Genomic DNA, 72,089 nt, shown 5'->3' with positions numbered 1-72,089 from the left:
CAAGAATTTCTCTATTAATCCTATTACTGCTTCATCACTTTTCAAAAAGACTCTCCAACCTTCCTTTACAAAATGGAATACTACTCTCCTCACTGTGAATTTCACATATTACACCTTTTTCAGGCATTACTCCTTCTGAATCACAGATCTCATAATCTCTCACCATCAAAGATTGACTTGCTCCTTACCTCTTAAAATTTTAATTTCTTTTCCCGCTCCTCTTGGCATTTACGAGTAAACTTTACCCTCACAAGTAAATTATTTAAAAAGATTTGGCACTTTGCGCTTAACCACCCCCCTGACCAAGTTGTACAATCTGCTGGAGATTTTTTGCTTCCCCTTTGTTTTTCATTGCAACGTCAACAAGACTCATTGGTCTATCCTGTTGTCTCACATCCGTTTTCCTAGTGCTTTCTCTCAACTGTAAACACTGCGATTTCTTGTGGCCAACTTTAATGCAGTGTAAACACCTGAACTTTTTTTTTTGTCTTCTCATTGCCCCTCACGGGCTTCCTTTTCCCTTCTGGTAAACTATCTTTGTTATCTTCAATAATATCCTTTTTTCCCTTACCAAACGAGGATTTCTCTTTTCCCAAATTTCTATCCCTCACAGATTTAAATTGATGTCAGAAGCCAAATTTTGACTTATGATCCAACTCATAACGATCTTCCAATTCCGCTGCTAGTCTTGCAGCCTTAACTCTCTGCTCTTCCAGATGAGTTCTCATTACTTCAGGAAGTGAATTTTTGAATTCCTCCAAAATAAACATCTCTGTAAGACCGTCATATCTTTGATGTGTTTTCAATGCCCTGGCAACCTTTCAAAATTAATTTGTTTGATCCTTTCAAACTCAATGTATATTTGACCAGCTTTCCTCCTTTGCTTTGTGAAACATTGTCGATCGCCTTTTGTTACTAGCTCATGTGCACTTAAGATAGCATTTTTTCAGTCATTATACTCCCCAGATGCCTTCTCTGATACTGACGGAAATGCCTCACCAGCTTTACCTAACAACTTTGTTTAATTGAATAATACCCAAATGGTCAATGGCCATTTCATTTCGTTAGCCACTTTTTCAAATGAAATGAAAAAGGCTTCTACATCCTTCTCATCAAACTTAAGCAATACTTGGACATTTTAAACCAGATTGCTCTCCATCACTGTCCTCAGCACTACTCCTATTTTTCATCTCTACCTGCGCCATTTTAAGTAGACTTTGAGTTCACAGTTGCAAACTCTGAAGTTCAGATTCTCTCTCTTTCTCCCTTCCTTCTCTCACCCTCTCCCTTTCTTCCCTCACTTTCCGTCTTTCTTCTGCTTGGGCCGGCCTTTCCTTTTCTTTTCCCTCTGCTTTAAATCGTTATTCAGACTCTTTCATTTCCTTTTCATGTTCAAGCTGCATTATTTGCAATTCAATTTCAGCCATTCCCACCGATTCCGATTGCATTCCTGGCAATTGTAAATGCTGTAAAATTACCACAACTATTTCCCCTTTCCTCTTTGACACAGACAACTCCAACTTCAGTTTGTTTACCAATCCAAAAATATTTGCTTTGCTCACGTTCTGTAAAACCCCCAAAATGACGTCTTCCACCCCCAATGAAAGTCCTCATGACTCAAAGAGCTGTTCTTACAGAAGTCATACACCGTTTAAATTAACCAAATTTAATAACTGAAATAAAACATGCCCAAACTTACCACTGCTGCTTTTCAGTCCAATAATCCTAAACACAACCTGGAATTAAGCATATTGATCTTGACAAAATGCCCCAATTCGTTATAGGCTGGACCAAACTCGGTCAAAATATTTTAAGATGGGTGCCGAGATGCAAACTTTTTTTTATTATTTTAAAGGTAAATGTAAGGTGCTGCGCTGCAGTTGCAACTTGATTGATTGAACGACTCGATGCTAAGCAAACACACTATAATTAAAATACAACAAACAAAGAAGCAATTGGAAGAACTTCCGTCTATTGGAAAAGAGAGAGAAGAAGGTGGAAAGAGAGAGAAGAAATTGAGAAAGAGAGAGATTTTGAACTTCAAATTTTATGGAACGATTAAACAGAACAAGTGAATCGGCTAGGCAGCACTCAAAAGTAGCACTGCATGTGATGTATCAGGATGCAGAGAAGAAATCAAAAATTCACAACTTTGCCAGTCGAAGTAAAGCATTAGTGTTGTTCCCACTCGGCACCGCACCCTTGAACTGTCTTACCTGTCCATCTTCCTTTCCACCTATCTGCTCCAACCTCCGCTCTGACCTATCACCAACACCCCCGACCAGCAGCCACCTGTCGCCTTCCCAACTACCTTCTGCCCCCAGCGCTATCCTCCTCCCAATTATCTCTCAGCCCCCTTGGGCCCTTCCCCACATTCCTGATGAAAAGCTTATGCTTGAAACATCGACTCTCCTGCTCCTCCAATGCTGCCTGACATGCTGTGCTTTTTCAGCGCCACAGTTTTTGCCCCTGATCTCGAGTATCTGCAGTCCTGACTTTCTCCTTTGTACTCCATGCATCTGATAATGAATCCAATGTAAGAGTGCGAACAGAATTTACTTTGACAGAGGCAAGTCAGTGAGCCTCTCTTCACAGTGCCACACACAACAGAGACTGCTTCAGAAAAGGTTGTACTCACCACAGTGCAGTACATCTCGGGGGTCTCTCTGCACGTGCTGTTTGGGGGATCCAGACTGATCTTCGGGTGTGCTGGTATCATCCCATAATTGAAAGATGTGCAGGTTAGGTGAATTGGACATCGTGTTCAGGGATGTATAGATTTGGTGAATTAGTCAGAATGTAAATATCGGGTAATAGATAAGGGGAATGGGTCTGGGTGGGTGGCTCTTCGGATTGTTGGTGTGGACTGGTTGGGCCAAATAGCCTGTTTCCACACTATAGGGATTCTATGAACATGCTCACACTGACGTCAGGCTCACTAGTCTGTGGTTCCTTTGCTTTTTCGTGCAGCCTCTCTTAAAGAAAAGTACAACATTAACCAACCTCCAGTTTCCAGCACATTGCCTATCACTGACGATGGAACACTCGGGGTGCTACGAGTTCTTACCTAGTTTTCCACAATGTCTGTGGGTGCAATTTATCAGTTCCCATGGATTTATCTAATTTATGTGTTTTAAGACCTCCAGCGCCTTCTTTTCTGTAATGTGGACTATTTTCAAGACAGCATTATTTATTTGCTTGAGTTCCCTCGCTTCCAATTCTTTCTCTGCAGTAAATGCTGATGCAAAAAATTGGCTTAACATCTCACGTGACTCCATACACAGACAGCCAGTTGAGCTTTAAGAGTCTGCATCCTCTCCCTACTTACTCTTTTGCTCTTAATAATCATGTAGAATCTGTTTGGCTTCACCTTAACCTTATCTGCCAAAGTTATCTCATGTCCTCTTCTTATCTTCCTGATTTCCCTCTTAAGCATACTCCTACATCCCAGCATATTCCTCAAGAAACGCTTTGATCCAACCTGCCACTACATGAAATATACCACCTAATGTTTCTTGACCGGAGCCTCAATATTTCCAGTCAACCAGTGTTCTCTGTTCCTGCTAGCCTTGCGCTTCAACAAGAATATACTCTCCCTGAACTCTCGTTATATCATTTTCCAAAGCCTCCCAATTATCAGATGACCCTTTACCAGCGAACAGTCTCTCCCAATTAACATTTAAAAGTTCTTGGGTAATAACATCGAAATTGGCCTTGTTATTTGTCCTTCAGAGTTCCCTAAGCACCCTCATCCCACATACTCCTCACGTAGGTGACTTCTACTGCCTTCTGAAGATACACAAAGCCAATACACAAGGATCTCCCATTGTATCAGGCAATGGGACCCTGTGTGAGAATATCTCTGGCTATGTCGAAGGCATCGTGAAACCCACTGTACAGGGAATCCCCGGCTTCTTTTGTGGCACTACAGATTTCTTACAGTAACTCGGCACCCACGGATCAGTCGAACCCAGAACATTCTTCGTCACAGTGGACGTTTCAGCAATCTACACCAGCATCTGCCACAATGATGGCATTGCGGAAACAGCCTCAGTACTCAACACTAGCAACTGCCAATCTCTGAGCAGCGTCCTACAACTCATCTACTTTAGTCCCGATCACAATGTCTTCACCTTTGACAACCAGTCCTTCATCCAGACATACGGAACATCCATGGGGACCAAATTTGTATCCCAATATGCCAACATTTTCATGCACAGGTTCGAACAAGACTTCTTTTCTAGGCACGACTTCCAACCAGCACCAGGTACATTGACGACATTTTCTTTCTCTGGACCCATGGCGAGCAGTTACTGATAAACCTGCACAGTGATATCAACGAGTTTCATCAAATTCACCATGGACTACTCTCCAATATCTATCTCGTTCTTGGACACAAGTATCTCCATCAAGGATGAGCACCTCAGCATCTCACTCTACCGCAAACCTACGGATGACATCACGATGCTACACTTTTCCAGCTTTCACCCAAAACATATTAAAACAGCCATCCCCTATGGATAAGCCCTGCGCATACACTGGATCTGTTCAGATAAGGAGGAACGTGACAGGCTCCTGGAACTACTCAAGGATGCCCTCATAAAAACGGGTACGATGGTCAACTCATTAACTGCCAGTTCCAACATGCCCCAGCGAGAAACCAAAATGACCTCCTCAGGAGACAGATGCGTGTTGCAACCGACAGGGTACCCTTCATTATCCAGTACTTCCCAGAAGGCAAAAATCTATGCCATGTTTTTTTTCACAGCCTGCAGCACATTATCAATGAGGATGAGCACCTCACCAAGACCTTCCCCACACCTCCACTGCTTGCCTTTGAACAATCACCAAACCTCAAACAGATCATTGTTTGTAGCAAATTGCCTGGCTTTCAAGACAATGCCATATAACTATCACGGTAGATGCAGCAAGACGTTGCAGAGTGTGGACGTGGATACCACTATTCTGCGTGGTGACACTTCCCACTATATACATGGCAGGTACTCATACGGCTCAGCCAACGTTGTCTATCTCATACGCTGCAGGCAAGGAGGCCCTGAGGTATGGTATATTGGTGAGACCGAACAGAGGCTATGGCAACAGATGAATGGGCACCGCACAATAATCAACAGACAGGAGTGTTCTCGCCCAGTTGGAGAACACTTCGGCGGTCATTGAACCTCGGACCTTCGAGTGACCATCCTCCAAGGCAGACTTCGGGACAGGCAGCAATGGAAAGCGGCCGAGCAGAGAGTGACAGCCAAGTTTAGTACCCATGGGGATGGCCTCAATCGGGACCTTGGGTTCATGTCACATTGCAAGTGACCCCCATTGCACTGTACACACACACACAGACAGATGCACACACAGACACTCCTACACGCAGGCACACATACAAAGAAAGAGAGAGAGAAAGAGACACTCCTACACACACATATTCCTACAGGCACACACACTCAAGCAGACACTCGCATATGCTCACGCATACACTCCCATACTCACAAATGCACCCTCATAGAGTTATACCCCTTTGCACTTACACACATGCCAGCACTCTTTCACAGACATTCATAATACCCTCACCCATACATACACACACCCACTTGCACACATACATATATAAGTTTGTGGTATGAATTTTTGCTTGCAGAAATACGTCCTACTTTGCTCCAAAACTGCATGAATCCACGTGAGATTCTCTAAATCCTTTTTTTTTTAAAGATTAGAATCAGTCTAACCACTTTGGCAGATAATCTCACACAGGGGAGTTCACACCTTCAATACATTATCTGGGCTGACACAACACCAATTCTTAAAGTGCACTTGAGAATGTAACTTTTAACAAAAAGTTTTGCGATTTATATATGAAAGAACTGAAACCAACATTGTCATTCCAACAGATGAGAGGCTGAACAAATAATCTAGGTATTTTGCGATATATAATTTCAGTTACAACACACTGTAAACTTTTGCTATAAATTCTGTGTCTTGCAGTCTTATGCTCCATAATCACCTGATGAAGGAGCAGTGCTCCGAAAGCTCGTGCTTCCAATTAAACTTGTTGGGCTATAACCTGCTGTTGCGTGATTTTTAAGTTTGTACTGTGGTATGAACCGTTTCATGACAATATACGTCATTAATCCATCTCCCTCCCAGGTATTGACACAGGCTCGGACTCTCTGACTTCAAATGCTTCCCATGTTCAGGCTCCTATCAATTTACAAGCCTTCTGCAGCAAAGATTCATTAAAGCAAGTGAATAATGGTCTGCAGCTCTCCTGTCTTGAGGCCAAAGCTCCATTGTTTTCTATCCCTCTCTCTCGGACTCAGGTATTGTGTTTGTCATTTTTTTCCTCACACAGCAGGCTGCCTGCTTTCACAGTTTGCCACAAATCCTGCCAAACATTGAAATTTCTAAACATTTAGCAGCTTTCAAAATTCCCAAGTCATTTAGTCAATGTAGACACAAGCCCCACATTTGTTTAATCGCATGTCTCAGCTGCTTCTACGTAAGATTGATCGCAAGCGTGAATAAAATGTAAAATTCAGAAGAAGATTCATATGTGCTTTTAAATTTTGCAATTAGTTAAAAATCGGATGTCTAAAATTCCTCAAGCCATTTTAAGGTCAAAAAAGGAACAGTCCGATGCTATAAGGAAGAAAGGTTTACATTTACTCACATTATTTGAATTAGTTCCTTTTTTTAATTAGCAAGAAATCCCAACGTAGAGATTTTCCAGGATTCTAACAGACGAAGTCTGAGTTACAATTTGTTCTCATTGGACATTGATATTTAGTTTGACTTTTCAATTCATAATGTGTTATAGTAATTTTGACTTCCGCTAAACACCAGCAATAAAATACTTTATTTCTCCATTTCCTTGTCTCTGCCCTCACTCCTTATTTCAAGACAAATCCTTCGATTGTGGGGCGCATTTTGAGTCGCTTATGAGCAGCACAGATTTAAAAGAGTAGAAATTGTGTTTCATAACTGCATTCTTTGAGCATTTAATAAATATGGTGACGGGGAAATTTGGTGGATGTGGAATGCATGGTCTTCACGAAAACCTTGAACAAATTACCACGTAGTTAATTCCAGCGAAGGTAATTTAACATATTTGCGTTTGTTTTCAAACAAGAGAGCCGTAACCGGGACACTTGAACCATTCCAGCCACTCATTGCAAATTTGGAGCTAAAATGCATATCGATAATGACAAGCAACCTTTAAGACCATATCAAGCCCTTTCTTCCAAATCAGTGGCTCCCGCGTTTAAAATTTCCAGTACATTCATGGAGAAGTAGGTCTCTCTGGTTACTTCCACTGGGTGAATAGAAGTGTGGAAAATAAGAGCTGCAGTAGAGCATTCGAACCTTCAAAACTACTTAACTATTCAATCTAATCATGGTTGATCATCCAGCTTAATACCCTAATCCCACCTTCCTCCACATCCGTTGAACACCTTAACCTCTTTCTTAAAAATGAACAATGTTTTAACCTCAACCGCTTTCTCTGGTAGTGAATTGCAGAGACGCATCAATCGCTGGCAAAAGAAATCTCATGTCATGTCAGTCCTCAGTCCTCCCTTATCTTTAAACTATGCCCTCTTGTTCTCAACGCCTCACAGTGGGATATCCTTCCCACGTCTAATCTTGTTATAATTTTACAAGTTTCGATAAAATGTCCCCTTGTTGTTTTAAACTCCAGTGAATACAATCCGAACAGACTCCTAATCTCTCCTCACGCGTCAGTCCTTCCATCCCAAGTGTCAATTAGGTAAACCTTTGGTGTACTCCCTCTATAGAAAGAATATTCTTCCTCAGATAAGGAGAACAAAACTGCACATAATACTCTCGGTGTGATATCACCGAGGGACTACAAAATTGCAGCAGGCCATCCCTGCTCCTGCACTCTGGAAGAAAGAAATATTGATGTCTCGGAGAGAGCCCACATTACAAAACCGAAGATACTGGAATTCTATAAACGCATTAAGATAGATAAATCTCCAGGACGTGATGAGGTGTATCACAGGACATTATGAGAGGCTATAGAGGAACTTTCCGGACCCCTCGGAGAAATATATGTATAATCAAAATCCAGGGATGAAGTATCCGAAAATTTTAAGGTTGCTAACGTTGTCCCGTTATTCAAGAAAAGCTGCAGGCAAATGCCTGGAAGCTACAGACTGGTAAGCATGACATCTGTGGTGGTACGTTGTTACAGGGGATTGTGAGAGTACAGATATGCAAGCATTTGGAGAGGCAAGAACTCGATTGGCATAGTCAGCATGGTTTTGTGCCGAGGAAATCATGTCTAATGAATTTCATTGAGTTTTTTGAAGTGGTCAGCAAGAAAGTAGGTGAGTGTGGTAGATCTTGTCAGCATAGACTTTAGCAAGGCATTGACAAGATATCGCATGGTAGTTTGTTGAGAAAGGTCAAATCTCACAGAATCCTGGGAGAGCTAGTCAATTGATACAAAAGTAGCTTGAGAGTAGAACACGAAGGGTGGTAGTAGAGGGTTCTTTTTCAGACATATGACCAGTGACGTGCCACAGCGATTGGTGCTGGGTGCATTGTTATTCATCATTTATAGAAATGATTTGTATGAGAATGTGGAAGTGTGAATGACACCAAGTTTGGTGTTGGAGTGGAAATTGAAGGATGGTATCTGGGAATGCAGACTTCCTGACCCAGTGGGCTAAGGAAAGGCAGGCGGAGTTTATTTTAGATAAATGCAAGGTGTTTCATTTTGTTAAGACAATCCAGAGCAGGACTTACACAATCAGTGTTATGTCTCTGGGAAGTGTTATAAACAAAGACGTCTAGGGATGCAGGTTCATAGCTTCCTGAAAATGGAGTCGCAGGTACATAGGGTGGAGAAGAAAGCTTTTGACATGCTTATTTTCAGACGTCAGAGCATTGATTAGAGGAGTTGGGCCTCCTTGTTGCATCTGTACAAGATGTTGATGAGGCCACATTTGGAGTTCTGCGTGCAGTTGTTGTCACCCTACTCGAGAAAGAATTCTATTAAATTCGAAAAATGCAGAAAGGATTTACGGGAATGTAACTGGACTGGACGGTTTGAGTTATACGGAGAGATTGGATAGGTTGGGACATTGTTTTCCATGAATAGCAGGAGACTGAGGGGTGACCTTATATTATCATGAGAGGCATTGTTAAGTTAGATAACCAAATGCGTTTCATCATGTTAGGGGAAACGAAAACGAGAGGGCAGAGATTTAAGGTGGGAGTAGAGAGGTACAAAATGGACCATTTGGGTAATTGTTTCACACAGAGATTGATGCATGACTGGAACAGCCTGATAGAGGCAATGATGGAAGTCAGGGTTATTTTTATCGTTTAAGAAACATTTATTCAGCTACATGGATGGGATGGGTATGGAGAGATACGGACCACACGCAGGCAACTGAGATTGGTTTCAATTGTGAAAATTTGGTAGCCTGCAGAAGTTGATGGCCTGTTTCCATGCTGTCCAACTCTATGACTCTATGAGACTCGAAATCTCCGCCATGAAGGCTAATGTGCCATTCGCTTTCTTTACTGTTTGCTGCACGTGCATGTTTATCTTCAGTGACTGCTGCATGAGGACCCATGTCTTATAATGTAAATGTTGCTATCATACTTTGGGGCAACAATAGAGTTCTTCCACAGCCAGTTGTGATGGGCAGTGAAATAATGCAAATGAGGCAAATGCTCCATACCGAGACACATTCTAAATGAAAGGGGAGTCAAACACTTCAGAGCAAAAGATGACATTACCTCCATCCTCATCCAGAAGTTCTGTGGTTGACCTATCTTGGCCTCCTCTTCTGCCAACCTTAGCAACTAGATGTCAAGAAATAGTTATGAGGAAATGGTTGAAGATCTAAGTAGAGTTGGTGAGAAAGAATGCAGCACCGCATGCAAAATGGGATAACTCAACTGAACTTATGGTTGAATGAAATATATCATATTGGTATTGATGTACATTCTGATAAAAGGTAATTGTAGATGATGCTAATATGTCGATACATTTACGCTGGACATACTTTGATCAGTGCCTTTTCAGAGAACTGAATGTGACAGTCTGATCACCACCTCAGACATCACCACCATGCAGGACAGGTTAAGTGAAAATCAGACAATGAACCACTTCTAATTTCTAATAAGATTATTTGAATGTACAGAAAGTATGGTCTGATATTGAGTAATTGTGTAAGCGCATCAACGTCATGTGCAGCAACTAATGTTATTGACTAGGCCAGACCACTAAAAACATTCTGAAGCTGCCAACCCCAGACCATAACTTTGCAATTTGTTTTGGTAAGTGTGCAGTGAATGTCACCCAGATTAAGATAGCTAGATTGGCTAATAGATTTTAATACAGACAAAAATTTATTCACAAAATTACACAATGAAACACAAAGAACACAATTAAGAACGCCTACAGAACTCAGCCTATCCAACTAGACTTCATCATGCTGTTCTGAATATACACAACAGTCCCAATAAGCAAACTCCTTTTAAAAGCAAGTATAAATGGAGCAGGTTGAAGTTGAAGGGCAAAAAAGAGAGAGACTTTACAAACAGCTCCCTGTTGAACTTCTTACCAGGTCAGACAGAACTAAAACTGCTCAGCTCAGACACCTAGAGAGCTAACCACATCTCTTTCTTTATATGTTCTCAAACATGAACTCTTTGGCCTGAAGTCTCATCTGTTTCCGTATAAACAAAAAGCTTCTAAAAATCATTTCCATCTCTGTACCAAAGCAGACTGATCAGAGCCCGGTCTAGTTTTATTTCCCCTTGAAAAAAAAAATCAAGGACAGATTCTCCTTTAGCAAAGGAACAGCCTTTTTTTTTAAAAAAAAAGGGACTAGCTTTGTGACAGTAACATTTAGAAATATGCTGAAGATTGGTTCCAAATATGCACAGCTACATGACGAAAAGCAGTTTGTAAAAGGTCTAATGTGACCTACACAACAGGCAAAAAAAATCATACCAGTCACTTGCACAGGAACTGACATGAATACAATGACAATGGTAATAGCACAAGGTAATAAAATGGACTTGCGTTTGAATCATAGATAACCTACAGTATGGAAACAGGCCATTTGGCTCAACAATTCCACACCGACCCTCCGAAGTGTCTGCCATGTAGACCCATGCTGCTACTCTATTACTGTATATTTCCCCTGACTAATGCACTTAACCTACACATCCCTGAACACTATGAACGATTTAGCATAATCAATTCACCTAACTTGCACTTGTTTAGATTGTGGGGGGAAGCCGGAGCACCCAGAGGAATCCCACGCAGAGACCAGCAGAATGCGTAAACTCCACACAGACAGTCATCCGAGGCTGTAATAAAACCTGACTCCTCAGCGCTGTGAAGCAACATTGCTTACCACTGAGCCACAGTGCTGCCCTGTTCACGCATGTGTAGGGAGAAATAATACACAATGAGAATGAACCACATGATGGCTACATGTGAAGATTCAGCTCGAAAAGCATTTCAGTTTCTGAATAATCTTGCTCTTAATAAGTGTACTTCAAAATTAACAGCGAAGAAATTAAGACCACTGTGCCAAACGAAGAAATAATGTCTTGAATCGCGTTATCTGCAGAACGACAGTGCTGAAGCAAAGTTAATAGTCAGCATAATTTTGGGAGCTTTGCAGTGTGATTGAGATATGATGAAGAAATTTGGGAAATTACTACTTTAGAAATAACTAGTCGCTAAAAATTGGTTTCCAGAAATTAACAAGACAATTTCCTTCACAACGAGATAGAATTTATACAGTGTGAAACCAGGCCTTTCGACCCAACATGTCCAAACCAACTCCCCGAACAGCATCCCATTCAGTCCCAATACCTTACCACATAACGCTGCATTCCCCTTGGCTTAACACACCTAAACTCCACATCCCTGAGCGTGATGGGTAACTTAATAAGGCCAATCCACCTAACGTACACATCTCTGGCCTGTGGAAGGAAACTGGAGCATCCAGCGGAAATCCACGCAGACATGGAGAGAAATTATCGATAATGCAGTAGAAAGGGCAGTAACAATGTGAAGATATAATTGCGTGAGTAATAGAAAACAGAGAATGATGGTCAGTGGATGTTTTGAGAGGTGGAAGAAGGGTTCTTGGTGAGTTTTCCAAGGGCCGACACTCGGCCATGAGGTTTTCATGATCTACATTGATGACCAGGATCTTTGCATGCAACAGAAAATTTGAATGTTTGTGGATTCCATAAAACCTGCGAGAATTCTAAACTGTACAGAGGATCATCTAAACTTCAAGTGAAAGTCATAAATTGGTGAAGTTGGAGTTTCGGTGGCAGATGAGGGCCAATGCAGAGGTGTGAAGAGGTAAGTGTTGGATTTTGATTAGACAAACAAAGATAGACATTATTACATAAGGAATGCATTTTCAGATCATGTGCAAGGGCTGAGGACCTGGGAATGTACGTGAATGCACTATTGAAGGCAGCAGGACTGGTGGAGAGAACAGTTCAAAAAATATCGTTTCTTCCAGGGTTATGTTATAGGAGCATAGACTACATGAGCTACAAGCTTATGTTATACATGTAGAAGATATAGGTGAAACATCAGCTAGAAGAACGTTACCTCAGAGTACCATGGGACCTTAATTAGTGGAGCAATGGGCCGAGGAGTGGCATTTGGATTTTAATTTATATAAACGTAAGGTGTTCCATTTTGGTAAGGCAAATCCAGGCAGGACTTACGCATTTATTGTTAAGCTCCTAGGGAGTGTTGCTCAACAAGGGGTGCAGGTTCATAATTCGAAGGAAGTTATGTCTTAAATAGACAAGAGAGTAGAGAAGGCATTTCATACGCTTGCCTTTATTGTTCAGTGCATTGAGAATAGGAGTCGTGCGGCTGTTCAGGACATTGGTTACCACTTTGGAATACTGCATTCAATTCTGGTCTCCCTACCACAGGGAAATACTGTTAAACTTTAATGGGTTCAGAAAAGATTTACAAGGATATTACCACGTTTGTGATGTTTGAGTGAAATGAAGAGGATGAATAGGCTAGGGTTTGTTTCGCTGGAGCATCACAGGCTGCTGGGTGAATTTAAAGGGGTTCGTAAAGTCAAGAGGCACATAGGTGGGGTGAATAGTTAAGGTGTTTTCCCCAGGGTCGGGGGAGGCCGAACCTAGGAGACACAAGTATAATATGAAGCGGGGAAAGATTGAAAAGGTGTCTAAGCGGGAAACAATTTCAGGCAGAGGGTGGTTCATGGATGTAATGAGCTGCCAGGTAGTGTCTGGTTTGACTAACAACATTGAAAAGGCATTTGGATAGGTACATGACGAGGAAGGGTTTAGTGGAATAAGGGCCAAACACTCGAAAATTGGGACGACATTAATTGAGAATCTCTGGTCTATCCTTAATTGCAAAACTTTTCTTATTTCTGGGAAACCAGAAGAATAATGTTGACTGGAACAATTAGAAACATAGATTGGTACAGCATGGAAACAGATCCCTTGCTCCAACACGTCCATGCCAAGCAGATATCCTAAATTAATTTAGCCCTATTTGCCAATATTTGTCTATTGCCTCCAAAACCTTCTTATTCGTGTACCCATAAAAATTCTGACCATTTTTACTGAGACCAGCACTCTGGGTTTAACTGTTGTACATAGACTGAATTGGTTGGAAATGATGACTCATGACCACATTCCCGAGGACAATTTTGGAATGGGAGAAAATTCTGCCCTAAACAGGCGTGTTTTTATTTTATGTCTGGAAAAATATCCCTTTTTGGTTATTCCATTACCTGTCATATTTCTGTGGAGACGAGGGAAACTCAGTGATATTCGTTGTTTTGAGTTTATCTTTCTGAATTCAGTCAGGTTCCAATCAGCGGATGAAAGGGATTTAATGTTTTTAAAAGAACAAAGACCATAAGAAGAAAAAAGGATGGAAATCTCATTTATTCAAGCAACGTTGTGGGGAGAAATACTTCATCAACTCTGAAAGGAAACAAAGAAATCAAGGCTTTTAAGAGTGTAACGAAGAAGATGAGAGAGCCTCTTTTCTTGGACATCTGTGATAGGGTGAAGTGCTGGGACTTTAATTAATAAAAGATTTCATGATGCAGCAGTTAAAGGTACTGCGGTTCTTACATGACTCATCCAGCTCAGTTTCTGGTCAACTGTAAATCCCAGGATGCTGAAAATGAAGGTAGTAATGTCATTGAATGTAATTGGCGGGTTGTTAGATTTTCTTGACATTTGACATTTCGACATTGCCTACGAATTATGTGGTGTGAAGGGTACTTGCTTCCTCAGCCGAAGCCTGAAAGTTTTGCAGGTCTTGCTGCATTGGGACACAGACTACTTCAGTGTCTAAGTAGTTGCAAATAGTATCACGTGTTGTGCAATCATGAGGGGACCTCTCTTCACATTTTGATGGGGGAAAGGACATTAAAGCAATTCTGAATGGTTGTCAGTGGAAGACGAGGAACGTCTACAGCGATGTCCTAGGATTGAGATGACTGACCTCCAATAACCGTGAACATCATTTTTTTCTACCAGATAGGACCCAAACTAGCAGAGAAATTTGTGTTGATTCTCGTTGATTACAGTTTTGTGGGGGGCGGGGCTCCTGGATGCCACTTTCAGTTAAATGTAGCCTTGATGTTAACTACTGCACGTTTCACCTCATCTCTGGAGCTCAGCTCTTTTATTTCTATATGGTGTGAGACTGAAATGAAATAAGGAGCAAAGGATGGATCCTGTTGCGACCTTCTCTGACCAGATTGTGAAAGGCATTTGGCAGAATACCTCATCGTCAGAATTACCCAGTAAACACCAAGACATCATTTAGTGGTGGGAAGAGCACTGCCGTCAGATCCGTCAAATACAACTGACTCTATTGTTATGAAAATGTGGGTATAATGTACCTTTAAGAGAGTTAGAAGCTAGCTGAACTACTGAACACAGCACCAAGTGTTCTCAATAGGTAACAATGTAACACTTGTTCGAACAACTCAATTAGCTTGTTGCCTGGAGACATAAACACATTCGAATTTGGCCAACCAGATCAAATTATACCCCAAAATACCAACCTCCAATCAAGTTTGAATTTAGTTTATTGACAATCTTTAAAGCCATTAACACAATCTGAAGCTTTTTGTGGGTATAAAACCAGGGAAAATTGAAGAGTTAGGAGGAGAACTGCCAAGCCACCATGTACAGACTGCCCGAAAAATATCTGTCTTAAAGGTACCTTTATCGATAAGTAAACTGTGAAACAGAATCTCCTAGAAGAAAAAAAGAATACATGAATAAAGAGAAGAACCAAATAGCTACCTGGTTTTGAGATAAGAAGTTTTGTTTTGTAAATCTTAATCGGGAGTTTTATTGAACTAGTATTACAGAAGGGAAAGCAAAAGGTAGGTTAGAGGAAGGAGTTGTAAATAGTTGTTAGTTAAATATTTTTGGTTATCCGTTAAGAAATACAGTTATTACTTTTACTTCAACTAGGTTTGGCGCTATCGAATTTCACAGATTTCCACATGGGATAAATCTTCTCTGTGTTGCTGGATAAAGTGAACAGGAGGGTTTACCCCGTGACTTAACACTGTACAGTACTGCATACTCCCCTTGAAATGGGCACGTTGTGACTGCCACACATCTCCTTTTGGGATGTGCATTTGCAAAGAAGATCTGCAGAAAGATAAATTGTTTTTTTTTTGTTAATGTTCATCCCGGGTAGAACCATGAACCAGTACTCTGTACTCAATGGGTTTTCACCACAGTTCCTTTGTGGCAGCTGCCCCAAGCGTTGTGTCCCACTGCGCATAGTCTTGGACTTTACTCTGCAACACTTGGTCAGGGTCAACTCTTTACTTTGGATAACTACCAATTTCCAGGAGACCAAAGAATATTTTTCGCTGAGTTGACTGTCCTCTCAGCACAGTTCTCTGAAGAAATATATCCTCATTTTCGTTCTAAATTGACCCCCTCTAAGTATAAGAATGTGCCCACGGGTCTTAGTCCCCCTGTCTAACAGAAACGACTTCCCAGCGTCCACCCTTTCTAAGCCTTGCATTATGTTATAAATTTCTGCATGTGTAGGCGAGGTTCCTCTCCCAGTCTGTTCTAACCAACTCCTTCCTCATACCGCTCTCGGAAACTTGCCTTTATTCAGCTGCAATACATTTGCCTCTGATTCTATCTTCTCCCTCACAAATTGCAGAGTAAATTTTAATCATATTATGATCACTGCCTCCTAAGGGTTCCTTCCCCTTAAACTGCCTTTCCAAATCTGTCTCATTGCACAACACTAAATCGAGTTTTGGTTCTTCTCTCGTGGGCTGCACCACAAGCTACTCCAAAAAGCCATCTCGTAGATATTACACAAATTCGTTGACTTGCAATATACAGCCAACATGATTTTCCCAGTCCACCTGCATAATGAAATTGCCTATAATCACTGTAACTTTTCCTTTCCTTCACATTTCTTTTATCTCCTGATGTACTTTATGGCACAGCTACTGGTTATTATTTGGTGGTCTGTACATAACTCCAACTATATTTTTTAAACTTTGCAGTTCCTCATCTCTACCCACATAGATTCTACATCATCAGACATTCCTTCGTTTCATAATATTAATTTAATTTCATTTTTTACTCATAAGGATAACCAACCCCCTCTAACTACCCGCTTATCTTTACGATAGAATGGATATCTTTGAATATTCATCTCCTGTGATGCCCACCATGTCATACCTGCCAACTTTGACCTTTGCCACAAACTCATTTGCCTTATTCTTTATACTGCGTGCATTTAGAATAATGCCTTCAGTCCTGTATTAACCGTCTCTCTTCTAATTTTCATTCGTTTGTCCAGTGTGCTTAAATATTGATTGCGAGCACATTCCATACACTCTGTCCTATTTGTGCCTGTGCTGGAGATTTTAATAACCTCTGTAGAGTTCTGCATTCTTACTTTCTCCATTAATCCATGTTTTGTAATTTCCACTTTAACTGAGTCCTCCGCCCCCACACAGACCCACTCCCTGTTAGTTTAAAATTGTCATGTGATTCGAACTGACTCTGTTTGCAGCATAGTTTAGATGAAGACCATCTCATTGGAACAGGTCCCTTCTTCCCCAGTATTGGTGTCAATGTCCGTAAATTCAAACCCATTTCTCCACACCCAATCTTTGAGCCAGGCATTTACCTGCTTAAACTCATTGACCCTGTGCCAATTAGCCAATGGCTCAGGTACTAATCCAGAGAATATTATCTTTTTGCTTCCTCGTTCTAATTTAACTTCGAGTTATTAATACACCCTGAGCAAGCATCTGGCCTACTTTTAACTATGTCATTGGATTGTCGTGGCATGTAATTATGCAGAATCTAGTTGATAATTGGTATTTCTGATTGAAAAGGATCCACATATACCAGGTGATGAGTGGTTGCGACTTGAGGAATAATCGAATGAAAATTGGTTGCATCAGAGGGCGTAGGATGGATAAGATTTTACCAGCTTCAAAAAGGAAGCATGGTTTTTGTGGGTGGAATGCATCAAATAGGACCACTACAAAATTAAGAACCAACAGTGGAAACATTATCTGGAAGTAGCGTGTGTTTATTGAGCAAGGAAATACCTGGACTACAGGCAGAGACAACTGAGAATTGGTGAGTGGGGGAGAAAAGGAAGTGGCAATGAGACACAGTGAGTGAGGGGAAATTGAGAGAGGGTGCGTGAGGGAGTGTGAATAAAAGATGGCGTGTGATGTGGGTCTGAGAGTCGTTAAGCGGGGGAATCTGAGAATCGGTGTGTGGTTAGCGACTGAGAGTCGGTGAGTGAGTGGTGAAGTGAGAGCCATGTTTCCTCTCTCTCTGTCTCTATTTATTTCTCTCTTTCTTTCTCTGCTATACTCTCTTGTTATCTCTATACCTCCCTCCCTCTTCCTCTCTCTTTCTTTCTCTCTCTCTTTCCTTCTTTCCCTCTTTCTCTTTCTCGTTCTCTGCCTTTCTCTCTCCCCATCTGGATGATTCCCGTCACTGGGATTGACCCTCAAGCCATCGAGATGACTGTTTGGAAGGATAGAGTGCTGATTAATGAAATCCTGTCCACTGGGAATTTACCCAATCACGACAGGACCTACCAGATCCAGAAATTGCTGGAGTTGATCCAACGGATCAGGCCGAGTGCTCCTATCACGTGGAGAATACCGGATTGGAGAAGAAACCTTCGGCGATTTATGGTAAAACTGTTTCTCACATTTAGAGTGGAGCCAGACTCAAATCATGATTACAAGAAAAAGATCAGTGCTGACCTGCTTCACAAGCACAGTATGTACAGAAGACCGGGAACTATAGACCTGTAAATCTGACATGTTTGGATAAGTTGTCTGAAGTGAGTCTGAAGGTCAGGATTTATATGCATTTGGAGAGCCAAAGAATGATCACTGATAGTCACTATGGTTTTGTACAAGGAAACTTTTGTGTCATGACATTAAGTTTTTTTCAGGAAGGAACAAAAATGTTTGACGACGATAAGTGACAGAAATCATTTGTTTGGACTTTAGTAAAGCCTTTCACAAGGTTCTACATGATAGATTAATTAATAAAGTTATATCAGAGTGAACTTGCCAATTAGATACAATTTTTCTTAATGGCCAAAGGCAGAGTAATGATGGAAAGATGTTTTTAGGACTGAAGACCTGTAACCAGAGGTATTCCATAGAGATTACTACGATGTCGACTTTGATCTGTCATTTATCTAAATGATGTAGATGGGAATATAAAAAGCATGATTAGTAAGATTGCAGATGACGCTATGGTTGTTGGTAAAGTATACAGTGAAGAAGGTTATCTAAGATTGCAAAGAGATCTTGATGAATTGGGTCACTTTTCCTCTCTCTGACTTTCATTGCCTCGTGATGTTCCTTCTGTGCTAAACACACATTGGTTTCTTTCCATGTGATCAGTACTAGTATTTTGATGCCACATTTATTTCTAGGCATATGTCTCCTCCCTGTCATGTTAAACAGCAAAACATGAAAACCAACTTTTTGTTAATATCAGAATAGATGTTTTCTTATCCTGCTTCAAACAGGATGTGATTGCAGACAATTTTCCTCATTATTCCCATTCCTAAGCTCAAAGAGCACCACCTGAATTTTAATTCAGTTCCATTTGACAGCAATTCTAAGAGGAATTTAATGCTGCCCTCTTCTGCTTTGGACAGGGTATGGAAACCTGGCAATTCATGAGTCCATCCACTGAGTAATGCCATTTTTGTGAACTTTAAGACGTTGACTTCAGAGTAAAATTATTGTTCTATTTCTACCGAGAATGCCTGTCCACATAAACCTCAGCTGCAACGTTCATGGTGCAATATTTTGTTTTGAACTTCTGGTAACAAATGGCCAAAATATGATCAAAGGAGAAAGTGACAGTGATCCAGACAGAACAGTTCACTGTTTACAATGCTTTAAATGTTTATCACACACGATTATGGATCAACTGAATGTACCAGAATACTTGACCAATTCGTTCTATTTGCATTCATGTTCTTAGAATGTTTTGATATTCTTTGTATTAATAAGCAACTGTGTAAACTATATTAGATTACATACATGGTGGAAAATGCTCTTGAGCCCAACAAGTCCACACCGACCTGCCAAAGCACACCCATTCCCCTACATTTACCCCTACACCTAACACTACGGGCAATTTAGCATGGCCAATTCACCTAACCTGCACATTTTTGGACTGTGGGAGGAAACCAGAGCACCCGGAGAAAACCCACGCAGACACGGGGAGAATGTGCAAACTCCACACAGTCAGTCACCTGAGGCAGGAATTGAACCCGGGTCTCTGGCGCTGTGAGGCAGCAGTGCTAACCACCGTGCCGCCCAGAAGGGATGGAAGCAAATAGAGCATTTGATCGTCTTAAGAAGAGAAGCGAGGGACTTTTATAACTCCTTCCAAATGTTCACTATAAACTAAAACAGAAAATAGATGCAGAATCTGGAGTTAAATAATTGTTACAAAGTTGAAAGCGTCTACTGTACCTTTAAAATAGAGTGAATGCTGTTCTGCACTTAGAGCTTAAAATCATCTGAGATATGTCAGGCTAGCAGTTTCAGAGTGTACTGGAAGTTTAAAAATACGTAGCATTTGGCTATAAAATAGATACTTGCAACATATTAATATTGCAACAGAATGTGCAAACTCTACAGTCAGTAGCCTGAGGCAGGAATTGAACCTGGGTGTCTGGCGCTGAGAGGGTACAGTGCTAACCACTGTGCCACCGTGCCGCCCACATTTTGTGTTGTAAAACATAATACCACTCCATTCACACATTCTAACACTGCAGAGACTAAAAACACTTTGCTGAACAAATGGTTTCTAATAAAGAACATGAGGTCAGTGATTTGATATACTGTGAACATGAAGAACAAGGAAGGTGATGACCTCATATGACCTAACTATCATTAATGGGCTGACAGCCCACGTTTCCTTTTCCAACCCGAATGCATAAAGCACACATCAAACTATTCTCTTAGCAAAAGAACTACAACAAAATCATAACAAATATGATGGGCCCATGGATAATTGACAAATTCAAAAAACATGAGAACTTGGGAGGGGACATAAGTTGCTATCTATCGCAGTTAAGATCCGATTAGATGCGAATGGTGATTCATTTAAATCAATTAACATTAACAACCATTTTACCTAGGATACTCACAATGTATTGCTGTAATTCACAATGCCATGTTTCGTGGTTTGGTCAGAGTGAATACGCAGAATTTCTCAATGGCAGAGGCAAGTATGACTTCTATAACTGAAATTATCCTGAAGTCTAATGAAAAGCAAATGATCCTTGTGGTATTTTAGAGAGACTAGTGACTCTCCGTCAACCCCAGATACTGTGCTTAATCAGAAAGCAAAACTCTTGAATCACAAGAGTTTTTACATGCATTATTCATAACCTGAGTTAATATTAATATTGCAACAGAATGTGGACTGCTTCCTATTTTATTCAAGAGTCAAAAGAACAAATTCATATTGCGGTTTGAATTTGAATGATAATCCAGAACTTGCACATCATTCGCCTCACTGAGTTGATTAATTGAATGATATGGTTTTCCAGTACTGTCGCGGGGAGTTATCGGTATCATCAGGCAATAGGTAGTGTCTATTCTTTTAGATCCATCTTTACGTTGAAAGTCTGATTGTTAGAAAAAATTGTACGCTGTAGAGATACAGCTGTCAAGGCAAGGAACACTCATGGTCAGTATTTACGGTTTGTTTATACCTCATAATTTCCCTGTCATATAACGTAATGATAATTATGAACATTTATTAAGGAAAGTGACGCGTTTCTAAATGGCCACCCAAGTATTACGAAATTGTGTGGTTCCCTTAAGATTAACAAATTTTGGATCAATATCCAGGATGCCATGCAGATTCTGTGAAAAGACATAGAAGTGGAAAGTGATAGATGTGGCATAAACCTCTAGCATCTTCTCCATTTCAAGAAACCAGGGGGAACAAAATCGAGTTCTTTCATCATTTCCAAAAGACGTTCTCTTAACTTTCCTAACATAGACTGAGACTGCCATAGTGTTAAGGGTAGAGTCAGAGAGGAATTTGTTAAGTGTGTACAAGAAAATTTTCTGATTCAGGATATATATGTACCTACTAGAGAAGGTGCAAAACTTGACCTACTCTTGGGAAATAAGTCAGGGCAGGTGACTGAGATGTCACTGGGAAGCATTTTGGGGCCAGTGACCATAATTCTGGCAGATTTAAAATTGTGATGGAAAAGGATAGACCAGATCTTAAAGTTGAAGTTCTAAACTGGTGAAGGACCAATTTTGACGGTATTAGGCAAGAACTTTCAAAATCTGATTGGGGGCAGATGTTCACAGGTACAGGGATGGCTGGAAAATGGGAAGCCTTCAGAAATGAGATAACGAGAATCCAGAGAATATATTCCTGTTATGGTGAAAGGAAAGGCTAGTAGGTATAGGGAATGCTAGATGACTAAACAAATTGTGGGATTGGTTAAGAGAAAGAAGGAAGCATATGTAAGGTATAGACAGGAAAGATCGAGTGAATCCTTAGAAGAGTATAAAGGCAGTAGGAGAGTACTTAAGAGGGAAATCAAGAGGGCAAAAAGGGGAAATGAGATAGCTTTGGCAAATAGAATTAAGGAGAATACAAAGGTTTTTTACGTGTACATTAGGGGCAAATGGGTAACTAGGGAGAGAATAAGGCCCCTCAAAGATCAGCAAGGCAGCCTTTGTGTGGAGCTGCAGGAGATGGGAGAGAACCTAAACGAATATTTTCCATCAGTGTTTACTGTGGAAAAGGATATGGAAGATATAGAATGTAGGGAAATAGATGGTGACAGCTTGAAATATTTCCATATTACAGAGGAGGAAGTGCTGGATGTCTTGAAATGCATGAAGGAGGATAAATCCCCAGGATCTGATCAGGTGTACCCTAGACCGCAGTGGGAAGCTGGATAACTGATTGCTGGGCCTCTTGCTGAGATATTTGTACCATCGATAGTCACAGGTGAGGTGCCGGAAGACTAGAGATTGGCTAACGTGTTGCCACTGTTTAAACAGGGTGGTAAGGACAAGCCAGGGAACTATAGACCAGTAAGCCTGACGTGGGTTGTGGGCAGGTTGTTGAAGGGAATCCTGAGGGACAGGATGTATATGTATTTGGAAAGGCAAGGGCTGATTAGGGGTAGTCAACATGGCTTTTTTTTGCCTGGGAAATCACGTCTCACAAACTTGATGGAGATTTTTTGAAGAAGTAACGAAGAGGATTGATGAGGGCAGATTGGTCGATGTGATCTATATGGACTTCAGTAAGGCGTTGTACAAGGTTCCCCATGGGAGACTAGTTAGCAAGGTTTGATCTCACGGAATACAGGGAGAACTAGCCATTTGATACAGAACTGGTTCAAAGGTAAAAGACAGAGGGTGGTGGTGGAGGGTTGTTTTTCAGACTCGAGGTCTGTGACCAGCGGAGTGCCACAAGGATCGATGCTGGGTTCTTTACTTTTCATCATTTATATAAATGACTTGGATGCGAGCATAAGAGGTAGAGTTGGTACGTTTGCAGATTACACCAAAATTGGAGGTGTGGTGGACAGCGAAAAAGGTTGCCTAAGATTAAAACAGGATCTTTATCAGATGGGCCAATGGACTGAGAAGTGGCAGATGGAGTTTAATTCAGATAAATGCGAGGTGCTGCATTTTGGGAAAGCAAATCTTAGCAGAACTTATGCACTTAATGGTAAGGTGCTAGGGTCGGATGCTGAACAAAGAAACCTTCGATTGCAGGTTTTTAGCTCCTTTGAAGAGGAGGCGCAGGTAGATAGCACAGTGAAGAAGGCATTTTGTATGCTTTCCTTTATTGGTCAGAGTATTGAGTACGGGATTTGGGAGGTCATGTTGCGGATGTACAGGACATCGGTTAGTCCACTGTTGGAATATTGCATGCAATTCTGGTCTCCTTCCTATCGGAAAGATGTTGTGAAACTTGAAAGGGTTCAGAAAAGATTTACAAGGATGTTGCCAGGGTTGAGTGATTTGAGCTATAAGGAGAGGCTGAACAGGCTGGGGCTGTTTTCCCTGGAGCATCAAAGGCTGAAGGGTGACCTTATTGAGGTTGGCAAAATTATGAGGGGCATATATAGGATAAACAGACAAAGTCTTTTCCCTGGGGTCGGGGAGTCCAGAAGTAGAGGGCATAGGTTTAGGGTGAGAGGGGAAAGATATAAAAGAGACCTAAGGGGCATCGTTATCACACAGAGGGTGGTATGTGTATAGAATGAGCTGCCAGAGGAAGTGGTGGAGGCTGGTATAATTGCAACATTTAAAAAGGCAGTTGGATCGGTATATGAATAGGAAGGGTTTGGCGGGATATGGGCTGGGTGATGACTTGTGCGACTAGATTGGGTTGGGGTATCTGGTTGGCATGGCCTGGGTTGGACCGAAGGGTCTGTTTCCATGCTGGACATATCTATGACTCTATGACTCTATGATCCTATGCTACACGAGTTAATATTTTTTGTGAAGCAATAGATGCCAATTATTAAAGCAGTCCGCATTCTCATATCAAATATATTATTTTTAGCTCAGTTGACTGGATTGTTGATTTGCAGAGCAGCGTGGGTTTAATTCCCACCACCTATTTGAGGTTACCATGAAGAATACTCCTTCTCAACCTCTTCCCTTGCCTGAGGTCTGTTGGTTAAATCATGACAAGTCGCTTCTATCTCTCATGAGGAGCAGCCCTTATGGTCTGGTAAGACTGTGGCGCCACAACACAAGTAAATCCATCAAGACAAGAACAAGGTGTGAACTCGTTTCGTCACTTTATTAGCAGGAAAAGTAAAACTATGTTCCATTGCTCATTGATTATCTACGTTCAGTTATTGTCTGTTCATTTTGAAGTAAACTTTTTTGACAAGATTGCATGTTTTTCTTACAAAATTGTTCCTACTTCTCCCAAAGGTACAGATGATACTTTTTCTTTGCCTAATTAATTAATCACTGAAAGTACAGATGCTGTAAGGACCATCTGTGTTCAAAGTTTAGTAACAAACAACCTTAGGCATTGAAAATAAGTACATCAGTGCACCATAAATCCGCCTCTAATTTCTCCCTTTAAAAACAAAATTTCAGCATTTTAGATGGATCATTCGCCTCAATATCTGAGAACAAGTTTAAAATGCTTTGGACACCAACAGCTCGGCTTGTGTCAATACACCACCCTCTCTTCGCAGTAGCCAGAGTGCCTAGTGAGTTATTAGATTAGATTACTTACAGTGTGGAAACAGGCCCTTTGGCCTAACAAGTCCACACCTATCCACTGAAGCGCAACCCACCCAGACCCATTCCCCTACATTTATCCCTTCACCTAACACTACGGACAATTTAGCATGGCCAATTCACAAAACCTGCACATTTGTGGATTGTGGGAGGAAACCGGAGCTGCCAGAGGAAACCCACGCAGACACGGGGAGAATGTGCAAATTCCACACAGAGAGTCGCCTGAGGCGGGACTTGAACCCGGGTCTCTGGCGCTGTGAGGCAGCAGTGCTAACCAGTGTGCCACAGTGCCACCCCCACATGGCATGCATCACCTTTTTTAAAAATTGGTACAGCTGCTTGCGCCTTTGGCCTGTTAAATCAGTTATGTTGACCTTCAACTTTCGAAACATTCATTTCGCAAAAGTCCATCTTCGACGGACTGTTCTCTAAATGTCTTATTTTTCGTGTTGTGTCTGCTTCAAAACTTGCAATATTTGCTACTCACGTTATCCAATACTCAACTGTCATCACCTTGTCCCTCCCTTCTATTCCTATTCAGTCTAAATGATCTCTTTTTGATCTGAACATTAGTAAAATTCGTATATGCCTATTGAGTTGTGATGCATGCATTGTTTATTTTTCAGTTTAATTGAGGTCGAAAATATACTTCTTTTCCAGAGCAATTCTGAAATATTTTATTTTATCCCAGGAATTGTTTTCTCTCGTATTGTCAATTACTTTCATCTTTGTATTCTAAGACATAGAACATGGAACATTGCAGCACAGTACAGCCCTTCAGACCATAGCCTTACTCCTGTCATTCTTTTATTCTGATATACCTATAGAAAGCCTTCGTGGTTTCCTTGATCTTATCGGCCAATGACTTCTCATGTCCCCACCTGGGTCTTCATAACTCTTTCATTAGGATTTTCCTGGCTAACTTGTAACTCTCAAGCACCCTAACTGAGGCTTCCCATCTCATCCTGAAGTAACCCTTCGTCTTCCACTTGACAAGGCATTCAACTTCCTTAATAAAACACAGCTCCATGGCTCGACAACTTCTTCCCTGACTGACAGGTACATACTTATCAAGGACACTCAGTAGCTGTTCCTTGAATAAGGTCCAGGTTTCAATTGGGCCCATCTCCCACAGTTTTCTTTTCACCTTATGCATCTTTAGTCTTGCCTATTCGCAACATCATTGCCTTTTCCCAGATATAACATTTGCACTGGGGTATATACCGTTCCTTTTCCAACGTCAAAGTAAAAATAAGCAAATTGTGGTCACTATCACCAAAGTGCTCACCACCTTCAAATCTAATACCTGGTCGGGTTCATTACCCAGTACAAAATGTAATGTGGCCTCACTCATTGTTGGCCTGTCTACCGGCTGTGTAAGGAAACTCTCCTGCACACATTGGACAAAAATAACCCATCTAAATTGTTTGAACTAGAGCATTCCCAGTCAATGTTGGGAAAGTTAACGTCCCCATAAAACTGCCATGTCACTCGCTCCTATCGAAAATTATCTTTACTCTCCTTTCCTCTATATCTCGGGAACTATTTGGTGGCCGATTTCAAACTTCCAACAGGATGACCTCTCCTTTCCTGCTTCTAACCTCAGCTCATAATAACTCAGTAGATGAGTTCTGAAACTACTTTCTGCAACCATAATATTGTCTTTGACTTGCAATGACACCCTCTTTGCCATTCATTTACAACCTTCTCTCTTCCTTCTGAAACATGTAAATCACAAAAAAAAAAACTGCAACCATCATTTCGGTCCCTGTCCCTCCTGTCTCCCTGAAATGGCCACGACATCGAAATTACAGGTGGTCTTTAACAGCTTTTTCTCCCCTTTCTCTACAATACTTTACAATGTTGGATAAGTATTGGTAATGTTTGTGTTTCTTCCTTGAATTATTTATTTGTGCACCCTTTATTTCTAAAATAACATCTTTGCTGTCATCTAACTTTACCTGATGCATTATTTTGCGATGGACTCTAGATTCATGAAGAAAGATATATGACATGAATGAGAAATTCATCAACACAACCTTCAGAAGATGACAGGTTAAAGTAGCTGATGCATGTTAAATTTATATTTCGCACAGTTCCCTTTTGCCATTAATTCTTATCTACTGCTTATCTTTTGCTTGTTGTTTACCCCCCCTCCCCCACCCACACACACACCCCACGCACCCCCCCCCCCCACGTTAATCTGTTAGCAATTTTCATTATATGTAAAAGAAAATGAGGTCTATCTTAATGTATCACGCAATATCTATTGCCCTATGGCAACAGTGGATTTCAAGGTGATCTTTTGCAATGTGATTCTACACAGGATTGCTGCATTATGTTTCTTGATTTTTTTTTCCGATTTACACTTCTGTCTGCAGACTCATTCTATTCCTATCGCCAACTGCCATAGACATTTCTCTCTGGTTCAGTGTTGCTTTTACCTTTGCTCGTTTTGAAGCCATTTGCTGTCAGAGGCTGAAAGCAAAATATTGCACCAAAAAACGGCTACTCGAGTTATCATCACAATGAATATTTTCTTTTGCATAAAAACATATCATGGGCTTCTTGTATATTCCTAATATAACAATTGACAATATACCACGGAGCTGTGTCGAGTCCACTGGGTGCTCCGGTTTCCTCCCACAGTCCAGAGATGAGCAGGTTAGGTGAATTGGCCATGCTAAATTGCCCATAGTGTTAGGTGTAGGGGCATGGGTCTTGGTGGGTTGCTCTTCAGAGGGTCAGTGTGGACTTGTTGGGCCGAAGTGCCTGTCTCCACACTGTAAATAAGTAATCTAATCTTTATTCAATTTTCCAGGATAGCATTTTCTTGGTGAGAACAGCTCTTAAACCCGATTCTTCCATTTGTTTTGATTTTAGACTTTAACGTTCTTGCAGTCAGGTGCATTTTAGTGGCTAATCATGCTTGAAGGAAGCTCCATATCCAAAACAGCAATGGGCAAAAAGAGGGTGACCTTGAAATAAAGAAGCGGAGAAGGTTCGTTCGATTACTTTTTGGAACATCCATTAGTTTGCTCCTCCTGTGGATAACAACAGTTGCATATTTCTTCCATTTTCAAAGACACGATTTTTAAAATCTCCGATTCATATTCAACCCTTTGGAAATTTTTAAAACTGTGGGCACCATGCTACACCTTCTGAGCTCCTGCACAAACAATGCCATTTATGCTGTGACCCAGAATAGGTTCAGAGAGGAACTCTGGATCAGTGGTGCTGGAAAAGCACAGCAGTTCAGGCAGCATCCGAGAACAGGCAAAATCCGAGGACAGGCAAAATCGACGTTTTGGGCAAAAGCCCTTCATCAGGAATAAAGGCAGAGAGCCTGAAGCGTGCAGGGATAAGCTAGAGGAGGGTGGGGGTGGGGAGAGAGTAGCATAGAGTACAATAGGTGAGTGGGGGAGGAGATGAAGGTGATAGATCAGGGAGGAGAGGGTGGAGTGGGGGCGGAAAAGGAGCTAGGCAGGTCGGACAAGTCCGGACAAGTCAAGGAGACAGTGTTGAGCTGGAGGTTAGAAACTAGAATGAGGTGGGGGAAGGGGAAATGAGGAAGCTGTTGAAGTCCAAAATAATGCCCTGGGGTTGAAATGTTCCGAGGCGGAAGATGAGGCGTTCTTCTTCCATGCGTCTGGTGGTGAGGGAGCGGCGGTGGAGGAGGCCCAGCACCTCCATATCCTCGGCAGAGTGGGAGGGGGGGGGTTGAAATGTTGGGCCACGGGGTGGTTTGGTTGATTTGTACGGATGTCTCGGAGATGTTCCCTAAAGCACTATGCTAGGAGGTGCCCAGTCTCCCCGATGTAGAGGAGACCGCAACGGGAGCAACGGATACAATAAATGATATTAGTGGATGTGCAGGTAAAACTTTGATGGATGTGGAAGGCTCCTTTAGGGCCTTGGATGGAGGTGAGGGAGGAGGTGTGGGCACAGGTTTTACAGTTCCTGCGGTGGCAGGGGAAAGTGCCAGGATGGGAGGGTGGGTCATAGGGGGGCGTGGACCTGACCAGGTAGTCACGGAGGGAGCGGTCTTTGCGGAAGGTGGAGAGGGGTGGGGAGGGAAATATATCCCTGGTGGTGGGGTCTGTTAGGAGGTGGCAGAAATGTCGGCGGATGATTTGGTTTATGCGAAGGTTGGTAGGGTCGAAGGTGAGCACCGGGGCATTCTGTCCTTGTTGCCGTTGGAGGGGTTGGGTCTGAGAGCGGAGGTGCGGGATGTGGACGAGATGCATTGGGGGGCAACTTTAACCACGTGGGAAGGGAAATTGTGGTCTCTAAAGAAGGAGGCCATCTGGTGTGTTCTGTGGTGGAACTCATCCCCCTGGGCGCAGATACGGCGGAGGCAGAGGAATTGGGAATACGGATGGCATTTTTGCAAGAGAAAGGGTGGGAAGAGGTGTAATCCAGGTAGCTGTGGGAGTCGGTGGGTTTGTAGAAAATGTCAGTGTCGAGTCGGTCGTCACTGATGGAAATGGAGAGGTCCAGGAAGGGGAGGGAGGTGTCAGAGATGGTCCAGGTAAATTTAAGGTCAGGGTGGAATGTGTTGGTGAAGTTGATGAATTGCTCAACCTCCTCGCGGGAGCACGAGGTGGCGCCAATGCTGACATCAATGTAGCAGAGGAAGAGGTGGGGAGTGATGCCGGTGTAATTACGGAAGATCAACTGTTCTATGTAGCCAACAAAGAGACAGGCATAGCTGGGGCCCATACGTGTCCCACCCTATCTCTTGCAAAAATGCCATCCCGTATTCCCAATCCCTCTGCCTCCGCCGTATCTGCTCCCAGGAGGACCAGTTGCACCACAGAACACACCAGATAGCCTCCTTCTTTCGAGACCGCAATTTCCCTTCCCACGTGGTTAAAGATGCCCTCCAACGCATCTCGTCCACATCCCGCACCTCCGCTCTCAGACCCAACCCCTCCAACTGCAACAAGGACAGAACGCCCCTGGTGCTCACCTTCCACCCTACCAACTGTCGCATAAACCAAATCATCCGCCGACATTTCCGCCACCTCCAAACAGACCCCACCACCAGGGATATATTTCCCTCCCCACCCCTCTCCGCCTTCCGCAAAGACTGCTCCCTCCGTGACTACTTGGTCAGGTCCACGCCCCCCTACGACCCACCCTCCCATCCTGGCACTTCCCATGCCACCGCAAGAAATGTAAAACTTGTGCCCACACCTCCTCCCTCACCTCCATCCAATGCCCTAAAGGAGCCTTCCACATCCATCAAAGTTTTACTTGCACATCCACTAATATCATTTATTGTATCCGTTGCTCCCGATGAGGTCTCCTCTACATTGGGGAGACTGGGCGCCTCCTAGCAGAGCGCTGTAGGGAACATCTCCGAGACATCCGCACCAATCAACCAAACCGCCCCGTGGTCCAACATTTCAACTCCCCCTCCCCACTCTGCCGAGGATATGGAGGTGCTGGGCCTCCTCCACCGCCGCTCCCTCACCACCAAACGCATGGAAGAAGAACGCATCATCTTCCGCCTCAGAACATTTCAACCCCAGGGCATCAGTGTGGACTTCAACAGCTTCCTCATTTCCCCTTCCCCCACCTCATCCTCGTTTCTAACCTCCAGCTCAACACTGTCTCCTTGGCTTGTCCGGACTTGTCCGACCTGCCTAGCTCCTTTTCCACCTATCCACTCCACCCTCTCCTCCCTGATCTATCACCTTCATCTCCTCCCCCACTCACCTATTGTACTCTATGCTACTCTCTCCCCACCCCCACCATCCTCTAGCTTATCTCTGCACGCTTCAGGCTCTCTGCCTTTATTCCTGATGAAGGGCTTTTGCCCGAAACATCGATTTTGCCTGTCCTCGGATTTTGCCTGTCCTCGGATGCTGCCTGAACTGCTGTGCTTTTCCAGCACCACTGATCCAGAATCTGGTTTCCAGCATCTGCAGTCATTGTTTTTACCTCAATGTCCTGAACTGTCAATTTACTGTGGTTAGTAAAAAAACATCACTGAGAAAAAGTGCTCGAATTAAAATTGAACGGCTCCCCTTAGTTTATCAAACCAATGCCATTTAATATCTATGATGTAATTTTATTAAATGAGTTCCGCTTTCATTATTGCCAAAGAAAACAATCAATTTGCTGTCGCAAAGCAAAAGTAAACATCTGTGCTGAGCACATTACTATTAAAAAAAAACACGTTCCTAAACTCTGTACGTATGCAATCATGTTCTCAGCATCTGTGGAGATATTTTTTGTACTAAACTATTTAGGAATCCACAGTAAGTAATATTGTATTTACCTGTAAATGCTATTCAAGCAACTTTTTCAATTGTTTCTAATTGCTGACACAGATCAGAACAAGGATATATTTGCACTTTCAAAAAATTGGAAAGCTATTATAATCCAATTATTCAGTCTGGCATTTTTTTTAAAAAGTGTGCGACGGGGTAAGCCAAAAAAGAGAAATTTCATAGTTGTATCAAGTTACATGACACAGCAATTGTATTTAAACGTTTAAAGAGGAGAACTGAAAGTATCTTCCAGAAAAGAGGAAACAAAACTAAGTTCAGGAGAGTAAATTAAGTTTGGTTGAGCATAAAAGAACACAAAGAACAAAAGTGAAATACATTGCAGGAACAAGCCATTCACCTCACTCAGCCTCTGTCAATCATCATGCTCTAACTAAACTAAAAAAAAACTTCTGACTTATTCTGTCCATGTCCCTCCATTCCTTCCCTGTGCACGGTGGCACAGTGGTTAGCAATGCTGCCTCGCAGCGCCAGAGACCCGGGTTCAATTCCCGACTCATGCGACTGACTGTGTGGAGTTTGCACGTTCTCCCCGTGTCTGCGTGGGTTTCCTCCGGGGGCTCCGGTTTCCTCCCACAGTCCAAAGATGTGCAGGTCAGGTGAATTGGCCATGCTAAATTGCCCGTAGTGTCAGGTAAAGGGGTAAATGTAGCGGTATGGGTGGGTTACGCTTCGGCGGGTCGGTGTGGACTTGTTGGGCCGAAGGGCCTGTTTCCACACTGTAAGTAATCTAATCTAATATCTCTTAAATGTCGCCAACGGATGTCTCTTAAATGTCGCCAACGTGTCTGCTTCCACCATCCCTTCTGACAGTACATTCCAGCCTCCTACCACTTTCTGGGTGGAAAAATTCCCTCACATTTTCCAACTTGCAGCTTGAGTATCAGAGTTGAACAGCTGACAAAGCAGTAGAAAGAAGTTGATTACTTCTTCGTATCTGTTCAATCAAGGCTGATCTGCTACTTAACTCTTTGCCAGCAAATATTCCAACCTGTATTGGCTAACGTTAGCAAAGTTAACTTTGCAATATTCATTTGATAACTATTATTTGCCACTTCCAGTCGTCTGCCACATTTTCGTGAAGAATATGTGACACTGTAGATTCAGAATTAATAGCTACTCATGAACTGAATGGATCAACAATGATAAAATGTGACACACGAAGGAAGCAGCAATGACTTTGGTTGGAATAATTTATTCTGGAACTAATATAAGTCTTAGGCAGAAGAATTTAATAATGCAATCATTGGAAAGCCGTGTTTTCAAATAGACATCTAACACTGATTGCAACAAGGAACAGATGAGTTACTTGTGATAAGGAAGCAGGCTGCTGACTGAAGGATTCCAGGACAGTATTCAACATGTTAAGTGAATGAATGTAAATGTCAATAGTATCACACCATAAACCTCAAAGAGGAAATTCTGTGTAAAATTTCAATGCGAGAAAAAAATCAGCATAAAAAAAATTTGAAGAATAATATGCACAAGGATCGAACACTGAACATTTGCAGAAATGACATCTTAGCTTGGAAGTGTGGTTAAATTCCTTAGTTCATTGGATAACTACCAAGTTGAGTTATGAGGCTGAACTTGCGAACTTGAGGGGCCTCATTTTGGTTATTACATGTAAGCAGGTAATCAGTACTATTGTCTGGGGTGCTTTGGCTCATTGGTTAACACTGCTGCCTTACAGCACCAGAGACCCAGGTTTGATTTCAACCTCGGGTGACTGTCTGTGTGGAGTTTATACATTCTTGCCGTGTTTGCATGCTGTGTTTCGGTTTCCTCCCACAAACTAAAGATGCACAGGGTCGGTGTATTGACCATGATAAATTGTTCATGGTGTTCAGGGATGTGTGGGTTAGGTGCTTTCGTCAGGGGTGAATGTAGGGTCGGGTTCTGTGTGGCTCACTCTTCAGAGGGGCATTGTGGACGTGTTGGGCCAAAGAGCCTTTCTCCACACTTTCGGGACTCTTCCATGATTTCTCAAGAAGTAGCCAAGTTAAAGGTAACACACGTAGATTTACCACAATAAGCCATTTTGCAGTTTCCCATTGAAAGCTCTGACTCCAGATTTCCACCGATCGTCATGAGTCCTGGAGTCCCCAACAACAGAAATAAAGACACTCTTTCATCCTTCTTATTCTCCTGAATACTTGGAAAGAGATAAGGCCAAGAGATGTAACAGGAGGTTTAAAGTAATCAAGGAGCTGCATAAGTCGCCAGGGAGCAAATGTTCCCACTCTTTAAAGTGTTAAGATCAGAAAGTTACTGATTTCAAATGATTTGCAAAGGATGCACGCGGGAAGTGAGAAATAAAAATCAAGCAAATTGACATATGGACCTGGAACACACCACCTGAAATTGAATGCAGCCAGCTTCAACCAAGTCACTCAAGAGGTCACTGATTGATCGTTTCAATAGATGTTCACTATTGATCTTGGGAAAACACAAAAAACTGAATGCTCTCTGTCTGCGTCATAACACACTGTGTTAATTAATTTAAAATTGTGTTCTATATTCCATGTACCGTGAGAAAATAGAAACTGCTAATTTAGATTTGACTTAAATGGATGTTGTAAATATGTACACTTCCAATAAATCTCCCTCGTGACTTTCATAACATTCCTCTTCGCATTGTCAACTCCAGAGAATTCACACCATTTCATTAATCTCTGATTACAACGTGAACACTGGTGTTCAAGTCTCATCTCGTAAATAGAGGCAGCCCGAACTGAAAGGCATATTTTTGATAATGTATGGTGCACATAACTGCCCTCATGACTCCAAGTGTCATCTCACCGAGAATTTATACAGCTGTATTATTGTATACCTGGCAAGCAGATATGAGCCAGTTTTGATTATCATGATTGACTTTTCAAGACACTTTGATAATTTATGTAATTTTTTCCACCAGTCTGAGAACCTCTATTATTGTAAGTTTTATAAATATTTAGAATGTAGTCTATTTAACATTCGTTTTATAAAATGTGCTGCACTCTGTATTTGCCTACATTGAAGTTCTTTTTAACAGTAATGTCCATTTCACAAATTGTATTCATATATATTTCAATGTAGGTCTACACTCCTTATAATATTGCTGATGTTGTTGTTACATTTATATCTAGCTATTATCTTTCAATCCCAGTAACCAAAGTCATTAATTAACACTATAAAGTTTTCAGCTAATACAGCAGCAGCAATTTCAGCAACAGTTTAAGAACAACTGACCCATACATTTCCTGCAGAGCATATTGATATTGGCTTGCAGAGTAATCGGTTTACCTTATTGTGCAAACAAAAAAAAAACAACTGTGGATGTTGGAAATTAGAAACGGAAACAGAAATTCTTACAAACATTTGGCGTGTCTTGAGGCAGCTGTGGCCAGAAATCAGAGTTAATGGATTCAGTTTCTCTTTTTAAGTTGTACAGAAAAAATGACGGTGTAAAGATCAGTTTGGGGAATGAATAGCTAATAATGGCGATGATTTGCAGCTGACAATAGCGTCTGTGTGTTAGCAGTCAATGTGATGACAAGGCCTAGCCCATGTGATGACAAGGCCTAGTCCATGTGATGACAAGGCCTTGGTTCAGAGCACACGAGTACGTGACACATGTCATAAAGTTCTTCAACTCAATATTCAGTCCGGAAGACTGCAGAGTTGCCAAGAAGAAAATAAGGTGGTTTTCTTCCAGATCGTGTTGGCTGGGTAACACGGTTATGTGTTGGAATTAGATTCAACTGGAAGCTCAAGATCTTCTTTTTTGCGGATACACCAAAAGTGTTCTGCAAAATATTCGCACGTTATTCCCCAGTGTGAGGAGACCATAATGTGAGCATTGAATACAGCAGAGTGCATTGAGTGGAGTTTCTGTCCAAATGTTTTATTTTGGGTTTTATCCCCACTTCCCATTTATCCTATCCCCTTCCCCCACTTCATCTTCTGCAAGGAAATGTTTCTACCTCCTCTTATTTTTGAAAAAGGTTCTCTGGATCCGAAATGTTGACTCTGACTTTTCTTCTCAGATGTTGCCACATCTGCTGAGACTTTTCCAATATTTTCTCCTTCTCTCCTTTGCTTCTTTACTCTTCTTTATCTTCTTCTCTTTTCTCTTTTTTCCCCATAACAAACACATCAGGTCAACTGTTCTGATACTTGATTCCCATCAAATTGTGTCCTCTTGATATCGCATTTATAACAGGCCACCAGAGCTGTTTATCTGAAAGAAAAACTTTCAATGGTGCTTGTACATTGCTTGGTGTTTGTACCATTCTCTGAGTGGTCTCATCGAGTACAAGACAGTGTTCAAAGTATTTGTATTTAGTCCACCAGTTGATCTCGGAGAACAATTCCCAAGGAAGAAAGAAAGTAACTCAGATCGGACACATTTATAGACAGACAAGAAATGTATGATTTCTACAAATTTCAATCCCTTTTACCTGACATGAGCTGTCTTCTAACATTCTGGTCAGTTCAGACTTAGATGTGTATTCAACGCTTACTTAATTGTAGACTGTTAGTTTTCGGGCAGCATACATTGGTCCAATTATTCTAATTCCCTCTGTCATCTATTTCAATGAATGGAATGCTGCAGACCTATGGCAGCGTTGAAAAAGGCCGTTCATAATATGGAATTTGATTCACATGCGTATACTTTGAAGACATCTAATCAGTCATGTTGCTGGGTTGTGTTCTTGTAGACTTGCGAGTTTTTTTCACCCAAATGAATATCCGTTTGAAATTATTAATATTCGACCAGACATAGGCAGATAATTTCAGCTCGATGTTTCACTGCATAAAAAAACTTTCTTGCTTCAATATCACCCACTCACAAACCGTCATTACTTAAACAGTACTTCCAAATGGTGTTTCCCTTGTTCATGTACTATCGTTTGATGGAAGCTGCCAATCCGTATTTATCATTTCTGAATATTATAGGCGTGTACACTTTCATCGAATTTCCCATCAAACACCGTTTCTCCACAAGAATAATAGTAGTTTCCCAAAGATACTTTTTCTGTCATAATTCCCCTGTACCTGAATTTATTCCAGTTGGTATTTTCTTAAAACCTCAATATCCCTCTGAAGGATGTTGTGAAGAATGGAACAGAGCATTTGAGCTTGGAAGAACTTTTATGCACTAAGTTATCACTGAAACATTAAAGTTATAGCAAATCAAATAGACCCCAATACAGAATTAAAAACCATGCATAGAAACGATCCAGTCCTGGGGACCACTCATTCTTTTGTGCCGTTTATTTTTTCATTACTATGGTCTGACTGATGTAAATTTTATTTAATCTCCACCACTATTTAGTACCAATCTTTTGGACGTCTGATATGCTGACTTATTTCGCAACTGGAAATATACTGATGGAATGCATTGCTTTGGCATATGTCCTGTTTTCATGTGAAATGTTTTGAAGGCGCTCACTGCTTATGACCATACTTTCTTCTTACATAATCCGAGTACACATTACACATTGACTTTAATGCACGCAGCAATCTTGCCTGTACTTTGCTTTTTTTGTGGCATTTGTTATATCCAGCGGCGAGCTCTCCATGAGGACATGTAAAGATCTTCTGCACTCAGTGTCTTTGTCTATAAACGAATGTCAAATAGACAAAATGTTCTCCACTATAAGAAAGGAGCTTCTTTTCTGAAGGATGAAAATCTCATGGATCTAAGATAGAAAGAAGATTTTCAACAAACTTTAAAGCATGAATACATTGTGGATGCTGGTGCTCTCAGGCTTTACCCCACTATGATGCAGTGGAAACCATGGAACAACTGCTACCAGGGGAACAACTGCGAAACAGCAACAAAAAAATGAAAAACACAAATCGCTGAACTGATACCATTCCAGTATAACTATTCAGAAATTATATCTGATATCAAAAATCTGTCCCATAACCATATGGTGAAATGGGATCCTCCAAAACCGACGTCAGGAATTTGACTATCGTAATTGTCTTCCAGAAAGACGGTAAGTATTGCTATGGAAACCATCCTCTCTTCCACAGGAGAAAACTTTCAGGACTTTAATCTTCCTGCCGTGTTTACATTTCATGCCTTAATAAAACCATCAAGAGACACGGTATGTATTATCCTTTAAGTTTGTGTAAATCTGGAACTAAAAGATAATTTAATTGCAATTATCTTCAATTGTCAGGAAATAAAAACGTGTCTGTTTCACTGATGTCGTTTACGGAATGAAGTCGATTGTTCATTTCTGGTTGGCCTTACATATGAATCCAAGCGCAAGGAATATTGTTAATTCATAACTGCCTTCTGCAGAAGCTAGCAAAGTCACCAAGTTGCAACAAAGCACTGGAAGTCTAATAAAAGGAATGAAATCACACAGACCACAGAAATTGACCGTGAAACCTTAAATACAATGGCGTTCACAGTCCTCTGACCCTGCAATATCCTCTTTATGATCATTTCTTTCAAAATATTGATAGCTGGCCTCCAGACGTGTTAAGGAACAACAACCTTAAATAATGCTTCTTACGATATTATAACTTGTAGCCACTGTTCCAAGCAGTGTCATCATCATAAATGGGTAAATCCTGACCAAAGTGTGACTGCATGTCGAGATGGAGTTACCCTGAGAGTCCTGAAAATTTCCCACGATTCAATGAAATATCACAGATACAGATGCAACAAACAAGGATTCCCGACCTTGAATTTCACGATCACTCCAATCTCTGCACTCCTTGTTGGAGCGTGTACTAAAATCCACATTAAAACATAAGCTTTTCAGGGATCCAACAAAAGATGTGGTTTCGAAAAAAAATATATAAATCGATTTGGATATGACCTGGACTGGATTCAATTAGTTCCAAGTGTTGATTTATTCAACAAAAGGAAGAACGCATTCTGACTTGAAATCACCAACACAAGCAACAGATGCTTCTGCAAGTGACGGTATCAATATGAAGGTCCACTCGTGGCGACATATCAGCACGCTAAATTGGATAGATTTTGAACTTATCAGGCACCTCACAACTGGGTGTCCATAAGGCCCTGTGGATAATCAGCGTTGGCTGTGAGATACTTTGCCATAATCAGTGACTAATGTGCCCAATATGACAACATTCTAACTTGAACAGGGAATCAAGCCCATGGAATCAACCTTGGTTCAATGAGAAATTTACAACTGCATCTGAGGAATATAACCAGGTATTCCTCACAAAAGAGTGACCTCTAATTAAACTACAACACGGGAAGACTTCAATCAAAATGTAGAATGAGTAAGATGTAATGCACAGACACAAGTAATGAATCATGCAGTTGTCTCCTGCTTTCTATTTATATCTTTCGCCTGGATGGGGTTCCTGGGGTTTATGGTGATGTCATTTCCTGTTCGTTTTTGAGGGGTTGATAGATGGCATCTAGATCTATGTGTTTGTTTATGGCGTTGTGGTTGGAGTGCGAGGCCACTAGGAATTCTCTGGTATGTCTTTGCTTAGCCTGTCTCAGGATAGATGTGTTGTCAACCTGAGCTACAAACTTCACAAACCATGCCCTATTTTGTCTTAAGTAACGCTGTGACTATTTTGCTGTTGAATGGTAGTTAATATCGCCAACAGATAGCGCAGCCTCAAATATAAATTAGTATTACTTTCGGGTTCCAAGTGTCTCGTCAGAGACAATGGGAAAACAGGCCCAGAATTTGGTGAGGTTGCATAATGTCATCCGATGTATTGCTTTCAATAGCTGAAGAAGTCAATCCGACGAAGACAATGCATATATCAAACATGATTAATGATCTTGACCGTTGATAGGCTGCGTTGATATTGTTTTCTGGGCTGAGATCTCACTTGAAGTGTCTGAAACCGCGTGTATAGGAATGAGATGCATTAATGATCACCAAATTCTGGCATTTACTTCTATTGCACAAAGTGCATTTTTCTTAACACAAATTCAGATTTCCATTCAGATTTCCACTTTACCCCTTTGGCCGAGTGAACCAATGTCACAGTGGTCAGAGCAGAATCTCCAACCGCCTGCCGATCAATGGCTAAAATATAGGGCAGAGAATTTATCCCTGTGAGCCAAACAAATACCATCGCCAAAAGATTACGAGGTAATTCGCTTAATATTAAAATACCCATGGGTAAAACAACCACAGAGAGAGAGGCGAAATGTGGAGGCAAGACATTATAGCACATACTGTCACGTGCAATGAAGAGAAACTAAACTTTGGACTTTGAAACTAACAATTTTTTTTTTAAAAGCAGCATGTTCAGCCAAACATCTATTAACGTCATCCATCAACTCTGAGCATTTCGACATGTTTTGCTGTGCTATAATTGGTGTAATAAACGTTTTTAATCATGCTAAAATGATACATTACGTCAATAGAGTATGACTCGATCGACTGATTAACAATATTAATGAGAAGCCAATCTGATTAACATTCGCAGTGCTTGGTTATGAAGCAGAGGTCATTGGTAAATTGGATGATTTTCAGTTTGGAAGGATATTCTAAAATTATTGCTCCAAGAATTTTATATTCAGAAACTACTCTTTCTAATGTATTACTAGCCTGCAGTTTTGTTAACAAAGAATATTCGATGCTAACAACGACACAGTAGTCAGCCTTAATAAATTATCACAATTTTAATATCAGGTAACGACGGGTACAAGTACAACAACTCGCCTGATTAAACCTAACCGCATGATTAGAAAACAATATACTCTTTTTTGGAATAATGCGCAAAAGCAAAATAAACCAAGTCAAACCGTGAGAGGCTAGTAATACAGATTCATTTAAACTCATGGACATTAGCAACAGAAGTCCATGATTGGATGCTGATCAACAGTTGCCCACCATCCCCATGATAAATAGCCACTGAAATGGGATCAGTCTCTCTTGAGGTGGATGGAGGACGAAGCCATGAAAGGCAAAAAGGTAAAGCAGTATTTGAAGATAAACCAAGTAAGTTCGATAAACTTTGATATTCATGCTCGTTATATATGGCACATTTGAATACAGTGATGCATTTATTTGTCAATTTTCATGTCCATAATGCTTCGAATACTCTACTCAGTCTTTCAGTAATTGTTTGAAACGTTGCTGTTTCTTCCTGAAGTGCTGGTGCAGGTTAGAAAAACGCAATGCAACATTGTAGAACAGATTTTTGCCCATTTCGATCAGAATTGAGGGCTGGTTGCATTGTCAGAGCGTCAGCAGAATCAGCAGTAAAAAGAGTTCTGAACGGTTTGTGGAGCAGTACGAAAAAAAATGAATTGTCCGGGATTAGTGCTTGAATGAGCTCTGCAGTATGAAGGATCAGGGCATTTGTAGTGCCACAGTATTACATTAGACTACTTACAGTATGGAAACAGGCTCTGCGGCCCAACAAGTCCACACCAACCCTCCGAAGAGTAACCCAGCCAGACCCATACCCCCACTCCACATTTACCCCTGACGAATGTGCCTAACACTATGGGCAATTGAGCATGACCGATTCACGTAACCTGCATAATTTTGGATTGTGGGAGGAAACCGGGGCATCCAGAGGAAACCCACGCAACCACAGGGAGAATGTGCAAACCCTACCCAGACAGTCACCCGAGGTTGAAATCAACCTTGGGTCCCTGGTGCTGTGAGGCAGCAGTTCTAACCAATAAGCGAGTGTGCCGCCCCATGGGGTAAGAGTGAGGCAGCACTACACTGGAGGGTGGGAGGACTGAGAGAAGCTTCTGCGATATTGGAACAGCAATGCAAAAGGATTGCTGCACTTGTGAAGATACCTCTTTTCGATTAGATGCCAAAAGAATTATTTTGTTGACTTTCTTTCATGAGGCAAAACTTCCCACGCCACTATTTTGATAAAGGTCGGGCTTATGTTCTGCTGTGGAATGATCAATTTCACAAAAACAAGGTTACCTTGGTATTGTCACAGAACGTCTAAAGGACATTTGCTCTGCACAAATTGGCAGCTTCATTCCTTTTCAACAGATATGCCATTTAAAGTGGTTAATTGGCACTGGAGAAAGTTTGGACGCCCTGTAATCGATTGTAAATGTTCTAACGATCCATTTTTCATGGCATGTAGCAAGGTAATAACATGTTATCCCACCCTAAATGCTCTTATGTCGAATCACTTGCAAGGCAATTTCAGAATGTATTAAATGACAAACCAAGTGTGATATATTGCACACGAGGTAAATACTGCAGATTCCCTTCCTCAAAGCATATGTGAACCAAATTACTTTTAAAATAGCCAATGGCAGTTGCAGAGTTCCCATTTCAAAGACTAGCATTTAAATGAATTGATGTTCCCCTATCTGCCATGGTGAAGTTTGAATACAATTTCTTCGATTGCTAATCTGGCACTCATTGATTCGCAGACAACAATCTATTGTCATTGCACCACTTTATTTTCTTTGTAGGTAAAACAGCCTGTGAATACTATGAAAGCATTAGTGCATAAGAAATCAACACAGAATATCACTTCGTCTTGCTGAGGACTGTTACACACAAATGGAAAGCTGAACTGGCCTGGTGAGGTGGGGAATTTGCGGGCGATCGGCACGGTGTACTCCTGCACCGCCTGTCAAATGTCCTACTCCGACAGCTGGCGTTTTAGCCTCCAGAGCGACCACCTCTCTTCAGGCACTGTCCACCATATTCTTAAAATCACCATTGTGCCGCATTGTTTCCAACCAGTGCTCCAGGTCTGAAAGCCGTTTTGGAGGAGCTGCAGCTGGAGATAGTTTCGACGCAATTTCCAATCCCCAGCACTGGAAATGTTTCTGATTTGCTGTACGAAGTAGGCAGAGGACACCAGGGCCTACCATAACTTGCCCCTTTAAGTCAAAACCATAGTTTATCCTTAAAATCAAATAACTTCAATAACTCTTGGGCTCTTCTCCACATCTCGACTCTGTTGCACTGACGAACTGTAAACAGCTGCCCACTACCTCCATGATACACAGTATCTCAAAGCAGATAGATCTTTCTTACGAAGGGAGAATGTAAGAGGAGGTCATGAGAGGTCAAAAACATAAAGTTATATGTAAGATAAGCCGAGTAAATTCAAAATATTTTGACATCTATGATTGTTATGCTTGGCATCGTTAGGAACAGTGATGTATTTATTTTGTCAGTTTCCCTACCAATAATGTCCTGTTATACCGCAATAAGTCCTTCAGCAATTGTTTCAAATGTTGCTGTTTCTTCCTGAAATACTGGTGCATTTTATAAAATTGCAATGCAACATCATAGAACACATTGTTCTCCATCTCATTAAGATTTGATGGTGGGTTGCATTGCTGGAGCCCAGCAGAAAGAGCGGTGAAGGACTTTTCTGGGGCACTGTTTGTAGGGCAGTAATGACAAAATCACTGGCAGTACTGGCTGGGATTAGTGCAGGAAGAAGCTCTGCTATAGTAGAAGATCAGTCTGTATGTCGTAGTTAGGGTTAGGAATGAACCTTTGGGTGGAAGACGACGAGAAGATTCTGTGCTGTTGAAAGGGCAATGCAAATGGGTTGTTGCATTGTTGAAAATATCTCTTTTTAATGAGATGCCAAAATCGTGATATAGTTATCCTCCGTTGGTGAGGCAAAACTTTCCATACTACTGTTTCGATGAAGATCTGGCTTGTGTTCTACTATACAATTTTCAATTCCCCCCACCACCACCCCCACCCCCCAAAAAAAACAACTCTACATTGTCAGAAAACTCAGTGGGGACACTTGCTTTGTGAAAATTAGCTGCTTCCTTTTTGTTTCAACAGATATATTTAAAACGTAGTTAATTGTCTCTGGAGCACTTTTGGATGATAAAAGTTCTATCCATTGTAATGGCACGTGGCAAAGTAGTAACTTGTTAACACACTTTAAATGTCCTTGTATGAAATGAATTTGCAGGCACTTTCAGACTGTAGTTAGATGTTAAACAAAGTGCTGGAGATTGCAGACGAGGTAGGGATTACAGATTCTATTCCTAAAGAACATCGTGAAACAAATCACTTTTAGAACAATCGATGGCAGTTAATGGGTTATCAGACTAATGTTGAAATAAATTGATGTTCCCCCATCTGCAATGATGACGTTTGAATGCAAATTCCTAAATTGTTAATCTAACACTCCTTGATTCCTAGTTTCGACCATTACAAGTGCACCTTTGTTGTTTGTTTTTTTTTTCAGTCAGACAACCTGTAAATACTATGAAGGACTCAGAATACCTCAGAATCATGCTGTTGGCCATTCCATACGAATGGGAGGCTGAACTTTCCCGTGAGATCAGGAATTTACAAAGGTCCTACCCTGAATGCAGGCGTTTTAGCATGCATAGTGACCACCTCTCTGCAGGCATTATTCACTACACTCTAGGAATTAGTGGTATGCTTCAATTTCCTCAACGACTGTTTCAGCTTTGAAACTCGTGCTAGGAGGGGCTGCACGTTCAGATACTTTTGGCACACTTTTGATGCCCAGAAGTGAAACTATTCCTAATTTGCCACATGGAGAAGGAGAAGCCCGCCAGGGCCTTCCATGATTTACCCCTCTCAGTCAAAATTTTACTTTGTCCTTGAAATCAAATAAAGTCAAAACCTCGAGGGCCTTCTTCTCCACATCAGTGCACGGTTGTTCTGACAAACTGAAAGCTCAAAATAAATATCTTAAAAACCTCAAGCGATGAGAATAGCATATAAACGCACCTTACTGTACATTACTAATTCCTTCCTCCCATTTGCATGGCATTACTTTCTCACACATTTTTAGACTATTTTGCTGTGATGTTCTCTGTAGGAAATTGTTCCCAGACTGTTTTGCTGTGAATCTCAATGCCGAAAACTGTTTTCTGAATGATTCACTATGATGCTGACTGCGGGATACACTTCCCTGGTGGTTTATGCGAAGCTGACTGCAGATATTGTTTCCAGACTGGTTCACTGTGATGACGTAAGATGTACATTGGAGACGACTTTACAGCCTACTGACCACGGGACTCCCTTTCTTGACTAAGTTGCTGATATGCAGACCGTAGGAAACTCTTCCCTCATTACCTATCAGTGATGCTGATTCCAGGGCACTTCACAGTCTATTAACCTGCAAGGCTGACAACGGGACGACCTTCTCAGACAGATGGCTTAATCTTGCTGTGTTTCTCAGTATTCAACTCACTTTCTATTCTGTTATCGTCATAGTATAACTCCCCTTTGTTCGGGTATTTTTCTCTCATGTCCCTAAATGCCTCATTGATAATTGTGTTTGCAACTTCTTACTGTATTTTTCCTTCCAAATATGTTTAAAGGCCAATTAGCAGTTAGATGACAGAGATTTGATCACTATTGTATATTCTCTCTGAAATGAAGTACACATAAACAGAATCATTAAAAAGAACAGCAACAAACATCTTCAATATACATTTCAAAGAAAGAGCTTCAGATAACATTTCTGTTATCCTAAATGTCGCATTGCTTATTTTAGCTTTGAGAAGAAAACAAAACAGAAATCTTATCATGTGGTATTCAACACTTCTCATAAAATAACCGAATTATATCAACAGAAAAACTATGTGTTGCTCAGTTTTCATTAATATGTCACTGCCAGAAATTTGAAAGTCACAACATCAAAATTAAACACTCAATATTTTGTACAGATCTCTGTCTCTCCTAGACCTTTGTTGGTTTCTCTTAACAGTTGGACCTGGCCGAGAAGTTATCTGGGATGATGGCAGTGAGCTGGTGTTCACATTGCTGCATATAGTCTTTTTCTGAACTTGCTTAAATTATTGGATTTCTCAGTCTACTACTTGAACTTATATTGGTAATGCATGAACTTAGAAGAAAACAAAACAGAAATCTTATCATGTGGTATTCAACACTTCTCATAAAATAACCGAATTATATCAACAGAAAAACTATGTGTTGCTCAGTTTTCATTAATATGTCACTGCCAGAAATTTGAAAGTCACACCATCAAAATTAAACACTCAATATTTTGCACAGATCTCTGTCTCTCCTAGACCTTTGTTGGTTTCTCTTAACAGTTGGACCTGGCCGAGAAGTTATCTGGGATGATGGCAGTGAGCTGGTGTTCACATTGCTGCATATAGTCTTTTTCTGAACTTGCTTAAATTATTGGATTTCTCAGTCTACTACTTGAACTTATATTGGTAATGCATGAACTTAGAAGAATCAGTCAAACGTCTGAAAATATTACACTTCCGAGTTTTGTTTTGTTGCAGAGCACAAAAGTATTTTAATAAACACTATTCGACTACTGGACTTAAAGTCTTTTGAGATAACTTGGCAATGCCACTCAATGTTATGACACGGGGTAAACTCTCTTTATTTTAAAACCGGCAACACGGAAAAGATTTACCCAGTGCAGTAATCTGTGAACATTCTCGTGGGCAAGAACAATATAAAATAAAATTAACAACTTTAATTCTTAAAGTATAACAGCGAATAATTAACTAACCACTATTCACAATTTCTTTCTCTAACCTTTTTTTTAACCTTCCATTCTATTATATGGTTTTCAAGGAGCTGGAGTTGGGTGCACTTCCCGAGCTATGGTCGGCAGAGACATGCGCCATGTCTCTCATCTGCCACATTCTGCATAAGGAACATGCAACTGCCCTATCAGCCATAAATCCGCTAATCTGAAAAAAGAAAAAAAGGGAAAACCTGAAAATTTACCGAGATTACAGACTCTTAGTAAGGTTAGAGGAGGTGAGTGATCCTACCAACTTAAAAACTTCCAGGCAGCTCTCGAGGTGAGTCCATTTTGAAGTGGGAACATTTGACTTACCCGGCAGCTTTCGTTTCTCTCCGCCCGCTCTCCTCGCTGCTCTGTTTAAAATGGAGGCCCGACTCTCGAGGTCAGGCACTTTTTTAAGTAGGAAAAACTGACTTACCCGGCAGCCTTCTCTCCACCATCTCTCCTCGTCGCTTTACTCAAGAAAAATAGGCGTTGCTCTCTAAAGAGTCTGGCTCTCTCAACCTGGCTTCAGCAAATCCGAACAATGAAGATGCTGCACAAATGAGCACGAATGTTTAACTGCATTCCACTGTTTCAAGTTAAGCAACTTGACACGCTCTTCAATAAATATTTTCAGCAAACTTCAAAATAATGTTGACAGTGACATCAACATATGAAAAGTATCCGGTACGAGTATCAAGAATGGGAATGGTAGAGAGAGCAGAATAATAGACATTGTTGTGAATGTGACCAGAACACATGCCAAGCGATCAAATAGTGCTGTATTACGAGTAAAAATAGTTAATTAGGACCACCCTGGCAATTCTCCTGGCCTTTATAACTACAAGGACTTCATACAACATCATAGTTCTCATGGATACCTTCTGCTCAATATATGTCCCCAGCATAGTTTGGAACATTGGATACTGGTTCTGTTTTATCAATACTCCCATAACACAGACTGCTTCGCATTTTGCATTATGACCTTCAAGAAAATGTCCAAGTATCTGCTCCTGTGTTAGTGCAATCAAAAAAAAGTGACAAAATAGGATCTTAGTAAGAATCAAATATAACAGACATCTCCGTAAGTTCCATTCAACAATGTAAGTAAATTGCAAGCCCATTTGGAAAGATTGTGAGTCAAGTAGAGATTTTTACATTCAATATGCAATAATTGTATCCAATGAACTGGTAATATCTATTGTTAAAATGTCTATATTTTATATTAGAAAGTATACATGATTAAACTGAAACGATGTGTAAGAAATTTTGTTGAAGAATGTTAACTTTGCAACCCTCTTTAATAAAGTGAAACATTCAACTGAACTTCTATTGTGTTTGATAAGGGCGAGCTTTTGCTGTATATCTCCATTAGCTTTGAAGTTTAGCTTGTGTAACATTGCAAAGTTCAATTTCCCTTCTATCTGGAGCAGACCCTGTACTCTATCTCTAGTAGAAATAAATGTGAATATTGCAACTGACTATATTGGCAGATCCGTTTTCTGTCACGGGAAAAGATGATGAAACTTCCCGAATTCAGCCAAATCAGAAAAAAGCACATCGTGATTCTGATGAGAGCATTTGTAACAAGTCCATTTGAGCTGCTGCGATTCATATTCTTTTGAGAAATGAATTTGAAGGAAAAGGATAACTTGTATTCGAAACAGTATTCAGTTCCACCGATCGTCTCATAATTTGTATTCAAATCTCTTTTGGTGACAATATAACAATCTTCTTACTCTAATGAATTTCTTATGTGTATCAGCTTTAAACAATTCCTCAAAATTATTTGTACTAGAACATTTTCCCATGCGTGCTGCTCTTTGACTGAATGCATTTTGCTGCATGAGTCATTTGAGGATAGAAACACTTTCATTCAGTTTTTAGGGGTGGCCACTGATTATTGCACAAGGGGTGTACTACTTTTCCAGTTTTCAATTGCAAAACACAGCTTTCTATAATGTAGATACAAAAACTTCGCCGCACTGTAAAGTGGAACCCAACAGTGCTGCAGTGCTGAGTACGATTCTTTCCAAACTATTATCAAAAATGCTGACTCAACTGAGAATTCACGATGCAGGTACTTGATACTTGGACACTGGTTGGCGTCTGTTTGCAGTTTCAGTGCTGATCAAGATATTATTTTTTGGTATGTAGTATGTCCAATTGTGGCTCATGTAAACTAATTAACAAAAAGCTGTCCAGCGAAACAACGTGGATCCACACATTTACAGATAGGAGAGAGTGACATGAGCCACTTTCCAAGCACATGTTGACCTTATTCTCAAACACTCCACCTCACGAGAAACCTGAAGAATAGCAAGATGGTGCAGGTGCCGGAAAAGTCAGAGAAAATAACCAGTGAAGCTACAGCTGGAAGGGGATAACTCCAGAGAAGTGACACGTTACGTGAAGAGAATAGTATATTTGTTAGTTCAAATATTCCCATCCTGTTTGAGACAACCTACGTGGAATAGAAAACGTAAGGAAATTTTATTTTTGTATGGTCCATTGCTGAATGTAATTATTACACTCATCACGATACAAACCTTTATTTCCCAGCTCACGGCTTTCACTACTATCGGCGGTCATCATTGCTAATGAGGCAAGTGCTCTTTCGTAAAACTGACGAAAGGCAACTGTTTTCTTTTGTCAAAGTGCATAACGTTATATTCATTTATAGCCAACACTGCTTGATAGGGGATTGGAAAATCAATGGAATGCAGTTTGTGTATTCGGAATGTCATGCCTTTCCAGCGAGACACTCATTTTTTACAATTTTCATCCTTTCACTTTGATATCCAAGACAACTGCATATTCGATCTTTGCTCAGAATCACAAAACTAGCCAATACCATGACCAACAGCACGGTGCATAACTTCAGTAACACAGAAAGCTGCACAACCGCTTTCTCATCAACTGCATGCCCCACCACAACTACAGATGCAAGAGCATGAAGACTTGGAGCTGAAGTAGACATTTCAGCTCTTCAAGTTTGTTCCATCATTTGGTTGATCTCAATCATACTTGATCTCAATTTGGCCTGCACTCCATTTTCCTGCCTGCAAGCCAAGGCCCTTTAACCCATTACTAAATAAAATTTGGTGACTTCCACAGGTTCATGTCCCTTTGAGAGAAGTAATTCCTCCTCATCTCTGTCTGAAATCTATCACACTTTATTCTCTAATTCTGTATTGTCCCAAAAGGGGGGAAAGCGTCAAGTTTGTCATCGCCTTTAGCATCTTCTATGCATCATTTAGATCTCTGATCATTCTTCTCAACTACGGAGTTGTTTGATGAAAACTGCTCAATATTTCTTCATAAAACAATGTTTGACACTGAGATCGAGCTGAAGGCATCGAGATTCAAAACTCGGGGTACTTATGCAAAGAAGAAAATGTGTGCGAATTCATGTCTTTCCAGGCTCTGAACAAAACATCTCCATTATTATTTCTCTTGCCACTTTGGTTTCAGAACTTGATCTGGTATTGAAATTACATTTAATGTGTTCTTAATCTTTGTATTTGTAACTTCAAGTTCTTGGGGGATGAGCAATCACTTTCCCAATTCAGTCAAGACCTGGATTTCTGAACACGATCGGTTGTTGAGGAATCATCAATGAGAATACTTGAAAGAGCCCTCTGATATCTGCATGCAGTGCTTTATACACTGGGAAAAGGGGGAAAGAAATTATTTTGTGAGGATTGTACTGAAATAAATATTGTGTAGACGGGTGAATAGGGCAGTTAGAAATAAAGAAGGGCAGAAAATGGGCGGCACGGCGGCACAGTGGTGAGCACTGCTGCCTCACAGCGCCGGAGACCCGGGTTCAATTCCCGCCTTAGACAACTGACTGTGTGGAGTTTGCACATTCTCCTCCGGGTGCGACGGTTTCCTCCCACATCCAAAGATGTGCAGGTCAGGTGAATTGGCCATGCTAAATTGTCCGTAGTGTTAGGTAAGGGATAAATGTAGGGGTATGGGTGGTTTGCGCTTCGGCGGGTCGGTGTGGACTTGTTGGGCCAAAGGGCCTGTTTCCACACTGTAAAGTAATCCAAATTGAATGAATTTGGTAAACGTAAAAGGGTTCGTGGAGGAGGGATGACGGCAAAACAATGTGTCTCAGTACTGCTACTATAGGAAATTGTTTTGAATCGGTCTGTAAAGTGGATACATACTGCAAAAACAGACAAGACAAGTATTACTCATCAAGCCAATACTCATCAAGGCAGGCTGTTAGACAAAATGGAAACAGAACCTTCAGTCTAATGAGTCCATGCCGAATATAGACACAAACTAAACTCGTCTCACTGACCTGTGCATAGCCCCTATCTCTCCAAACATTTCTTATTCATGCACTTATCTAAAAGTCTTTTTAAACGTGGTAACTGTACCTGTATTCAGTACTTCTTCTGGAAGTTGATTCCACTCACGAACCACTCTCCGTGTAAAAACGTTTTCCCTCGTGTTTGTTTTATTTAAATCTTTCTCTTCTTACCTGAAAAATATGCCCTGATTCGTGAAATACCCCAAACGAGTTAAAAGACAACTATCACTTACGTTATCCATATCCATCATAAGGTTCCCCCTCAACATCGTATGCTGCAGTAAAAAAAAGCATTCAGTCTTTCAAGCCTCTCCTTACATTTGAAACACTCCACTCCTGGCAAAATTGTTTTGAGGGGCAACGAATGATTTGTGATAGACAGAATGTTTTCGCGGGAGGGAAATTTTGCCTCACAACATACATTCAGATTTTTTTGAGGATTTAACCAAGAAGATACTGGTTCAGTCCTGTTATTCCTTCCACGTTACCAGCTCCGTCTGCATCTATATATCTGTTCGAAATCTTTTTGTGCTACACCTCTCTCCATTCTTTGCATCCAAAATTCTGATACCTCAACTATTTCTATAAGTGACAGTCACAGCAATATTTACTTTTCCTACTGGTGACAATGATTAACTTTAGGCAGCAACACGGCATTTGACAGAGTGTTGCATCGAAAAGGCTGAGGAAACTTTAAGTCAATATCTCTCACCTGTTTCATTGAGTTAGAGGAAACCCAATTCCATGTTACCTGCAATCAAAAAGGGCCACAGGTAACAGTATATGTAGCTACAAGTAGGTGGAAGTGTGTCATGTTGTGAAGCCTGCCAAAATAAATTCAGAGCAAGATTTGTTTTTACTATGCATAATCAGGGTCATTCAGCAAATGTTGTCCACTCACAGATTCACATCCCACTTCGGATTTTTTTTTTTACAAGCATGTGCTCATGATTGGTGTGTTGGCTATGATTGGTGTTTTGCCTGTTCCAAATTTTTGAACGGTTATGCTGTTTGGCACGATGTATTAGAGCTTTTACATATGTTTGGTTGGAGCAAACTTCAATATTGAAAATGTTGCCTACTGGATATGGCAACGCAGTTTCAGTCAAGTTGGAAAGAACGAGCAACAAATGAAGGGATTATATCTTGGATGGAAGTTGAAACTTAATTCAAAACAACCATTAAGAGCAATTCATTAATTTGCATCAATGGGGTTATTATTGATTTTTTTATGCCACCAACATTTAAAAGATCCATTAACTAAAAATAGTTTTCTCTCTGAGAACATAAATTCACAACAATAAAGAAGACCTGGACAGCTTATGATAGTGAATCGGAAGCAAACTTCCATTCATGCAGCTCTTGTTGTTACCTCAAGATATTGCAATCTATTTTAAATAAAATTGGTGCCAAAGTTTTGCTGTAGTGAAGAAAAGCAAACACAGCAACGGTTTTGTCCACAGGCGTGTCTCAAAAAGTTAGATATTATTTCGTTGATGGTTGAGACTTAAAATTTGGCCTCAAGACTGCAACGATATTCACAATTCTCTTCTTAGAAATTATGCTCGTGGGACATGCCACGTCTTCTAAAGCCACAGTCAGCCTCCCCGTTTGACATCTTATCCAAAAGAGGACGCAGCTGGTCGAATAGTTTTCCTCATAATGTTTCAGACAACATCGGATGAGATCCTGTATTCATGTCTATGCATGGGACGGACTCAGAGGCAGTAGTATACCCATGATAAAAACTGACCACCAAATGAAGTCATTCCGTTCAGTATTTTATGTTTAAACTGTAGTGAAAAAGTCGTAGTTGAGACAATGAATGAGGGAAGCATTGTGACAAAGGGCATACTAGAAGTATGAACTCTGCTTAAATTTACTCACTATGACACAATCGAAAGGATCCCTATTGGTAACTAAAGGTTTAACAAGAGTGTGTAGAACTGCCTCAAGCTGATTGCATTGTGCTAACGGTCAGGATATTTGAAACTTTTACAACATTGTCGAGAGAAGTGGCAAGGATATCCCCAATAAATGAGGGAGCAAGCAGAAAGTAGCAGGAATGGTTAGTTGTGCAGTAAAGAAGACGTATGAGACATTTCTCTTCACAGCATAAATTTATAATGTGGAGTTGCCATTGGTGGAAGTAGGTGGACAATTTCAGAAGTCATGCGATACAGGGGTGTGGTCCACCAGGTTTATTTAAAACCACAAATTTTCAGGCACTGCTTCTTCGTCTAGTGGAAGGAGGAACAGTGCTGCGAAAGCTTAATAATTTATAACAGCAGGGAGCTAAAGTTGTACATAACTGTGGTTAGGCGACAGTTGAAGTTCGTTATGCAGTTCCGATCATGATGTGCTGGTTAGCATATGATTGCACTGGAAGCGCGCAGACTAGGCTCACCATGATGTTACCACAGATGGAGTAATTTAGCTATGAAGAGGGTCTAGATGTGCTCATGCAGCTTTCGTTTGAACAAAAGAACTGTGAGAGGATCAAATTGATGTATTCAACACTATGAGGTGCATTGACAGGTATTGCAGCTGTTCTCCTTGTTGAAGGATGGATAGCGAGGCAGTGTAGATTTCAGGCAAATTGCACAAGGTGTGGAGGTGATTCGATGAAGGAAAATTCATTGCTATATCAATGGGAGTCGGCCTGAGAATATACTTTACGTGAGAAAACTTTAAAAGGTATTTGGATGAGCAGTTGATTTGTCGATCGTCCAGATGTTTGTTTTTATTTGTGCTGCAGATTCATTGAGCCAAAGGGGCATTTTTTGAACCATATCAATCTAAGATTCTGTCATTCTAAAGAAGAGCCCAATGTATACTTGACAACAGTATTGAAACATCATCGATTAAATCGGAATAAAAAGCACGGATTCATTTATAAATGAATGATTTTGTTTTGATTCAAATGTTTTATTACCAAACACGGAAATCTTTCAAGGCTAATTCAGTTGGACTAGTGTCCATACTCTTTAAAAAAAACACATAAAGTATGATGTGAAAATATCATGTCAAAATGTTGGCACGTGAGATGAAATCTATAAAATGGACAGCATGCAAAACGCATTTACTGATGAAATGAAATGATAAATTAGGCAGCGTAGATAAAAGTACGACAATTCAAAAGAAACATTTATATATTAATTGAGATTTGGCAAATTAAATTTAAAAATGGCAAACATGAAAACATTCACTGTGGAAAGAAAACCCACAGAACAGAATATTTGTTAAATAGATACTATTTCAAATAGTTGTAGATCAAAGGAAACACTGTCAACATGGCTTTCTTGAATGAAAACCATGCCTATCATACTTCTTGGAACTTTTTTGTGATGTAACTCCTCGAGTATGGCATGGATGATAGTTCAGTGGATAATGTCACCACATCACTGGACATATTGGTTCTCAACTTGCAACCACTTCTGGTACATTGATGCAGGTGGAAAAACAGAAGTCTGATTCTCTGCCATGCTTATTACAGAGTGGGTCCCTTCAAGCACTGCCATCTACCAACAGGCAAGTGACTTAATCCCGAATATCCAGGCATGAAATCAAGAGCAAGTATGCATATGTGTTCTATGTGGCTGTAGTTGTGGTAGAATAAATAGCAAAGAATTGTATGAGTGTACATGAAGGCATTGGGAATATGCCGACTCATTTGGAACATATATTAGTAGTGAAGTGGACTGGAATAGCAGAAGGTTTAATGCTGAAACACAGTCATTTAGAATAAGCTTTCTTGCATTTAATGATATTAGTTTCTCAAATTCTCTGAAGATGCAAAGCACTGTGACAATGCCATGCATGGATACATGGAGCCCCAAAGAGGAGTGAACAGTACACGTGACAGCACCACAAGGTGATAGATAATACATAGTGTATGAACTGTCAGATTGATCACTTCTACAGGACAACGAAAAAAATACAATATTTGCTCAAATAAGTCAGGTTTTTAATTGTTCAGTACAATGTAGATGTACTCTGAGAAGAAACACAAAGGGTTTCCAACTGATCCATGAATGAAATTGAGAATGTAAATAGCCAGTTGCCTTTTCTTACTGCATGCAGTTTGGAATGAAAAAAATGTCTTGTATTCATTTTACAAAGTTTTGTTGAGGATGCAGAGAACACACATATTCGTATTTGAGGAAGAATGGCCTTTCTTTGGAAGTGAAACAGCGGATGACATTGCTTCCAAATCGCACCCTGTGAAGAAAAGTTGAAAATGATTGGATGCCATGAGTTTGATACAAACTGACTCAATGGCAGGAAAACATCTTTGTGAGGTAGCCATTGCTGAGTTCTTTCAAAAGACCTGGAGTTTGAAACACAACCACAATCTCTCATCGTGTGCACCCGTAAGCTCATAATTCCCAATTTCACATGCCCTCCTGAATATTTCAAATGCTTTCTCTTTATGTCATACAGTGAAAGAGGTTCAGATGGATTGAGTGAAAATAATTTGAAATGAGAAATGTAGGAAATTGTGAACCAAGCATAGAGAGTTACTAAGAATGACTAAGAATTAAAAATGACAGAGATGTGTACGAGGCTCGTAAAAAAATCACAGACTGGAATTATAAAAGATTTTCTTAGAATTCAAATGAAAATGCCTCATTGATCATCTATGTTCAGATATCGTCTGTTATTTCTGAAGCAAACTTCTCTTGGCAAGATAATATGTTATTCTTACAAATTGCTCCTGTTTCTCCCAAAGGTGCAGATGAACTTTTTAACTTGCCTAATGACTTCATCAAAGAAACTCCAGATGCTGTAAGAACCATCTGTGTTCAAAGATTTGCAATAAACAACCTTCGGCATTGAACATCATTACATCATTCAGAATGCAAAATAAATCAGCTCCTAATTTCGCCTTATATTTAAACAAAACCTCAGCACTTTAGATGGATCGTTCGCCTTGAACAACTTCAATAGCGGAGGACAAGCTTGAAATGTCTTGGACACAAACAGCTCAGCTTGAGGCCATATACTACCCTCTCCTCGCAGTAGCAGGAGTACCTGGTGAGCTATTTTTGTGTATGTATCACATCCTTAAATTGTATGGTTGCTTTTGCCTTTTGCCTGCTAAATCAGTTGCGTTGATCTCTCAGTTGCCATGCACTCACATAGCAATGTCCATCTTTGACTTGGAGATGCCGGTGTTGGCCTGGGGTGTACAGAGTTAAAACTCACACAACACTAGGTTATAGTCCAATCCGTGTAATTGGAAGCACTAGCATTTGGAGCTCCGCTTCTTCATCAGGTGGTTGTGAACCTGATGAAACAACAACCTGATGAAGGAGCGGCACTCCAAAAGTTAGTGTTTCCAAAGAAACCTGTTGGATTAAAACCTGGTGTTCTGTAATTTTTAATTTTGAACTCCATCTTTGACCTTCTCTTCGTTCCTCCCAATTGTAATTTTTCTCTAAAAGTACTTTTATTCCTCGTGTTCCGTTCGCTTGAAAAGTTTCAATCCTTGCTATTTTCGTCCATCCAATACTCAATTATCGTCATCTTCTCACGCTCTCCTGTTCCTATTTAGTCTCTCTTTTTGATCTGAACATTTCTACTATTCTACTGACTTGTGATACATTTTGCCTCTTTTATGTTTATTGACAGTTACAATATAATGCTATTCCCGATTCAGTCTACCATATTTTGTTTTATCCCAGGCATTGCTTTCTCCCGTACTGTGAATTACTTCCATTCTTCTATTCCCTATGTTATTACCATCGATTTTTTAAAAAATGTTGATTTTTGTGTTCCTTCATTGCATCATTTGTTAGTGCCCCTTTTATTTCTAAAACTAATATCCTCGGTGCCATAAAATAATAACTGGTGCATTATATTATGATCGACTTTAGATCCATGTAAAAAGATATGTGACATAATTGAGAAACTCTCAAAACAATCTTCAGAAGAAGACAGATTAATGCAAGTGATGAATGTTAAATCTTTACATTAACACAGTTTACTTTGCTGTTAATTATTTTTTGCTGCTTAATTTTTTTTCCCTCCACAGTTAACCTGATAGCAATTCTCATTCTATCTAAAGGAAAATGTGGTTTATCTAAAGGTATCACTCAGTACCTACTGGCTATGGCAACCGCAGATCTCATGGTGATCTTTTGTAATGTGATTTTACACAGGAGTATTGCACTATATTTCTTGAACTTCTTCCCGATATACACTTCTGTCTGCAGACTTATTCTATTCCTATCTCCAACTGCCATAGACATTTCTGTCTGGTTCACAGTTGCCTTTACTTTTGATCGTTTTGTAGCCATTTGCTGTCAGAAGCTGAAACCAAAATATTGCACTGAGAAAACTGCTACTCGAGTTATCATCACAATGACTATTTCATTTTGCATAAAAAACATATCGTGGGCTTTCTTGTATATTCCAACTGGAACAATTGACAAAATACCACGGGGCTGTGTCGAGTCACCAGATATCTATTTTCAATTTGCCGGGATAGCATTTTCTTGGTTCGAACAGCTCTTAACCCCGATTCTGCCATTTGTTTTGATTTTAATCTTTAACATTATTACAGTCAAGTGCATTTTCGTGGCCAGTCAAGCCCGACGAAAGCTGCGTATCCACGACAGCAATGGGCAAAAAACACAGGACCTTGAAATGAAGAAGCGGAGAAGGTCCATTCTATTACTTTTTGGAATATCCATTAGTTTTCTTCTCCTGTGGATGACAACAGTTGCAGAATTCTTACATTATCGAATTAAAAGCTCTTTTAAACGCACATTCATATTCAACCCCTTGGATATTTTCAAAAGTGTGGGCATCATGCTGCAGCTTCTGAGCTCCTGCACAAACACCGTCATTTATGCTGTGACGCAGAGTAGGTTCAGAAATGAACTGTTCACTGTCTTGAAATGTCACTTTATTTCGGTTGATAAAAGGAATAACTAGGAAAATAATACTGGAATTAAAAATTAACTTCCTCCCTCTGTTGTACAAATCAATGTCATTTAATAATTATTCTGTAATCTTATTAAAAGATTTCAGCTGTGTGATTTATAATGGATTACTTAAATTTCATTTTTTCTGAAGTAAAATATCAATTTCCTATCGCGAACCAAAAGTTCTGTGCTGAACGTGTTAGTATTTTCAAACAATGTTCCTTCAGTCAGGTATTATATAATCACGTTCTCGACATCCGTGGAGTTATTTTTTCGGAACAAAATATTTTGGAACCAACCAATAATATTGTGCTTCCATGTAAAAGGTATTCTAGCTGCTTTTTCAGTTGGTTGGAATTTCTGATGCAGATCAGAACGTGGAGATATTTGCACTTTCAAATATCTGGAAAGCTTTTATGTGGGGTGCATGTAGGGTAGGGTCTGGGTGGGTTACCCTCCAAAGGGTCGATATGGGCTTGTTGGACCAAATAACCTTTTCCCACACTTTTAGGATTCTTCCATGATTTCTCATTAAGTAGCCAAGTTAAAGGTCACATGCAGTGATTTGCCACAACAAGCCATTTCGCAGTTTCCCTTTGTAAGCTCTGGCTCCAGATTTTAGTCGACGATCATGAGTTCTGGAGTCCCCAACAGCAGAAAAAGATTCACTCTTTCATCCTTCTTATTATCTTGTATGCTTGAAGAGAGAAAAGGCCAAGAGGAGATGTAATAGGAATTTCAAAACAATCCAGGAGCTGGATAAAGTAGCGAGAGAGCAAGTTCTCCCACTCGTTAATGTATTAGTAACAGACAGTTATTGATTTTGAATGATTTGCAAAGGATGCGAATGGGAAGCGAGAAATAAAAGTCATGCAAATTGTCATATGCACCTGGAACGCACTACCTGGAATTGCATGGAGAGAGATTCAGCTAAGTAAGTCAAATGGTTGATTATTTAAATACATGTTCACTCTGAGAGCTTGAAAAAACACAATGGATCGAATGCTCGCAGTCTGTGTCACACCACACTGTGATTATTAATTTAAAACTGGGTTCTCCATGAGAAAATTGGAAATGCCAAGCTGCATTTTCTTTGTATGGATGTTGCAACCATGTGCACTTCCAATAAATCTCACTTGTGACTTTCAAAGCATTATTTTTTGCATTCTCAACTCCATACAATACGCACTATCTCATTAATCTAATTTAACAACGTGAACCCCGGAGCTCAGTTGCTCATCTAGTAAATAGACGCAGCCCTAACTGCAAGGCCAATACATTTAAGATAATGTATCATACACATAGATCTCCATGGTACTGCAAGTGTCATCTGACCAAGAATTTATAGAGGTGCATTATTGTATTCCAGAGCTTCAGATATGAGGCAGTTTTCCATCTGAATGCTTTGATTATCATCTTTATCTTTACTTCACATTTTGATAATTTATATATTTGGATGCCACCAGTCTAAGAACCTCTAGTATTCTGAGAATTATTAGAATTACATTATGCTCTGTTTAATCCACTTTTTTAAAATATTTACCGACATTGAACTTCACTTCTTTTACGGTTTTGTACATTTTACAAACAGCTTTAGTAGATCTTTCAATGGAGATCTACACACCTAATAATTTGCAGATTTTTTAAACCTTTATATCTTGAGATTATCTTTCAATCCCACCGCTCAAGTAATTTATCTCTCTTTGGGCTTTATCTACACCTCCCATTTATTCTCTCCCCTTCAGCAAACTCATTCTTTAATTTCGCATAATTGCTGCTTCCATATACCTGTCAAATGCCATTTCTACGCCAAATGTTTTGCCAATTCCAGGAGTCTCAAGAGCAGACAACGGCCACTTATGAGGCATATTATCAAATGTTTTCTGGAATGTCATGCACCTGATTATCCATCGATATCTAGCTGAACGTTATTACAGCTATGTCTTAACACATTTGCAAGCATTTAACTCCTTACTGATAGCGATGTATAGTTCTACAATAAAGTTCATTGCTGTCGAAGCTTTTTTTCAGATGAAGGCAGTAAGATAAATCTCAGCAGATATTTAAGAGCAACTGACCCATACACTTTCTGCAGAGCATATTGATATTACCTTGCAGAGTAACCCGTTTCCCTACTTCTGGAAACAAACAAAAATAAATCAAAGAACTGTGGATGCTGGAAATCGGAAAAAGAAATTCTTGAAACATTCGACGGGTCTTGCGGCATCTGTGGACTGAAATCATAGTTAATGAGTTCAGTGATTTATTAAGTTGTAAAGAAAAAGGAGAGTGTAAAGGTCAGACTGAGAAATGAATAGTTAATAATGGCGATGACAAGCAGCTCACAATGTGGAGTGTGTTAGCAGACCATGTGATGACAAAGTCTGGTATGTGGAGTCTGGGGTCAGGACATGGGACTACGTGACATGAGCCATAAAGTTCCTGAACTCAATATTGTGTCCGAAAGGCTGCAGAGCTCCCAAGAAGAAAACAATGTGCTGTTCTTCCAGGTTGCACTGAGCTTTGTTGCAGCACAATTGGCTAGGTAATACGGTTATATGTTGAAGTGACAGGCAACTGGGAGCTCAGGACATGTTTGAGGGGATAAAACGTAGGTGTTCTGCAAAGTAATCACCCAGTCAACGCGTTCTTTCCCCAGTGTGAGGAGAGTATAACATGAGCAGTGAATACAGTAGACTGCATTGAGTAGAGTGTCTGTCTAAATGTTTTCATCTCTCTTTGGGCTTTATCTACACCTCCCATTTATTCTCTCCCCTTCAGCAAACTCATCTTCTGCAAGAAAATTATCTCGCTCCCGTTATTTCTGATAAAGTTCACTGTACCCGAAATTGTAACTCTGATTTATACCCGCAGATGTTGCCACACCTGCTGAGACTCTTCCAACATTTTCTGTTTGTCTCCTTTGCTTCTTTGCTGTTCTTCATTTACTTCGCTTTTCTCTTCCTTCACCATAACAAACATTTCAAGTCAGCTGTTCTTATACTTGATACCCACTAAGTTGTGTACTCTTGGTTTCGCATTGAGAACTATCCAGCTTATATATCACTGCATACACATTAAGTCATAGGCCCCACCATAGCTGTTTATGGGAAAAAACTTTCAATGGTGCTTGCACATTGCCTGGTCATTGTACCACTAATTCGATCCCATTCTCTCAAAGATCTCATCTCATACAAGCCAGTTTTCAAAGCACTTCTTTTTGTTCCACCAGTTGACCTCGTAGAACAGTACACAAGGAAGAAAGAACATAGCTCAGACAGGATATGTTTATACACAGACAGGAAAAAGCATTATTGTTGCAAATTTCAATCCCATTCTACTGATATAAGCTGCCTTCTAGCTTTCTGATCAACGGAAACTGAGATGTGTATTCAAGCTATACTTAATTGTAGACTCTTAGTTTCCTGGCAGCATACGTTGGACCAATTATTCTACTTCCCTTTGTCGTCTTTTTGAATGAATGCATTGCTACAGACCTCTAGCAGCATGTGAAGAAGGTCATTCATGATGTGGAATTAGATTCGCATGTGTATACTTTGGAGACGTCTAATCAGTTGTATTGCTGTGCTCTTGTAGACCGGCAGGATTATTTCACCCAAATGAATATCCCTTTGAAATTATTAATATCTCTGATTTCAAAAGGTACCAGAGTCAGCCGATTAGTTTCAGCTTGTTGCCTTTCTGGGTAAAAAAAACTTCCTTGCTTCAAAACCACCCAATCACAAAACCGACATTACTTAAACAGTACTTCCAAATGATGTTCCCTGGGGTCACGCACTATCATACAATGGAAACAGCCAATCCGTATTTATAACTAAAATTCACATCAAAACATAACCTACTCTGGGATTCAGCAAAATCGGTGTTTTTTAAACAATGACATGAATCGTTCTGGACAAGATCTGAAGGACAGGATTCAGACATTTGCAAGTTTTGTTTTATTCAACAAAGTGCGTGAACACATTCTTACTTGATATCTACAATATACTTGCAATAGATTCTTTTGTAAGGGATAGTATCACTATGAGGGTCCACTCGTGGCGATACATCAGCACACCATTTTGAACTAATCAGGCAACGCACAACTGGGTGTCCATAAGGCCCTGTGGATAATCAGCATTAATCTACTTTACCACGATATGTAATTCATGTGCCAATGTAACAACATTCTACCCTGTACAGGGGATCAAGCAACGGGAACAACTTTGTTACATAGAAAAATTTATAACTGCATCTCAGAAATCTAATCAGGTATTCCTCACGAAATAGTGTCCACCAAATGAAACTACAAAACAGAAAGACTTTAAGCAAAATGAAGAGTGAGCAAGATGTAATGTACAGACCCATGTCCATCCACAAGTAATGCATCATTAAGCCTAACCACATCCAGTCATGAACGGTGGAAAACAATGAACTAAGTAATGGGAGGAGAAGATTCCACTGATATCCACATTTCCACCCAGGGGTTAGCCCTAATATTACATGAAGCATTTGCAAGATTCTTCATTTAAAAGTGTCAAGTTGATTATTAAGTCCATGTGGTATTTTAGGTCAGGGCGAAAAGCATTGGATGCTGCAAAGTCTATGGTCGCTGACAATATACTTAGAATCACACTAAACATCAGAACATTACATTGTTCCAGAAAGCGTCACGTCTGTTGTCAAGCTTTCCCAGTGCAAAAAACTTACTGGCATCTACCTGATAATGTAGAAACATCATATGTCGAGTCCAAAAAAGGCAAGGAAACTCCAATCCAATAAATTTCCACCTCATAGGTCTGCACTGAAATATCAACAAAGTGATGGAAGTCATCAATGCTATCACAATGTACTTCCATAACTGAAACGTACTCTCTAATACTCAGATTTCGCAGCAGAGAGCGGCGGGAGCTGGGCGGAAGTTCAGGCGGAGCGCAAAGCCGGTCGGGAAGGTAAGTGATTGCTATACAAAGAACTTACCTCGACGCCAACGGTCTTTTCGCAGCAGAGCGCGGCGGGAGCTGGGCGGAAGTTCAGGCGGAACGCAAAGCCGGTCGGGAAGGTAAGTGATTGCTATTAGAGTGGGAGAGTTCTAAATCCCAGGTCCTACAAAGTAGGGTCTCCCTCCCTCCCTCCTCCTCTAAGCTAAATTAAGATTCCACGGACTTGCCACAAAAAGAGGGTCTAAGGAAGTTTGGATCGAAGAGTGAGGCTTCAGCTCAGGAATCTTTGACAAGAGGTTTGAGTGAAGTGATTACACCACAGTTGAAGAGGGTGAAGACATGACTGCCCAGCTGGTTCAGTGCACTACGTGCTTGATGTGGGAGGTCAACGACTCTGATGTGTCTGGCTCGGAAATGTGTGGAAAGTGTGTGCACATTCAGCTATTGACCGAGCATATTGCAGCGCTGATGAAAGAACTCGAGGACCTTAGGCTCATCCGAGAGAACGAGATCTTTCTGGACAAGACCTTCAGTGAGGTTATTACACCGACCATACCAGAAGAGTGCAGAAGAGAGCAGACGATGAGGAAGGCAGAGAGGAGACAGGTGTAAAAGACCTCAGGAGAAGTACCTGTCAGGAACAAGTTGAAGTTTTTGGAAACAGTAGAGACTGATGACACTGCCAGTTGGCAAGGCGGCCAGGTCTGTCAATCAAACGTTGGCGCAGAGGCAGAGCGGAAGAGTCGGACATCGCACAGAGCCGTGGTAATACGGGACTCCATCGTGAGAGGAACTGACCGGGGTTTTTGCGGCAGCAGACGGGATTTAAGGATGGTGTGTTGCCTTCCTGGTGCCAGGGTGAAAGACATTGCGGACAGAGTGCAGGAAATCCTCAAGGACAAGGGTGAAGAGCCAGAGGTGGTGGTACATGTCGGCACAAATGATGTCGGGAAGAAGAGGAGGAACATACTGCAGCGTGACTTTGAAGAACTAGGAAGAAGGATGAAAAGCAGGACGTCCAAAGTGCTTGTCTCCGGTTTGCTTCCAGTTCCTCATGCTGGTGTGGCCAGAAACAGGGAGATAATGGACTTGAACGTGTGGTTGGGGAACTGGTGCAGGAAGGAAGGATTTAAGTTCTTGGATCACTGGGGTATATTTTGTGGTAAACATAAATTCTACAAGAGAGACGGTTTGCACCTTAATAGGTTAGGGACCAGCATTCTGGCAGGCAGGTTTTCTACGGCAGCACCGCTACATTTAAAATAAGTAGCGGGGGGTGGGGGGGGGGGCAATATCAAACTGAATGTTTAAAAAGGAAATTGAAGGGAAAGTTAGAACAAGAGAAGTCAAGGAAGACAACTGTACCAATGAGGCAGAAAACTCGGAAAGGGATCAAGCTGTGAGGTTGAGTGAAATCGGGGTTGATGGGAAGGGTGAGAGCAGTAACAAATTAAGAATACTATACATGAATGCACGAAGCATTAGACATAAGATGGATGAGCTTGAGGCTCCTTTGGAAATTGGCAGATACGATGTTGTGGGGATAACTGAGACGTGGCTTCAAGTAGACAGGACCTGGGAAATGAATAATCAAGGAGACACGTGCTATTGTAAGGACAGACTGACGGACAGAGGGGGAGGGGTGGCCTTGTTGGTAAGGGAGGTAATATTCAGTCCATTGCGCGGGGAGAACTAGAGTCAGGGGATGTAGAGTCAGTGTGGACAGAGCTGCGAAATACTAAGGGTAAAAAAATCCTCTTAGGAGTCATCTACAGGCCCCCAAACAGTAGTCTGGATGTCGGATGTAAGTTGAATCAGGCGCTGAAATTGGCCTGTCGTAAAGATGTTACTACAGTTGTTATGGGGGATTTTAACATGCAGGTAGACTGGGAGAATCAGAATGGTATTGGACCTCAAGAAAGAGACTTTGTGAAGTGCCTCAGAGAAGGATTCTTAGAGCAGCTGGTGCTGGAGCCGAGCAGGGAGAAGGCAATTCTGGATCTGGTATTGTGTAACGAACCAGAATTGGTCAGTGACCTCGAAGTGAAGGAGCCATTGGGAAGTAGTGACCATAATACATTAAGCTTCAATCTGCAATTTGAGAGGGAGAGGGTACAGTCACAAGTGACAGTACTTCTGTTAAATAAAGGGAACTATGGAGCTAGTGGGAGGAGCAGGCTAAAGTTCAATGGTGCAATACCTTAGCAGGGATGACCGTGGAGGAATAATGGCGGGGTATTTCTGTGTATCATGCAGAAGTTGCAGGATCAGTTCAGTCCTAAAAGGAAGAAAGATCCCAAGAGGGGGCATGGGTGGCCGTGGCTGACAAGGGAAGTTAAGAAACGTATAAAGTTAAAAGAGAAAAAGTATAACATAGCAAAGATAAGTGGGAAAACTGAGGACTGGGAAGCTTTTAAAGAGCAACAGAGGATTCCTAAGAAGGAAATACGCAGAGAAAAAATGAGGAACGAAGGTAAATTGGCCAATAATATAAAGGAGGATAGTAAAAGCTTTTTTAGGTATGTGAAAGGCAACAAAAATGGTTAGGACTAAAATTGGGCCCTTGAAGACAGAAACAGGGGAATATATTACGGGGAACAAAGAAATGGCAGAGGAATTAAATGGGTACTTCAGATCTGTGTTCACTGGGGAAGACACAAGCAATCTCCCTGAGGTAACAGTGGCTGAAGGACCTGAACATAAGGGAATTAATATTTGCCAGGATTTGGTGTTGGGCAGACTGTTCGGTCTGAAGGTTGAAAAGTCTCCGGGGCCTGATGGTCTGCATCCCAGGGTACTGAAGGAGGTGGCTCGGGAAATCGTGGATGCATTGGTGATTATTTTCCAGAGTTCGATAGATTCGGGGTCGGTTCCTGAGGATTGGAGGGTGGCTAATGTTGTACCACTTTTTCAGAAAGGTGGAAGAGAGAAAACAGGAAATTATAGACCAGTTAGTCTGACCTAGGTAGTGGGAAAGATGCTGGAGTCTATTATAAAGGATGAAATTACGGCACATCTGGATCGTAGTAACAGGATAGAACAGAGTCAGCATGGATTTATGAAGGGGAAATCATGCTTGACTAATCTTCTGGAATTTTTTGAGCTTGTAACTCTGAAGATGGATGAGGGAGATCCAGTAGATCCAGTAGATCTAAAACTTTCAGAAAGTTTTAGATAAAGTCCTACACAGGAGGTTAGTGAGTAAAATTAGGGCGCATGGTATTGGGGGCAAAGTACTAGATCGGATTGAAAATTGGTTGGCTGATAGGAAACAAAGGGTAGTGATAAACGGCTCCATTTCGGAATGGCAGGCAGTGACCAGTGGGGTACCGCAGGGATCCGTGCTGAGACCGCAGCTTTTTACAACATATGTTAATGATATAGAACATGGTATCAGCAATAACATTAGTAAATTTGTTGATGATATAAAGCTGGGTGGCAGGAAAAATGTGATGAGGATGTTAGGAGATTACAGGATGACCTGGACAAGTTAGGTGAGTGGACAGATGCATGGCAGATGCAGTTTAATGTGGATAAATGTATGGTTATCCACTTTGGTGGCAAGAACAGGAAGGCAGATGACTACCTCAATGTAATCAGTTTAGGTAAAGGGGCAGTACAGAGAGATCTGGGTGTTCTTGTTCACCAGTCAATGAAGGCAAGCATGCAGGTACAGCAGGTAGTCAAGAAGGCTAATAGCATGCTGGCCTTCATAAAAAGAGGAATTGCGTATAGAAGCAAAGAGGTGCTTCTGCAGCTGTACTGGGCCCTGGTGAGACCACACCTGGAGTACTGCGTGCAGTTCTGGTCTACAAATTTGAGGAAAGACATTCTGGCTATTGAGGGAGTGCAGCGTCGGTTCACGAGGTCAATTCCTGGAATGGTGGGATAACCTTACACTGAAAGACTGAAGCGACTGGGCTTGTATACCCTTGAGTTTAGAAGGAGAAAGTGAGGTCTGCAGATGCTGGAGATCACAGCTGAAAATGTGTTGCTGGAAAAGCGCAGCAGGTCAGGTAGCATCCAGGGAACAGGAGAATCGACGTTTCGGGCATAAGCCCTTCTTCAGGAATGAAGAAGACTTGGGTTTAGAAGACTGAGAGGGGATCTGATTGAGACGTATAAGATTATGAAAGGATTGGACACTCTGGCAGCAGGAAACATGTTTCCGCTGATGGGTGAGTGCCGAACCAGAGGACGCAGCTTAAACATACGGGGTAGACCATTTAGGACAGATATAAGGAGAAACTTCTTCACCCAGAGAGTGGTGGCTGTGTGGAATGCTCTGCCCCAGAGGGCAGTGGAGGCCCAGTCTCTGGATTCATTTAAGAAAGAGTTGGATAGAGCTCTCAAAGATAGTGGAATCAAGGGTTATGGAGATAAGGCAGGAACAGGATAGTGATTAGGAATGATCAGCCATTATCATGTTGAATGGCGGTGCAGGCTCGAAGGGCTGAATGGCCTACTCCTGCAACTATTGTCTATTGCCAAAAGTCTATTTAATTTATCCCACTCGCCCCAGGTCACATTCAGCCTTATCCAAACAAAGTCCTCCCTTTGCACAAGATTAGACAAATGAATTCTGCCGAAATACCAACAAAGCAAGGATCAAGGGAGAAGGGGAAATGGAATGAGGTTCCCTGAGCACAACACAATAATAGATAGTAAAATGGACTTGCTTCAAGCCGAAAAATAACCAGGATTTGATAATATATTTCCTATGGCACTAAATGTGGTGACGATGGTAAATGTGCATTTTGCTTTGGTATTTTCCAAAATTCTTGAATGTTTGTGCATAATAAAAAATTGAAAATAGAACAACATCATTTCGGTAAGGAGGGGATTCTTATTAGTTTTCATTCTTATTAGTTTCACACTTCCACTTTCAAAGATTACTTTGAACTCGATCATACAACAAATGCTATCAGAAAAATTATCATACAGTATTGGATTCCAACCTAATTCTGGCTCAGTACCCACTGTTACATTGAATACATGCTATATTACGGACTTTGGATTTCTGGTATTGGTTGTTCACATGTCAATTAAAAGGATTGCTTGGTCCTGTATGGTGGCAGCCTCCTTGAACGTTTTCGCAGTTGGAGTCATTCAAGAAACTGAAGAGCTCTTTGCATCAGACTATTATGTTTTTCCTTGTAAATGATGAATTTATAATAATTGAGGAGACAGGAACTCCGTTGCTATTATATTATACGAGATGCCAAGAAAGATGCCTCGCATTGGAAACTCGATAGACTAGTCAAATCATAGAAACGGGAATCAGAGGCAATACATCCCGTAAATGAGAAGATTATGTAGTGCAGGAATTGTTTCAAACAACCCAGCTTCTGAACTGTCGATACATGTTCATTATTTCGACTTCGAGTCCAATTCAAACTCCTGTCTCTGGTAACTCCAGTATGTTGAAAGTGAGAACTTTTTCGACGCTGAAATATTGACTCTGAAGGTGTAATGGTTCTATCTAATGGAAGCTCCAACTCAGAAACTCACGAACCTGAACAGAGAAAATCTTCAAATATATAGTCACCGATGATGGACATTGCTTGCTTTTCATCCATGACATTCTTATTAGTTTCACACTTCCACTTTCAAACATTACTTTGAACTCGATCATACAACAAATGCTATTAGAAAAATTATCATACAGTATTGGATTCCAACCTAATTCTGGCTCAGTACCCACTGTTACATTGAATACATGCGATATTACTGACTTTGGATTTCTGGTATTGGTTGTTCACATGTCAATTAAAAGGATTGCTTGGTCCTGTATGGTGGCAACCTCCTTGAACGTTTTCGCAGTTGGAGTTATTCAAGAAACTGAAGAGCTTTTTGCATCAGACTATTATGTTTTCCTTGTAAATGGTGAATTTATAATGATTGAGGTGACAGGAACTCAGTTACTATTATATTATACGAGATGCCAAGAAAGATGCCGAGCATTGGAAACTCGATAGGCTTGTCAAATCATGGATAAATGCTGAAATATTTGCTCTACTAAGTCAAAAGCAAACACCAGTCCGTCGCGCATTGTCTTCCATTCTGATTTTACACCAGTTTTTCACCTTCCACATGATGTGATGTTCGAAAAAGGACGTTATCTTCCACAAATCAGATGATGCAGCCCAATCATTTTCAACGGAGCTCTTTCTAATCGTTGTTCTGATATCATTAAACTCTATGTTTTCATTCCACGATGATCATTAATTATCATTCTCTTCTGGCATTTATCTCCTTTGAACAATGTGCGGTTTTCTTAACACAAATACCACCTGAGCTCCAGTCAGATTTCCAATTCACCCCTGTTGCCGACTGCACGAATGTCAGAGCCTGGAAAGTGCTAAGAAAAGAACCCCGAACCAATTAGTGCCTAACAGAAAATAAACAGATTTTGTCGCTGTGAGCAAACAAATACGAGCCACCAAAGATTATAAGGTAATTCACTTATAAGTTAACATTCCCGTGGGTAAAGCAATACAGACAGAGGGCAGAAATGTGGAGGCCAGACTGTATTGCACATACAGTCAGGTGCGATTTTGAGAAAACAAAGTACTTTGGTTTTTGGAGCTAACATTAATTTTTAAAGGAAGCATATTCAGCCATATCTCCATTAACGCCATTCATCAACACTTAGGATTTCCACAGATCAAACTTTGCAGTAACTGTTGGAATAAAAATTATTAAGCATGCTAAAACATTCCAATATTTTTAGAAAGTCTAACATGATTGACTGATTAACAAAACTAATGATAAGCCAATTTGATTAACATCCACAGTGCCTGGCTATGAGGCAGAGACGAGTTGTGAATTGGGTGATTTGCAGTTTGGAAGGAAATTTTAAAATTATGACTTCAACAATTATTTATTTCGGAACCACTCTTTCTGATGTATTACTGGCCTGCAGTTTCATTGCCAAAAATATTCATGCTAATAGTAATGCAGCAGTCAATCTTATTAAATGATAATAATTGTAATATCAGGTATCGATGGTTAAAAAGTGCAACCTCTTGCCTGATTAAACCTAACTGACATGACTTAGAAATGTGCCCTTTTGGGAAGATTGAGCAAAAGCAAAATAAACTATATGATAACGTGAGAGGCGAGCAATATAGGATAATTTAAATTCATGGCAACAGCAGTCCAGGCTTGAATGCTGAGCAACAGGAAATAGCAAATAAAAATGGATAGGTTTCTCTTTCGGTGGATGGATATTTCAAGACAAGCCAAGTAAATTCATTGCACTTTGATATCCATGCGCATTATGTGTGGCACATTTGAGTAAAGTTATGCATTTGTTTTGTCAGTTTTCATTTCAATAATTACTTGTTACACTCTACTCGGTCTTTCAGCAATTGTTCCTCATGTTGCTGTTTCTTTCTGAAGAACTACTGCAGGTTAGCAAAACACAATGCAACATCATAGAACAGATTATTGCCCATCTCGTTAAGAATTGAGTGGAGGTTGCATTGTCAGAACGTCAACAGAAAGAGCAGTAAAAGAGTTCTGAACAGTTTGTGGAGCAGTACTGAAAAAATAATGCATGGTCCAGGATTAGTTCTGGAAAAAACCTGCAACATCAAGGGTCAGTGCTTATGTAGCGTCACACTATTGTCAGGGGTAGGAATGAGGCAGCACTGTTGGACGAGAAGATTGACAGAAAGTTCCGCGTTGTTGGAAGGGCAATGCAATTGGAATGCTGCACTGTTGAAGAAGCCTCTTTGAGATGATATGCCAAAAGACAGATCTTGTTGACGTCCGTTCATGAGACAAAAACATCCACGCCCCTATTTCTATGAAGAAAGGGCTTATGGTCTATTGTGTAATGATCAATTTCACAAAAAAAAAGTTTGTATTGTCACAGAACGCCTAGTGGACACGTGCTCTGCACAAATTGGCTGCTTCTTTTGAACAGATATCCCATTTAAAATGTAGTTAATTGGCTCTGGAGAATATTTGGATGTCCTGTAATCCATGACGAATGTTCGAACTATACATTTTTCATGGCATGTAACACGTTAATAACTTGATACCCCACCATAAATGCTCTTATGTCGAAACATTTGGAAGGAAATTTCAGGTTGTAGCTAGATGTTAAACAAAGTGTGTTACGTCGCACTTGAGGTAAGTATTTCAGATTCCCTTCATTAATGGACATTGTGACTCAAATTACTTTAAAATAATCGAAGGCAGTTTCAGAGTTCCCATTTCAGAGACTAACATTTAAATGAATTGATGTTCCACCATCTGCTACTTTGCAGTTTGAATGAACAATTCGATTGCAGGAAGGAAAGCAGTGAGTAAATAAATCAGGAAGGCGGCTAAGCCCGAGACTCTACAACTGTCGAGTCTCCCACCCGCCCTTCTCCTCTCACCTCGTTAATAAGGACTCTGGTTTGTTAAGGTAAGTATTTTCTATTTCTTTATCAGCGACTGGTTAAAAATGTACTTTTGGTTTATCTATTAATTGTTTTTAGAAGAAGACTATGGCAGAGAGATATCAGAAAGTATTTTAACTCAAATTTATACAAAGTAATAAAGTTATTAACTAAGCAGAGATGGCTGGGCAGGTGATGTGCTGTAGCTGTATGATGTGGGAGCTGGCTGATCCCATTGTGAATGGCAGTGACCACATCTACAGCAAGTGTTGGTTGCTGGAAGAAATCCGGATCAGAGCTTCAAACACTGCAGCACATCCAGGAGGAGGAGAGTTACCTGGACGCTTTGTTTCAGGAGGCTGTCACTTCTGGGAGATTAAGTAATTCACATTCAGTTAGTGATCAGGGACATCAGAGTGTGACTGTAAGTGAGGCAGGTAAGGGGAACCTGAGTTCAGGAATGCAGGAGCCTCATCCCTTGACCTTGTCCAACAGGTATGAGATTCTTGCTCCCTGTACAGATGAGGAAAAGGGCTCTGGACAGGAGGAGCCAGATGACCACGGCACCATGGTGCAGAAGGCCATTCAAGAGGGGGGAGCAAAAAGACATGTAGTTGTTATAGGGGATTCTATAATTAGGGAGACAGATAGCATCCTTTGCAAGCCGGATCGGGAGTCTCGCATGGTGTGTTGCCTGCCCGGTGCCAGGGTGCGGGACATCTCCGACCGGCTTGAAGGGGTATTGGAGCGGGAGGGGGAGGTTCCAGTTGTTGTGGTCCACGCTGGGACTAACAACATAGGTAAAGATAGGGTGGAGGACCTGTTTGGGGATTATCAAGCACTAGGAAGGAAATTGAAGCACAGGTCCTCAAGGGTCATAATCTCCGGATTACTGCCCGAGCCACGTGCCAATTGGTATAGGGATAAGAAAATTAGGGAAATAAACACGTGGCTAAGGGATTGGTGTGGGAAAGAGGGATTCCACTTCATGGGGCATTGGCATCACTTTTGGAACCGGGGGATCTGTACCATTGGGACGGTCTCCACCTGAACCGATCAGGTACCAATGTTCGAGCGAAGAGGATAAATAGGGTGGTCAGTAGGACTTTAAACTTCTGAGTTGGGGGGGAAGGGAAAGTGAAAGCGACAGGGAGTATGAAGTTAACTGGAAAGATAAGCAGCAGGATAGCATGTGTGCCGGCGGATTTAAACTTGAGGCAGACTGGCAATGCAGCAAAAAGGAAGGATAACTTAGGACATCTTATGACTTCCAATATCTCTAATGATAAGAGTGTTAGCATTAAGGCACTTTACCTGAATGCTTGTAACATTCATAACAAAGCAGATGAACTAATGGCACAGATCATCGTGAATCACAGAGATGTGGTTGCAGGGGGGTCAGGACTGGCAGTTAAACGTCCAAGGATTTTCAACTAGTTGAAAAGACAGGGAGGCGGGTCGCGGGGGCGGGGTTGCCTTGTTCGTTAAGAACAAAATTAAATCTATGGCACTGAATGACATAGCGTCGGATGATGTGGAATCTATGTGGGTGGAATTGAGGAACCACAAACCATAATGGGAGTTATGTACAGACCTCCTAACAGTGGTCAGGACCAGGGGCGCAACATGTACCGGGAAATAGAGAAGGCATGCCAGAAAGGCAAGGTCATGGTGATCATGGGAGACTTCAACATGCAGGTGGACTGGGTAAATAATGTTGCCAGTGGATCCAAAGAAAGGGAGTTCATGGAATGTTTACAGGATGGCTTTTTGGAGCAGCTTGTCATGGAGCCCACAAGGGAGCAGGCTGTTCTGGACCTAGTGCTATGTAATGAGCCAGACTTTATAAAAAATCTTAAAGTAAGGGAA

The 72,089-nt window shown here is 40.9% G+C and overlaps 1 protein-coding gene across 1 annotated transcript; it reads left to right on the top strand.

Moving 5' to 3' along the window:
- The first annotated feature begins 18,083 nt into the window (after positions 1-18,083).
- LOC148140640 (putative G protein-coupled receptor 139) lies at positions 18,084-56,891 on the top strand. Its single transcript, XM_087978979.1, has 2 exons — positions 18,084-18,348; positions 55,987-56,891. Exons 1-2 carry the CDS (start codon positions 18,084-18,086, stop codon positions 56,889-56,891), a joined length of 1,170 nt encoding a protein of 389 aa, XP_087835105.1.
- Positions 56,892-72,089: the final 15,198 nt, after the last annotated feature.

The sequence above is a fragment of the Chiloscyllium plagiosum genome, unplaced genomic scaffold (assembly GCF_037043375.1).
Source record: "Chiloscyllium plagiosum isolate Xiang-an unplaced genomic scaffold, Cpla_swu_hap1 HiC_scaffold_35, whole genome shotgun sequence".
NCBI lineage: Eukaryota > Metazoa > Chordata > Chondrichthyes > Orectolobiformes > Hemiscylliidae > Chiloscyllium > Chiloscyllium plagiosum.
The sequence above is the reverse complement of the archived record's forward strand: the minus strand, read 5'-3'. Positions and strand labels throughout refer to the sequence as shown.

Bases quoted from the DNA above. Each gene is read 5' to 3' on its own strand.
- LOC148140640 (XM_087978979.1), top strand. From the start codon at position 18,084: ATGACTGTTTGGAAGGATAGAGTGCTGATTAATGAAATCCTGTCCACT. The intron at 18,349-55,986 runs GTATGTACAGAA...TTCCCTCCACAG, and splicing joins TGACCTGCTTCACAAGCACA to TTAACCTGATAGCAATTCTC.